Below are 72,089 nucleotides of genomic sequence, written 5' to 3' on the forward strand. Positions count from 1 at the left end.
ATTACGTAGGTCTTGTAGGGCGCTGCGATGTAAGGCATCAACTGCCAAGACATTCTTCCGCGAGTTTATTCGCACGTCATTAATCTCATTTGGTGCGATTCTCTCAAGTAACGAAGAGAGGATTTGCCGGATGAGGAGCCGAAAATGGGTCGCCGGGTCCACGGGCATAAAGAGCATAGTGTTCGGACAGCCCAGCGGTGGCCTTTTCACAGTAGAAGCACTTGGCCACGAATATGCCTGCATTAGTCTTCTTTTCGCTGATCTACTCATCACGACCTGGAAGTCATCGTCGGACGAGTCGTAGCTGTCCCAACATAGCTCATGGCCTCGCTGTCTGTATTGCTTGACACACTGCCACGTTTCCTGAATGCTATCCGACCTGACGCTTGCACATCAGGAAAGTCCTCGGAGATCTCTTCATCCACTGCCGCAAGGAGGCAGCGGGAGCTTCCAGAAATGCAGGAAAACAAAGCGAAATAGCGGAGATGAAAGCACAAGCGTTTTATCAAAGAATCATTCGTCTTCCTTCACTTGAAGAGCGACTCGCATAGGCGACGACTTGTTCTTTGGTGTGGACGCGTTGAATAAGGACAGCGCCGATACCAATACCGCTAGCGTTCGTATGAACTTCTGTGGGAGCCGCATGGTCGAAGTGTCAGAGAGTGGGATGGGACGTCAGACGAGGCTTCAGCTCACGAAAACTAGCTTCACATGCAGGAGTCCATTCAATGGGGACGCCCTTCTGGAGGACGCATGACAGCGGATGCGCGATGTTGGCAAATCCACGAATAAACCGGCGGAAGTACGAGCAAAGCCCTAGGAAACTGAGTAGCTGTTTTACATGGCGAGGTTGCTTGAATGCTTCCGCCATAGTAGTCTTCGCTGGATCGGGTCATATACCGTCCTTATCCACTAGGTGTCCCAGAACCAGTGTTTGGCGTGCTCCAAAATGACACTCCTTCGAGTTGTCCGCCCAACCCGCTTTGCCCAAGCAGTCTAGCACAAGATCGAGATGTGGGTTGTGCTGACTGAACGTGCGCCCGAAAATCAATCACTCGTCTAGATAACACATGCATACTTCCCACTTCGAACTACGCAGGATGCTGCCCAAAAAGCGCTCGAAATTTCCAGGCGTATTACAGAGCCCGAACGGCATCACATTAAATTCAAAAAGTCTATGTTGTGTCACAAATGCCGTTTTCTCCTTGTCTGCCTGGTGCATAGAAATCTGTCAGTAGCCCGACCACAAGTCAACAGACGAAAAGTAAGACGCTGATAAGGGCAGTCGATAGCATCATCAATACCCGGAAGAGGATATACGTCCTTTTTAGTGATAGTGCTGAGACGGCGGTAGTCAACACAAAATCGCCATCTACCATCTTTCTTTTTAACCAGAATAACTGGCGCTGCCCACGGACTACAGAATTCTTGGATCGCATTCTTATTTAGCAATTCGTGGACTTCGTCGATGATCACCTTGCTTTCCGATGGTGAGACTCTGTATGGTTTCTGTCGCAAAGGATGGGCAGATTCCGTATCTATGCGATGGTGTATACGAGAAGGAGGAAACAATGGTGGCCCCTCTTTCTTCAAAAAGTCAAGCAGTCGGGCATGTTTAAGCAGAATATTTGCCACTTCGTGACGCTTCTTAGTTCGGATTGAATTGTTCACCACAGTTAGAACGGAAGTCCGCAGGAGGGCAGGCATTAACTAAATGGCGTTGATCCGCAGGATCAGGGGCCTCTGTAAGAAAGGCCAGCGACAGCACTTCATGTTCATGGTAGGTGGCAACACTCATACCCTGTGGTATTATTGGAGCTTCACTCATACAGTTTACGGCCTATAAGTTAGTGCTTCCTTGAACAAGTGACAGCGTGCAGTACAGTATCAGCAGAATCCTCTTGATGCAACTGATATGAACGGGTTCCACGGTAGCGTCAAATGTTCTATCGGGGGTAGGGAAACAGGCAACTGAAGCACACGTTGCGAATAACGGATGCACAACTGTATCCCTGGATGCACAAAGCACACTTTCACGAAACAGTGGGCCTTCCATACACGCAGCAGAAAAACTCGTACCTAGATTGATTTCACCCGTTTCGCAATCGACAGTCGCACCACACAGTTTCATAAAATCAAGGCCCAAGATTACGTCTTGCGTAGAATGAGATAGAACAGCGAACGCTGCGGTAAATACTTGGCCGCACAAGGTAACATCTACATGGCACACGCCCACAGGATACGACTCCCCACTCCGCGAAACGTATCGGCACAGTCCCAGTGAAACATCCCTTTTCGTCCTAGGAGGCTTTTAAACGCAAGACTCATCACTCAAACGGTTTCTCCCGTGTCCACTAAGGCCATTGATGAAACTCCGTCAATTAATACAGACACCTTTTTCTCAAACATACAAACGGTTGGAGGTATGTCTGTCGACATCGAAGATTGTCAAACGACCTCACCTCCAATGCCCGCGATGACTAGTTTTCGGGAGGTGGTGACGGGTAGCGACGCCACGGAGAGGGCGGAAGGCTTACGCGAGGAGCGGGTGGTGGTGGCAAGCTGCGATTGGATGCTGGAGAACGGTTCCGCAGCGGCTAAGGGTGCTGGTGAGGTAAGCTTCCTGGGTATGTGTGCGAGGGTGAATACGTTTCGCCCAGGGGAGCGCGGTACCGCCTAGACATCTTCGACCGGTCGAAGCTCGGTTGTTGGCGGCGATTGCCGTACCTGGCGTTGTGACCGAAGTCGCCACAGCTATAACACACAGGTAAGCGATGATCGATGAACTGCTCCTCGAAGCGCTCAAGCTTGGGGGGTCTTGTAGCAGAGCGACGCGGTTGAGGCTGCTGCACAGGAGGAACGGTCGGTCTGCGTGCAAACCTGCTCGGACGAGGGTGTTCATCAAGTCGGTGTTTGGGCGTAAATGTGCCCTCACGTGGTCATGGAGCTCCTCTGTGGATGACGTCTGTGACACATATCGCCGGTTGCCATGAAGCGCCGGGTGCGGCAGGCGCCATTTGCTTGTAATCAGGATCAGGTTGTTGTATGACGTTGCGCGCAAGTGCCTGGAGTCGCAGCAGTTCTTCATGCGCAATCTGCTGTATAGTAGACGAAAGATCGGCGGACGAGCTCTCATCGACGCTGGCAACGGTAGTCACATTCGCCAGGCACCCAAATTTTGGCGCAATGCGACGTGTTTTCAACGCTTCAAACATACGGCAATGACGTACGAGATCTGAGACGGAATCAAAGTGTTCCCTGCTTATAAGGAAATTGTAGACATATGAAATACCTTTGAGAAGATGTCCGACTCGGTCTTCCTCAGACATATGCGAATTGACAATTTTGCACAGTTTCAGGATGTTTTCTATGTCTCTAGTGCATGTACCTCCTGGAGTTTGAGCTCTTTGAGGTAATGTCCTCTTGGGGCATTTCTGTTGGGCGTAGGAGTCGACAAAACAATTCTTAATTGACTCAACGAAGCGATCACACGTTGATAGGCAGTATTCGTGGTTTTCATACCACATCAGCGCTCTCTCACTCAGAAAGAGTACGACATATTCAAGCTGAGTGACAGAATCCCAAGGGTTGTAGCGGCTGACGCTTGCGTAGTGCGTCAGCCACTCGTTGACGTCTTCACCCCCTTTTCCCGCGAACTAGCGTGGTTCCATGTAGTGCTGCAAAGGTCCAACTGGCGCTGACCGTTGAGCAGGTAAAACTAGAGATGGCATTTGTCCACCTCCGTCCTGAGCCATAGGGAAGGTTGTTGGCAAGAGACTGGCAGGACGACGGCTCCGGCGAAGTTCTACATGCTGCGACTCCATGGTACGTTGTGTCGTACCGAGCACCTACTCTGTTACGCCAACAAAAGGCGTTTCTTTTCATGCCGGGTATAGTTAGAAGCGATGGCCTTGATCAGCTGAGCGCCTGTCAAGATTCAGCTAGTCAGCCGCACGTGGTCCTCCTCGTTCACCTTTCTTCGATGCCCCCCATATTGTTTGTTGAGGTGTAAACCCACTACGTACGTAAGAGTGTCACAATATGATGGTGGTCTCCCCTGTAGCGGAATGCACTTGTCACAGGAAATGAGTTAAGAACCAAAGGAATTGCCGAAGTATGTTGAATTTTCGTGTGCGTATGAACGCACTACACCTGTCTGGAGGGGTTCTAACCCTACACACATACGCCGCGCGTACACAGTCGACAGCAGGAGGGAACTACGGGAGCGTGAACGCGTGTTGTTTTCCCTATAGCTATTATTTCAATAAAAATGGGGCCTTCCGGCCACCTTATTCTATTCGATAGTGGGTACATCGTGTTTCGACTGAGGAACAGTCTTCGGATTTCACAAACTGTACGCGGGACCTGTGCTGGTCGCTGAGAGCTTGAATGGCCAACGTCTCTTAGTCCAACTGAACATTGGTTCAGGAGGAGTTCAATTGTTAGTGGTGGTGCTGTTGAGGCACTGATTCTTTTTAGTTGACACCAGCATCGAGTGACACTCTCGTTTCTTGTGCGGCACTTCCGGTTCACCTCCTGAGACGACCAGGGAGAAAATTAAAAATAAACCTGAAAAAATAAAAATAATAGTACCGTACAAAATTCGTGTGTTGCATTATAGTTACGATATCACAGCATAAGTTTTGTCACAAGCTGAGTTCTTGAAGTACTTGGAATAATTATAAATAATTAGAAATCACTGATTACTGGGGAAAAAATTAAGTATACATCACAAAAAATTCAAACAAATTGCACAGTATAAAATTCACGGGTTTCATTATAGATACGATATCAGAGCGTAAGCTTAGTTACAAGCTGAGTTGCTGAAGTGTATGGAGTAATTAAAAATAATTAGAAATCACTACCTCGAGAGACGACCGGGGATGCTTCTTAATATAGGTCAGGCAAACTAGAAAAAATTCTAGTGGTAAATTCGCGGTATTCATCATAGTTGCGACATCAGAACATAAGTTTACTTGGAAGTTGAGTTACTGAAGTGCATAGAATAATTAGAATTCATTAGAATTAGGAATCAATGACTACCGCGGACAATATTCATAATAAATCAAGAAGCAATAAAAAAATATTACATAGCAAAATTCATGTCTTTCATTAAAGATACATCACCAGAGCACAAGTTTCCATAACAAGATCGGTTACTGAAGTTTCCGCAATAATTAGCATTAATTAAACATCAGTATTTCGTGTATTGACCGTGGACTATATTAAAGATAAATCTAAAAATAGCACAGTACAACATTCGTGGGTTTCATTATACATATTGTCACGGTACAACGACGATAGGAGACGAGGACACGTGTAACAAAAATACCCTGGTTTAGTACTCAAGCCAAGACAGAACTTTTTCATCTTCCAATCTCCGATAGGCCGATGCACAAGACGAAGCCTACTAAAGCTCCAATCCGTGTTTGTCGCCGACACAGGCCTGCTTCGAAAAGGAAGCATCGCCTAGATGCTGGAGGAGGTGACTGGTGCGAATTTCCTCGCAGAGTCATTCACTGACGTGTGGTTTCATGCGCACTGCATGCAATTTACATGTACAACATCAGATCGGTGCTGCGGCGCCTCGTGCAATAGAGACTATCTGGAACCACCTCGTAGGTGACGTCACTTAGACGTGTTAGTACTGCATATGGTCCGAAGTATCGCATAATTAGCTTGTCGGATAGTCCCCGTCATCGGAGTGGCGTCCAAACCCCCCTTTGTTCAATTGGTCACTGCTCTATGGCGAGCATTGTAGCGGCCTGCGTCGTAGACCTGGGGCGCTATAACGTAAGGCTATTCCAAACTTTTCGCTTCCAATTCTGTAATCAGCAACCGCGATTGGTCAAAACCTTTTTTGACCACCCCTAGTTCCCTTGTCTATCACGTGACGTCACGAAAACCGCGATAGCTACCAATCTGACATGGCGTGTACACACTGCTTATGCATGACTCGATCGAACAAAAGAAAAATAATTATTTTTGATTCTACGCCTTTTGGCCCTTAACTCTCAGCTATTGGTCAAAAGTTATCTTGTTGCACTCATTTCACCTGTCTGTCAGGCGAAGCCACGAAACCGCAAAAACTTCCCGCGTCAAACTGACGCGTACGCGTTAAAGATGCATCAATATGCCGAACAAAACTGAATTTTCTTCTGAATAGCCGCAGGCTGCACCGTTCCCAAAGGAATAAAAGATGGTTGCCGCCGATCGCTCAGGCACTGGCTATTGGCACCTGCCGGAGAGCATGGGTTTATTTTCGTGTAAGAAGACTTTTTGCGTGGCCATGTAACGTTTTCGAGAACTTTCGGAACGTTTACGACCTCGTTCTGCCAACTTTTCGTTGCTGAGAATCCGCTTTAGCGTAATTCTTAAGCTCCCGTTGCATGCCACTGCGATTGTCGACGAGCCACCGCAAGCTAAGTAAGAGAAAGCGGACCAATCGCAGACGCCGGCAACACCCTCTTCATCCGGTTATCAATATTCAGTGCAGTGGCTCGGCCCCATCGAATTGCTCCCTGCTTGATTTTGATAAGTAGTGATCTGGATCTTCGCCTCTTGTGAGCCAATTAGATAAGCCGATCAGTCCAAACAATGTCATTCGTTTTTCAAGCAAACAAAAGTGACCTCCTATAAACGAGGGGAGGATTTGATTGGTTCGTTCAGACAACCCTGCGGGTGACCGCCGATTGTTTTCGTCGGCGGTTACGCAAATTTGACGTCAGGAGATTGGAACCAAAATATATTGCAATAGTTTTCCGTTATACGGCCCCTGCTGTTGGCAGATCCGCGCTTGTGCGAGCTGTCTAGCTACATCGGCGCGTTGTGTAAACGCATCTGCATCCGTGTCGGCACCAACTCATTCGTGTGGGAGCATTGCATTCATGATCGTCCTTACTTCGCGTCCACGGACAATGCTGAAAGGAATAATCCGTGTCGTTTCTTGCTTAGTGGTGCTGTACGCCAATGTCATATAAAGCAAGATCTCGTCCCAATTTCTGTGTTCGGCTTCCACATACATTCTAAACCTCTCTTCAAGAGTTTTGTTAGGACTTCACTCATTGGAGACGACGCCACGATTACGTCGCCTCTCATCGTCGCAGAACTTCAGCGTCCCGGCTTCTGGCCCAAGAATCCTCGAATTTGGTTTATGCAACTAAATATCCGTTACCATTTTTGCCAATGCTTCCGCCCCTTTGTCAGACTAAGCGCCGCACGCAACAGCCACGTCACATCAGGGAGGAGCTTTTCGCAGATCCCAACTCTCTTGCATGCGTAATCATGCGAACCACAATTAAAATTTGGAGTCGGATAACTCAGGGGACAGAGGCACTAGAATTCTTCCAACTGATACTGTGCTGAAAAACGACTGCCGCTAACTTTTCAATACAAATATAGGCACTTACTGCGGTCAACAAAAAGTTAACTATACAATCTTAGTTAACTGGGCTACTGACAGCAATAATTATCATCTCAGTTTTTGTCCCCCTGGCCATCAAACTCATTTGCCCAGGTGACCTTCGCGTTCCTGCCATCAGTGGCGTAGCCAGAAATTTCGTTCGGGGAAGGGGGGGCGGGGGGCTCACTTTGCAGCTCGGCCTCCTGCTTATAGAAATTGTCGAGAAATCAAATACATTAAACATTAATAATAAGTGCGTTCCATTTACAAAGATGCTGCAAACAAATTCTTGAACACTACGCACTGTCAAGACAAGTAAAATATGTGTTTGTACATAACATAATATACAGGTATGTCTCAAAACTTGTTCCCGAAATAAGTGATAATAATGTTTCCATGATTTCTGCATGTTTGATAAATAAGGCAAACATCACACTAACTTTAGAACTATATCAGTTTTGAACCAGCAAAGCAGCGCATGCCGCTTTTATGAAAAAATGTAACGGTCATAAAATGAACAAGTTGAGGACAAATATTTTTATAAAACTTTTTTAGCCTCCCTGCCTTTCTCTCAGTTGCATCTCTCTATCTCTCTTTGTCATTGAAGAACCTTGTTTACATTTTTGTACATATGCAACAACCAGGGAAATATCTCAATGACGCTGCCCTTTGTAAGAATGGATTGTGCAGCAGCAGCTATCAACGTTCGTGCGTTGTAACTACTCTCAAATTATAGTCCCAAGAGAGAGCACTATAAATAGCAGGTGTACTGCAAAACATACGAGGGCGAGTCAAATGAAACTGAGCTAAGGCGAATATATGACAAACGGGGTACTTTTTTAAAAATGGTCTCCATGAGCATTTAGACATTTGTCCCACTGACTAAAGAGTCGCGTGATTCCCGTCTCATCAAACTGTTTGGGTCACTGCTTGAAAAAGTCTGCAACTGACTCTTTCACAACATTGAGCAACACGAATCTCGTCCCCTTGAGCTGTTTTTTCGAATGCACCAAAATGTGGAAGTCGAAAGGCGACAGGTCTAGGCTGTATGGCGGATGTTGCTGCGTTTCCCACTTGAACTTTGCTAGTTTTGTATGAACTACACCAGTGACGTGGGGGTGGACATTGCCATGGGGCAAGATGAATCCATTCCTAAATGTTACACGTTGTTTGTTCTTGATTGCGACACGCAGCCGATCCGACATTTCAAAGCATCGGAATCTATTGATAGTCTCTGTAGGTTTAGCACATTCTATCAATAATGGCCCCTGACGATCGAAAATAAACACCTTTCCGGCAGAAACGACGGCTTTTGCTTTCCTTGGGGCTGGTGAATTCAAAGGTTTCCACAGTAAGCTAGGCCGTCGTGTTTCAGGCTCGTAATAGTGGCACCATCATTCGTCCCCGGTCACAATTGCAGACAAAAAGTAATCACCCTCATGGTGATACCGGATTAGATGAGTCAAGACAGCGCCGAACCTCTCCGTGTTTTATCGGTGGTCCAAAATATATGCCATTTATTGCGCACCCAACAGTCGATGACGAAAGGGTTGTTGCATTATGGTGAGACCCGAATCGTGACTCATGTTCACGCGCCCTGCCTGCCATCGATGCTTGTCCTCCGTTCTTGTCTAATCAGCCTGTGCAATCGTGCTGGGGGTGACTGCACAGTGGCTTTGGCCCCTCTTGGATCGTCTTTACAACTTTGATGCAACGCTTCGCAGTGGCCAATGAAATGCAATGTTCAACTTACACGACAGCCATACAGTGACAAATTTCTTTTTGGGAAACATCTTCATCTGTCAGAAACCTCACGACACCCCGCTGTTCAACTTCTGGCGTGTTCATAATGTCATGCAACCATGTTTAACCCAGTGTATGAGAACAAAAGAACCTTGATCCTCACACCTGCGTGTCACTTTTGTAAATGAGAAATGTATCTCTGCCACGCGCATGCCTCGCAGATTTTGAACCGAGCCATTAGTGCGCAGGATGGGTTGGCTCACTTTCATTCGAGTCGCCTTCGTACATTAAAAATACGAAGATACAATGAAATATACAAATGCGAAGATGCAGCTTGATAAAGGTAAAAAAGGTGTCGCTGGAAACAAAGTTCGCTGCACATATACACAAAACCTCGCAACAAGATATTTAAATATAAGTATAAGTCGTATATAAATCTATATATCTAAGAAAAAGTCATATTTAAAATCACTTCCTGTTCGTCTAGTTGGTAGCTGTTCATTATAAAATATACAGACGCCAAATAAGCGGACACACACAAGACAAGAGAACAGGCCAGGGCGTTACTCGCAACTGCTTTATTCACAGAACGCAGGCACATATATACCATCGGTGAACACATGCGCACAGAGCAAACTTTTATTCATGACACACAACGCCGATGAAACTTCTTCTCGGCCTTATATAATGATAATGAAGTTTCGCTAACGCACAATGTTCCTTTCTTGCCTGTGTGATAGGCTTCAACCAGTTCCCTCGCTCTAGTATCAGTATTTTGACAAGAATCCGCACATCTGAAAAACTTGGTTCACAAGGGCGTGAGGGACAGGTCCCGATGGGCTTAGGCAAATTTGGGACCTCGTTCAACTGCTCAACATTTATTTCATGCTGCCTGACACGCTCATTAACACAGCGCCCTGTTTGATCTATATAGGAAAGACTGCACAAGAGGGTAATCTCGTAGACAACCCCTTCGGCACACTTCATGAAAGGTCGCCCATGTTTGGTCCAACAGCCTTCTTGAGTTTCTTTTTGTTTTCTTTTTGTGACTTGCGAGCAAAGGCTTCCGAGCTTCCTTCGGGCTGAAAACAAGAGCGGGACGCCATGTCTCATCGCTACCTTCTTCAGGTTGTGGGCCACCTTGTGCACATACGGCACGGCCAATGGTCCCATCTGTTGCCGAGGGGCCTCTGCTTCAGCTCTCGTCGCCTCATCGCTCTCATCCCCAACATGGGCGAGCTTTCAGGAAGTGTGCCGAAGGGGTTGTCTACGAGATTCTCCTCTCGTGCGGTCGTTCCTGTATAGGTCAGACCGGGCGCTGTGTTAATGAACGTATCAGGGAGCATGAAAGAAATGTTGAGCAAATGAAAGAGGGCCCAAGTTTGCCTAAGCACATCTGGCATCTGTCCCTCACGCTCTTGTGAACCACATTTTCCAGATGTGCGGATTCTTGCCCGAAGTACTGATACTACAGCAAATGAACTGGTTGAAGCCTATCACATAGGCAAGAAAGGCAGCTTGTGCGTGAGCGAAACTTCATTATCATTATATAAGGCCGATGAGAGGTTTCTTGAGCATGCTGTGTCATGAATGTTTGATAAGATGCGTGAATGAAAGCTTGCTCTGTGCGCATGTGCTGACCGACGGGATATATGTGCCTGCGTTCTGTGAATAAAGCAGTTGCGAGTGAGGCCCTGTCCCGTTCACTTCTCTTGTGTGTGTTCGTTTATTTGGCGTCTTTGTATTTTATACTAAGAAAAAGTCACTATATATGATGCGTCAAACAAGGCAAACATGTTGCGCAACCACAGATTGACAGATAACAGCCCCCCCTTCCCTAAACTCCCCGTGATGTGTCGTGCGCTACGGAAGGCGGCGCGCTTCGTCCCCGATTTTCTCCCTTGCGCACACAAGACTGAGCCACCATCGTTGGCTCACCGATGCCGCCCCCCCCCCTTACGCTTTCACTCGCACATACAGCATGCGGATCGTAGTCGCGATGTTATCGCGCTTGTACTTCATACGGAACATGAGGGTATCGGCGAAGGCAGGAATTCGCCTGGAGTTTTTATATAACTGCTATCGCAATAATATAATAAAGGTACCCGGCTATTCAAGCGTTCCGCCGCCCTTTACCCTCCGCAAAAGAAGTCAGGAAATCGAACTTTCACCATGCGGCAATTCGCTTCGCCGCAACAATGTCTTTTTTTCATTTGTGTGAACGGAGCACTGAGCTGAAAAAAAAAAGGCGCGAAGGAAAGCATGTTAGCCACAATCGAATGCCTACTTTGGGCACCTCATGTGACTACCGAAGGAATATCGAAGAAAGCGTGAGGCGCTTGGCCCACAGAGAACCATACACATACTACTCGGCATCCTACACCGGCGATACAAGACTTTCCGGACAGATTCCGCTTAAGCGAATTCGTTGCAATCCGTCCAGTCCCCAGAATGATGGCGGCGAGCGATCATTGTTTCTTTTACTTGTCTGTTAACCAGAAAGTGTCCAAAACTCTGCCAGTTAAGGTTCGCTCGGTCAGACTAACGAACGCGCACCGAAGTGCGCCGCGCTGTGGTCGAAGCAACACGAGAAAAACGCATGCGCTCCGGCTGACTCGTGTAGCCCGCGGGTAGCAAGAACAAGAAAATTGAAGAGGTTCAATGTGTCCTCACGAATAAGAGACAAAGTCGAAAATTGAATAAGAACATAGTTACTTTTGTTGGCTTTACTGTCTTGACATGGATGCTTTGGCGCAATTGTAAAAAAAAATGTTGACATTCTTCTCTGTGACATGACGGCACAAATGAACCACCACTCCACTTCGACTCATCCGACCTCGCTTCGTACTTTACAAACTTGTCTGATAGTGTGTTGATTTGCTTTGTCTCATTGTAGGCTCCGAGCTACAACTTTAGAAAACTGAATGCACTTTTGGTGTGAAATGTATATAACATTAAACCCGCAAAGTTCCGAAATTTTAAATCTAAAGCACAACTTTGGAAATATCAATGCACCTTTCGAATCAAAAGTTTATGATAACCCGCAAAGTTCCGAAATTTTAAATCTAAAGCACAACTTTGGAAATATCAATGCACCTTTCGAATCAAAAGTTTATGATAACATTATACGCATCAAGTTTCAGAATTGAAATTCAAGCGCTCCCTAGATTCCGCGGCCTCCGCGAGATGACGCGACAAGCCCGCTCACCATCAAAACGCCATTGAAACTTTGTGCTCGGATGCAGCTCTTTGCGTTACGATATGTGACTGCCGGTTCATTGGCGTTGCCGCGAAATCCAGCACAATTTCTCAATGTTAGCGCTAAAATGTATAAAATGTCTAAAATATCGAAAAGGACATTCTAAACAAAATCAAGCATTATTTCCGGCGCCGGGGGTTGCTTTAGTCGGCGGCGCATGACAGCGCGAAAAAATTCCTGGGGGAGGGGGGAAGCCTGATGCTCCATAAGGTCCCCCCGCCCCTGGCTCCGCGCCTGGTAGACAGTGTTGATAATTTGGATAACTTACCAGCACATGGAATCGTTTATTATTTCATTCATTTCTTATAGTGCAAGGGGTTCGAATTTGATAGCAAGAACGAACGCCCCAGCCTCCTTTACGTCGTCATATACTGGCATCACGAGGCATCACGTCGTCATGTACTGACGACGTGATGGTTACGACGGAGCCACTGCCCCCCTGACAAGAACTGCGCCAACAGTACGAAGTGACCGCAGCTGCACAATTTGAACGACAAGCCGACGACTGCATGATTAGGAAGGAAAACGCGCTCTTGAGAAGAAATGTTGGCGTTGCACTTACGAGACAGTGGTATGATGCTGGATCATATCGAAGACCGATGGAGTGGCGCATAACCAAATGGCCAGGTTGCGAATTCTGACACATCAACCTGGTGGCACAAGCACATTTGACCCAACAAGTGGCCCAAGCTGTTCGTATGGACGCATACCCTGATGCACGAGCGTTTTCATACATATTTTCCCTTACGGCCAGTGCAGGGTAGCAAACCAGACGCTCGCCTGCATGAACTCCCTGCCTCCTTTTCCTCTTCTTGCTGCTCCATGTCTCGTTCTAAGTGCACAGTCACCAAAGCTCTCTATTTGCGATGATAACCAGTGGCGCATGTCCAGTGGTCCAACTGCTCAGGTTATGTCACGCAAAGGATGTCGATATCTACGACGAAATGACGAACCGTAAGGCTCATGTACATCCGAAAACTGTGAGGCGAACAACATCCATGTTGAAAGACGCGATGAACGCTTGTTTCTTTTATGCTGGGAGGTCCCGTGTTAGAGCGCCTTATCGTGTATATCGCGAAACCGACTACCGGAGAAACCTCAAGTACGTCCAGCTATACTTCCGCGTGGGGGTGAGGACGGATGGAAGGATGGTTGGAAGGGCGCGTGGACAGACTGAAACATGGGTGGGATGTGCGGATGGATATGTGCTTTATGAATGCACTGCATGCAATTTGTCGGACAACATAGTTTTCAAAACGCTAGGTCTTGTGGAACTTATCTCAGCCTCTTCTTTAGAGGCTTCAGTTCCTGCCTTGATATTAACCAACTAGTAGGCGCCACTCTTGAATTTGACAAGGAATTCAGTAATGTTCCGCATCAATCAGCTTTCCTAAATCTCTTTCGTTTGGTCCTTGGCCAACACGCTTTCCCATGGACACACTTCTTGAAAAATCGCTCAAAGATTGCCTGTGTAAATTCGGCCTCTTCCCTTGTGACTAGAAATTTTCGTCGTACATCATGGCACCGTCTTAGGCGTATAATTCTTCCTCATATATATTAATGACCTGCCATCATGTATATCACTGAACATTGGTTTATTCGCAGACGATTATGCCATTCATCGCTTCATTGCCGACACTTGGGACACTGATGCTCATCAGAACAATCTCGACCAAGTGCAGCACTGGTGCAGATGTTGGCTCATGTCGTGAAATGTGAACAAATCCACGTTAGTGTCTTCACACCAAGCGTCGAACAACATGCTTCGTTGCTGTATGGTCGGTACGTCTTGCATATCACCTGTAATCTAGTGCAAGTACCTCGGCGTAATCACGTCGCACGGTTTTGACTCAGAGCCTTTATCTCAAGGTTCATTTGAACTAGCGACTATAGACAAGATATGGAACCCGGCAGTGGCTTCACGGATGCGATTTCATAATGTTTGTCATCAGAATGTTGAGCTTGATCTCACGGTTCTGCGTCCCTCTTTCTACCATTATATCCCCGTTCCCTCTCATCCTGTGCAGAGCAGCCCACTCAAGCGCGTTAAACCGGCCCGACTTCTCTGCCTTCTTTAAAATAACTTCCGTCTTTGTCACCCCAAGCCAAGCACGTTCGAGGCCACAGGCAGAGTAACATGCGCCTTGCTACTCCCTCTGTCGTAATATTAGCGTATTCTACTCTAGTGTGTCCAAAACTAGACTACGCATGCTGAGAATGCGATCCCTACCAATCTCGCCTATCAAAAACCCTTGAAAGCGTTCAGAACGATGGGGCTAAGCTGATTTAGTTTTCAAGTTTTTCTTAACATTTCAGCTGCACCCAGCTGAAGGCATGTCCTAGTTTGCCCAGCTTAGAATACAGACGTAAAGTATCCCGCCTTTGCTTTTTTATTTCCAGCTGGGCAATTCAATCATTGCTCCTTGACACTGACCATCTTGCCGTGGAAGCCACAGTAAAGATGTTTATCCTGCCCCAGCTCACACCTGCTCCCATCTCCTTGCGCTCTTCATACAAACTACGAAATATTTGAACACCCTCGCTCCTGAAATTGTATGGCAGTGCCTTGCTGCCACCTTCAAGAAAGCAGAAACGAACATTTCTTATACAAAAGCTCCACCGCTCATATGCCATCCCTTAACCCTATGAGGGTCGAGTTTTTTGCCATATGCGACTGCTCAGGGTTGATTTTATTTTATTGCAGATTCCAATTCTTCTTAGGGACTCATTTATAAAAAAGATTACCGTAACTTTTCTAGGGTGACTGTAAAGCGAGAAAAAAATATTTTCAATTGGTATATATGTACTCTTCATTCATGAATAACAACAAGAAAAGATGAAATATATTACAAGAATTACAAATTTGATGCGTTGTTATAGTTCGAGGCTTATAAAAATGCGCAATCGAAAATATTTCGCAAGACTCAAATGTTCCTGCTCTTACACTAATATGTACATCCATAGAGTAATCGAACTGCGTAGGTGCGTGCACTCAAGAAAACTGTGCGGTTGTGTGGCCTTCAAAAAACCAAAACATGTGACTTACTTCCTCAAATCTTCATCTTATCGCCAACCAGAGGCAATTAGTTTTCGCGAGTCTCCCCCAAAAAATAAGCAACGGAAACGCATGCACAGCGGTATCCTTCATCTGCGCACCCCTGTGAGCATTAACGAGCAAGAAATCCGCCGTGGTTGCTCAGTGGCTATGGTGTTGGGCTGCTGAGCACGAGGCCGCGGCATGGAACCCCGGCCGCGGCGGCCGCATTTCGATGGGGGCGAAATGCGAAAACACCCTTGTGCTTAGATTTAGGTGCCCGTGAAAGAACCCCAGGTGGTCGAAATTTCCGGAGTCCTCCACTACGGCGTGCCTCATAATCAGAAAGTAGTCTTGGCACATACAAACCCACGCGATTAGTAACGAGATAGCCATCAGTTTTGCAAGCGAAAGAAGCCGAAACCGGCCGCGGAAGAAAAGCCAAGCCGACGCCCGGCCGCGCGCGCGCCAATGCCCGAGCGGTAGTATATAGATGCGTGGCAGCAAACTAGCGCTGAAACAAACCATGCAACGAAATCCGAAAGAGGGAGGCACACGAAAAAAATTCCCTGTATTCCCACATAGTGGCAGCACATGACAGCAAAGAAAAAGTTTTGGAATTGTCGCACTTTTTAAACGTACAGACGGCGCCGTAAATATACGGCATCGACCATTCATGGACTTGTTCGCGGAGCCGTACATAACATAAATAAATAAATAAATAAATAAATAAATACGGCAATAAATATGTGCGAATTATTTCTACATGTCATCATCATCCTGGTTACACCCACTGCAGGGCAAAGGCCTCTACCATACTTCTCTGGCTACCCCGGTCATGTACTAATTGTGGCCATGTTGTCCCTGCAAACTTCTTAATCTCATCCGCCCACCTAACTTCCTGCCGCCCTTTGCTACGCTTCCCTTCCCTTAGAATCCAGTCTCCAAACCTTCATGACCATCGGTTATCTTTCATGCCCATTACATGTCCTGCCCATGCCCATTTCTTTCTCTTGATTTCAACTGAGATATCATTCACTCGCGTTTGTTCCCTCGCCCAAGCTGCTCTTTTCTTATCCCTTAACGTTACACCTATCATTCTTCTTTCCATAGCTCGTTGCTTCGTCCTGCATTTAGGTTGAACCCTTTTCGTAAGCCTCCAGGTTTCTATCCCGTACGTGAGCACTAGTAAGACACAGCTGTTATACATTTTACCTCTTGAGGGATAATGGCAACCTGCTGTTCAGGATCTGAGAATGCCTGCCAAACGCACCCCAGCCCACTCTCATTCTTCTATTATTTCCGTCTCATGATCCGGGTCCGCCGTCACCACCTGCCCTAAGTAGATGTATTCCCTTACCACTTCCAGTGCCTCGCTACCTATCGTAAACTGCTGTTCTCTTCAAAGATTGCTAATATTACTTTAGTTTTCTGCAGATTAATTTTTAGACCCACCCGTCGGCTTTGCCTCTCCAGGTCAGTCAGCATGCATTGCAGTTGGTCCCCTGAGTTACTAAGCAAGGCAATACCATCAGGGAATCGCAAGTTACTAATGTATTCTTCATTAACTCTTATCCCCATTTCGTCCCAATCCACGTCTCCGAGTACCTCCTCTAAACACGCTGTGAATAGCATTGGAGAGATCCTATCTCCCTGCCTGACGCCTTTCTTTATTGGAATTTTGTTGCTTTCTTTATGGAGGACTACGGGGGCTGTTGAGCCGCTATAGATATCTTTCAGTATTTTTACATATGTCTCGTCTACACCCTGATTCCGCAATGCCTCCATGACTGTTGAGCTTTCGACTGAATCAAACGCTTTCTCGTATTCAATGAAAGCTACGTATAAAGGTTCGTTATATTCTGCAAATTTCTCTATCGCCTGACTTATAGTGTGAATATGGTGCATTGTTGAGTAGCCTTTACAGAATCCTGCCTGGTCCATTGGTTGACGGAAGTCTAAGGTGTTCCTGATTCTATTTGCACTTGCCTTAGTAAATACTTTGTAGGCAACGGACAGTAAGCTCATCGGTCTATAATTTTTCTAGTCTTTAGCGTCCCCTTTCTTATGGACTAGGATTAAGTTAGTGTTTTTCCAAGATTCTGGTACGCTCGAAGTCATGAGGCATTGCGTATATAGGGTGGCCAGTTTTTCTAGAACAGTCTGCCCCCCATCCTTCAACAAATCTGCTGTTACCTGATCCTCCCCAGCTGCGTTCCCTCTTTGAATAGCTCCCAAGGCTTTTTTTACTTCTTCCGGCGTTACTTGTGGGATTTCAAATTCTTCTAGACTATTCTCTCTTCCATTATCGTCGTGGGTGCCACTGGTACTGTTTAAATCTCTGTAGAACTCCTCAACCATTTGAACGATCTCATCCATATTAGTAATGATATCTCCGGCTTTGTCTCTTAACGCATACATCTGATTCTTGCCTATTCCTAATTTCTTCACTGCCTTTAGGCTTATTCCTTCCCTGAGAGCATGTTCAATTATATCCATATTATGCTTTCTTATGTCAGTTGTCTTACGCTTGTTGATTAACGTGGAACGTTCTGCGAGTTCTATTCTAGCTGTAGGGTTAGATGCTTTCACATATTGGCGTTTCTTGATCAGATCTTTCGTCTCCTGCGATAGCTTACTGGTATCCTGTCTAACGGAGTTTCCACCGACTTCTATTGCAGACTCCTTAATGATGCCCATAAGATTGTCGTTCATTGCTTCAACACTAAGGTCCTCTTCTTGTGTCAAAGCCGTACATTTGTACAGTTGTACATGTATAATTGTTCATTTGTACATGTATACCGTGACAAATACAACTGCAAAGATTATGCATATCACTTGCCTCGTCGTCTGTTGATATTTGCCCTGTCAGAACAGTAGAGTTGCTGATTGATACTTTGTGGACTGCCACTATCCGAAAGCTATCTCCTCTTATTGGCTAACGCGCCCTGTAGCTTTCGCTGTACTGCAAGTATTGTGTAGCAGACGTTCTGCACAGCAGAGAACTGCAGAAGCTATGTACCTGCCTAGATGATAATGCACCGAGTATTGCATCAATAAATGCATACATGATTATTCCTGATAAACCACTGGCTTCCTCTTGTTGCGTGAAGGCTAGAATAACATTATGTTTTCGGTCGTTACATATCATTTTAATCCATGTTACATTTAATGCTTGGATGGTCTCGAGCGTCGTCGCCTCTGATAACGTTGCAACGGAACGATGGAACGATCGCAGGAGTAGTCCAGCGGCTAGGCATTGCACGGTTGAGCTCGAGGTCGGGGTATCGATCCCTTTCAAGGCGGTCGCGTTCCGATGGGGCGCAATGAAATAAACATGCTTGTTTACCATGCGTTGGATCTATGCAAAGACCTAGAGGCGGACAAAATTAATCCGCAGCCCCGCACCATGACATGCCTGATTATCAGTGTTTGGTTTTGTCAAGTAGAACTCAAGAATTTAAATAAATTTGCCATTGTCATCAACGGTCGCCACTTCAGCGAGATACAGTGGCCACGGCGTGTCGCTAAATGGGAGCAAGGTAGGAGAGTTTTATTCTCAACCATTTTAGAACGCCGCTCTTCAGCGCTCGCTCCTGCGGCGAGCGTCGGGGTTGTCGCTCGTAGTAGAGCGACGGAGCACAGTCAAGGATGAAAGCGAATGTGGAGTTCAGCGAAAAATGAAAGGCGGCGATAGCGAATGGAAAGCGTGGAGAGGAGAGGAGGGTGCAGCGGAACCATGATGTGGAAAGCGGAGGAGAAGGATAAGCCGGAAGCGTGAGAAGATGGTAGTAGCACGCAAGGTGGGCTTTGCGGCGACGATGTCTAAGAGATTACACGTCGTCTGTATGAAAACGAAGCACTGCATGAGCGGAGGTCCGTCTGCGGCGGCTGCTGTGAATCGGGACCACGCGTCACTCACACGGTACCTGTTCCGATCTCCAGATTAGCAAAGCAGTCGCGCCACACTTCCTTCCGTTTGCATTGTGCTGCACGAGACAGATGTTCCGTGCCAGACAATATATCGCGAATGGAAGACACGTATTGAAGAGCGCTTGAATTTCGTATTAGGGAGTACCTAATCAGCGCTGATTTTTTTCCCGAAATTAAGACGCAATCAAGGGAGGCGCAAAGGTTTAAGAAAGGAAGGAGCGGAAAGCGGTATTGTGGAGGCGAATTCGGCTTATCAACAATTGCCTGAAGGTGTTTTGCCATCAAAGTGACACTGGATGGATTGCTGAATGGAAATTCAAGGTATTCAAGCAAGCGGCCGCCTGAACTGCCGAGTTCTGGTTGCGTTGTACGCGTAATCGCCTGCCCAGGGAATCCAGCAGAGTAGTCTCTAAGCCAGCCCAGCTTATTCTCCTGGGGGACGTTCCGCTACGTGAAGACATTTCGTACACTCTGAAGAAAAGACAGAAATACTTTGTCTAGTGCACTCAAGAAGCCTGCAGCCAACAAGGCGGATAGCGACGACCGCGAGCGGTTACTTTTGGATGGTGTGGACGGCCTTCTTGGGGCCGTTAGAGATACACTGCTAAACCCTCGTGACTTAAACCGTCACGTCGTCCCTTCAAACAAAGCAAAATTCGCCTCATACAAGCAGACAAGGAAGATGGCTTTGCTGTGTTACCTTGCAGGGTCTTTTGTGAGAAGCTGCACAAGCTATCGCCAAGAATTTCATCCCATGGAACTGCTACATAAATACGGTAAAGGTCCTGGGTAAAGAGCTTCATGTCGAGAAATTGTCTAAAGCTCCTAATGCTTCTAAGCGTAGCTCCTTGTCAGTGTCGTTTAGCGTAAAACCCACAAGCCAGATATGCCTTTTAGGTACATCGGTAGAGAGCGTGAGTGCTTGCTGCAAACTGTTGGCTGTTATTTTCTAAAGCATCTTAGCGCACTGGGTGTAGATGGCCCGTTTATTTTCGAGAATTCAGGAGATGTTACACAGTATCTGCTATACCTGGACTTTAGTGGGACTCAGTCCCAGATGTAGAACTGTTTCCGATAGTTCGGCATGATTCGAATAAAATGGTCTTTTGGGAGTGGTGCAGGCATATCTGTTAATAACTTTGTAACTTTGCCAGAACTTTGTCTTTGTTCGACTCTTGTTTTGCATGATGATCGTTTGTACAATCAGCGTAAGGGTTTTTGCATTTGTTCATTTGTCACGGAAGTTTTTTGTTACGTATTTTTATCTGCTATTTACTAAGACTTGGTTTTTGCTTTTGACGATGCAAAAGTGCGAAAACGTTTTTAGGTATGTGAACGACTCTCGGCTGATTTTAAAATCTTACCTTTCTGCAACGACTACTAATACAGTGGAAGAAATTTTTGCGCTAGTTTGACAACATGGCAAAGGGCTTTCCATTACGCTTGAGCTTCCTTTACATGACAAGCTGCAGTTTTTATATTTAAGTGTTTTTTAACGACAAATTTGTTTGTCGTCTTGCCCGAGCTTACGGAAAGAGCTTCTACCGTTTGACTCAGCGCCTACTAAACTTGCCATGCGTCTGTGTCTACCATGTGTCTACTAAACTGGCCATGTGCCAAGCCATGTGTCTTGAGGCGGCGTTGGTGCAGTCTTGCTATCACACAATGCAGGAGCACATTAACTCTCAGGTTGCTCGGCTACGAGCAACCACTTGCCCTTGTTCCATCACAGTTGCACTAGCGGAAACCCTCTTTTAAAAATTGAAGGATAAGCGGAAAGCCAAGCCACTAGTGTGAAAAAGGCTTCAGATTTTTCCGTACACGCTTAAGTTGGCCCACAATTCATACAAGGTGGCCAGCAGGTACAAAGTATTTATTGTTTTTGCCGGCTGCACAGAAGCTTACCGGCACGTGCATACGCATCTCAGAGCCGCAGAAGCTGACCATTAGCGGTAAAAAACATACAAGACCGCATGTGACTTGCGCCGTTGGTGGGGTGTACGAAATTCCACTTAATTGCGGCAGGGTGTATGTCGGCCAGATAGGCCGTTGCATCAGCGATAGGGCAAGGGAACACGAGCGTTCTGTCAAGAATGAGATTAATGCATATTTGTCTATGCACTGAGATTCCTGCATGTGTGAGCCGCATCCTTCCCGTATCTGCATTTTTGGTAAACGCAAAGATTCCCTGGCACGGGAATTCATGCATGCCTATTTCATCGATTTGAAGCGTGACGCCTGTGTCAGCGATACATCTGTGGATTTACGTAGCATTGAATGAAAGTTTCTGCACTGTATGATCGGATAATGACGCAAAATTTTTTGAAAGACGCTCTTGCCTGTCTTAAAGCATTTTTTCCTCCTTAGATTGCATCTTAACTTCGGGGATTAAGATAAACGAACTAGCCCAGCAACAAGTATTGTAAAGTGGTGAATTTTGTTTTTTAAACTGCAAAGCAAATATTGGTTTGCTGCCACATTAATACATTGCCTCTGCAGCATAACAGCGAGAACAGGCGACAAAGAAGTACGGACGAAACCATTTTATTAAGAACGAAAACTACGTGCTAACTGCAGTTGCTTCTAAAGTGTCAAAATACGTGGAGCCGCAACATTAATATTGTGAGGGATTACCAGAGAAGCGGTTTAGGCTGCGTACCATATGGAATCATATTTCTTAGTCGGTTGCACACTGCCACTCAAGCGCTGCTCCAGTAGCACCAGTGCCTTCGACGCGCGTGACATAATAACCACAGAAACGCAGGCCACTCGCACAGGCTCCTTTGCAGCAATGTCTCCCCCTATCGGTATTCATTGCTGCAGCGCCGTCGCCCACATCCGTTTTCCCTCTCCCCTACCCGTCTCTATTTCTGACCCCGCCTCGTGTCCCTTATACGGACGTAAGCCGCCCAAGGAACCCCTTGTGGAAGCGCATGCGGGGGAAGCATACGGGCCAAGAGGTACACAGCTTCGCTGTACAAATAATATAATATAATAATATTTGGGGTTTTACGTGCCAAAACCACTTTCTGATTATGAGGCACGCCGTAGTGGAGGACTCCGGAAATTTTGACCACCTGGGGTTCTTTAACGTGCACCTAAATCTAAGCACACGGGTGTTCTCGCATTTCGCCCCCATCGAATTCGCTGTACAAAGAGCGGTTTCTGTCAGCGAAGTTGATCTATTACGCAAAGAAAACTTCAAAAATACAGCCATGCAGAAGACACCTTCCCTAGTTCATCTAGCGGCACCTCGCACGAGCTGTGTTTCACATTTGCCGCGAATGATCCTAACAGCTTTCCGTGCAGCAGAATCGACATGTTCCGCATAGTGTCGATTCAGAGGATACGTCCATCAAACTGTCTTCCGCAAAATCTTCTGAAAATGCGGTAATATTCTAACATAATACAAAATGACAACCATGCGTTGTAATTCATCGGAGGTCAGCAAGCCGAGATAAGTCAACCTGGTGCAGTTATTGATGCAGCGCTCAGAATTTCCGTCGACGAGCAATGTTTATAGAACACGGTAATGTGTAACGTGAAAATACCCATAGAAACACGAGCAGTAAGGTTAATAGTATTGTTTTAGAATTCCGGTCATGCGTTAAGGAACATAAACAAGTGAAACTATGTCGGCGAGTGCGGTCGGCTGCAGCAGGTAACCAAAAGCACAGTGTCGTGGCGTTGCTATGACGCCGCCAGTGACATCCATAATGAACGATGACATAGCACCAGTACGCTTATGCGCTCAGACGTTATTTTCAATTAGGCGTTTTAAGGCGGGTGTAATGTCTTGAAGTTCCTTTGTACTCGCTTCTATAACCCATTCGTATTTTTACGTGGTAAGTGGAACTCAAGAATCTAATTGAATTTGACGACGCCCAACATCGGTCGCCGCTACGGCGAAACACAGTGGAAGCGACGTTACATCGACTGCTACAATTTTGTGGAACCTTCAAAGTGAATTGTGAGTAGAACTAAAGAAGTAAAATATTAGGTTAACTTATTTAGTTCCATTCCTCAGCACACCTCAAGCTTCATTAGCAATTAATTAGGCAGAACAGAAAGAATGTTACAACGCTACTCATATATGGTATAGAAATTGCTATAGCTGAACACATTCAAGGGTTCTGAAAAGCGTAGATGCAGAGGTTGTTATCCCAGTTTTGCGTTTGCTGGGCTTTCCGGGAGTTTACTTGAAGATGGAGCAGACTGAATGCAAGAAATTTCTTGCGAAATTCCCACAGTATATAAATACAGACCATCTGACCAGTACAGTCATATTTCGACAACTGCGGTAAGGCGATCTTGATACAAGTGAGCTGTTTGTCGTCTTTACTAAATAATGCAGCCGCTTGCTTAGAGATACTCCATTTCCCAGTGTTATACACCTTGGACCAGTGTTATTAGTTTTAAATTTTTAGCAGGACATTTTTCTCTTTTACGTAGAGGAGAAATGGGACGAGGTCTTCTGAACACTTGATGCAAAAGACAGCAGAAATTTATTTCTTTAGACGGCTGTCTCTACCATTCTACCACTTGCGTCTGACGTTTCTTTTTCTTTTTCTTTTTATCTTTGGATTTAGTTGTTCCGTTGGTAGGTCGTTTGGGCTTGTTAGTCTTCTGCTTTTTTTGCTTTTTCTTTTTTCTTTTCGAAGGCGTTGTAGTCTCCTCTCCCTCATTAGTAAATACCGTGGTTCCGTGGCCCCAGGTTCCGGTGCTTGCATCTTCGTCGAGGCTGCAGGCGGTCGAGGAGCCTTCATATTTCAAGCAAGTGCCCATGCGTCCTGGTTCATACTGCGGGAAAAGAAGAATAAATGACTTATAGCAAAGTAACATCGAGCAGTGTGTTTATAGTGTGCAACAAAGAAACAATGCTCTAAATGGACAGGTGCGCTATTAAAAGCACGTTTGTTGAAGCACACAGTTTTTTTTATGTAAAACACATTTTCAAAGGAAACTTCACCGTTGCTGGGAAAGTACATGCAAGACAATATCTAACCCTGCAAAAACTCCATCACGAGCTATACATTGTCAAAATATAAAATGAGCGGTAAAAGCTTTTTTTCATTTAGGAACATTATACTGAAATTTTACACCATAAAGTATTGGTCCAGACATGGTTTGCATTTTTACTTTTTCATATTGAGAAAGTGCTTTGAAATATTTGCGAATAGACTCTGTGTCTGTCCGCCTGATCCATGAGTCGAAGAGAAAAGCAGGATGCTTGGGCCTTCGTTGCTTTTGCTTAGGTGAACGATTTATCAAGCCAAATCACAGAATGAACCTCTTCGTGGACTAAACATGTCGAATTACCTTTATTAAATTCAAGTTTTGGTTTTACAAGCGAGTTTTTGTGAGTTACCCCGTGTATTTTTTTGATGTAAATCTGTGCAAAAGCTTGGCCTTACAGAGTTAACTGCCAAATTTAGGATAACCACTCCCATTTAGACAAGGATTTTTTTTGTGATCCGAAGTTGCACCCCGCTAGATAGCTCACGAGCAAACAATGAGGTATCCCTGATTTAGAAGCATATCTATATGCATCACTCAGAACCACGCTTGCACTGAAACAAATAGAGGCGAACGTTAGGTAGACTGCCACCGCCGTTGTCTGCGCTGTACAAGGCTGAAATTCGAAAATTTGCCCCTGACTGAGCCATGATGTCAATGCATAGCAAAAATAAAGGCGATCAGAATAAAGGCGAGCAACTATGAAAGGCGAGCAACTACGAAAAGCAATGAAATTTAGCGTTGGTATGTATCCACAATATAACATAAGTTTAATGCTTTGGCAGACAGTGATGAGAAATTGCACGCAGACAAGCGCTAACATTCGAAGGGCTCCATTAGCGAAACGTGCGTATATCACACTCATGCGGAGGCAATGACGACATGGCCGCATTCTGCATAAGTGTGATGTGCATGTGTCGCAAGATTTTCACGTGTGTCTAATAAAAGCTTTCTTGAAGCTACCGTTTCTTTTTGTCCACAGGTGTGCCCCATTGGTCACTGCGGTAAAACAATCCTAAGAATGACCTGTCAACAAGGCGGAACTTCAATGCTTGGCATGATATAAAGCTTTTTTCTTACCACACTTTCTATAAAGACGACATATAATGTCCAGTGTATATAGTGTAACACTCGGTGCTTTGGAGTAAGTATTTGCTAAGCCAGCACCATCTTGCCTTCGACCTGCGAATGCACTGGCAATAAACGTTCGCTTCGCAGGCACAACTGATGTCCGTGCACGGGAAAGTCAAGCCAACTCAAGGGCAAGTCAAGGCCCGTACAGTGCCTGTGAGTTATGCCAGGTTAGGTACGTTGACTCGTTGGCTGATCCATGACATCACCCATGTTCCGTTGGAGACTGATAGCACGGGTGCATGTAACAAGGTGGCGCGGATTCCGCAGTGAATTCGCAAAACAAAAACAGGTACGCCGATAGTAACACGTCTTATGCACGGAAGCAGGCATTAAAACGCATCCAACAAACGTAGAATTTATATCCTGTCAAAACATTTATTAAGAATAATAGAACAGGCGTTATGATTGAGTACAACACAAAAGTACCGGGACTAAAGGTTCATCAAAGCAATATGTTATTACTTATATACCTGTATATGCTCGCGCTTCCTTAAAACGTGCTTTAGTTAGCGAGGACAGCTTATTTTTTCAATTCGTGGTACCTAGATATGGTTATCACACACAAGCAAGAGCACGTGCTCAGAAATTTCTGAACATTTTTTGTAATAGCGTACAAACGGCTAGTTTCGTAGTAACATGCAGCCATTAGTTTCACAAGTAACGTGAGCGGCATAATTTCATTAGAGAGCAAGTTTTTGTTCTACAATGCATTTTACCTGGCACTTGGTTCCCACTGGGAAGTATGTGTTGACCCATTCGTTACCTTGTCTGCAGTAGTAATTACAGTTTTCAACCGTTTTCCCCTGAAAACAGAATATTTTTAGAGAGTGTTTAGAATGACGACAAATACAAGTATTTACTGTACACTATCACAAGCCCCCGGAAATGTATCTGTTGCTGTTGCCCGCTCAACCTTGAATTCTAGAAACTCTTTAAATTGTAGAATTGATGTCTTCATTTAACACTCCGCAAATGAGGAAGACATTAGTGCTCGCCGTAAAAATACAGGACACAGAAAGGAGACACTAAATTGTTTCTCGTCCACAGTATATATTCAGTTATGCACGAGTGTCCCAAAATATTCGCTAAGTGGTACAGCCAAATCGCACAATATCACGAATTAAACCGCCGTTGTTATACGCTTGGCGGTTCGGGGATGAAGCAGACAATGTTCACTTTTCATAGCGATATACATTCATTTCCAAGGAACTGTGCTGTTCTTAACAATCAAACAGTTTTGTTGCCACATAAATGATGATTCCGTTTTGCCACATTGAAGCTTTGTTATTCAAGATCAGACTAACTAAAAGGTACAACCAAATGCTCGGCAGTTGTCAGTAGTACACAAGCTACCTTCACATATTTTGGTCGCGAAGGCGCGAGAGTAGCGAATGTAAGCCACTATTTGGTGTGGTTATTTTTGTTGTTCAAACTTGTTTTTCTAAACGGCCTTGATAATATAGTGCAATTCGTCCATTTCAGGTTAATCGCATGAATATATTCTTTGAACGGCAGCTTCAAATATTCAGTTAGCTGATTAACAAACGAACACTCATTGCCTTTTGAAATGTTCACTTTAAGACACATGTTGAAATTTTGAAACCTAAGGTGACCTGTAGCTATGTCACGTACGCTTAGAAAATAATCGTAAGAGTAGTAGTACTGTTAAGATCAGTGCTACTGCTCTGGTGCGCAGAACACAAACGGCCAGCGTACGTTTACCATGTTTTGGAGGGCACGCAACATGAGTGGGCGCCAGTAATGAAAATTAATTTGTAGAAGAACAACAGAAATCTGAGTCACAGCAGGAGCTTTACATGACCACAGTGTCGGCGTTTATAAATAAATATTCGATTGCGCCTGGACGCCTCAAGAATTGACCGCAGCAGCCAAGTAATTCGACTGCTTCCTTATTAACAATGAAGTTTTTTCTACAGCCTATGGGCACTCAACAAGATATAAAAGAAAGCGCATGGTGAAACCCTTGAACATTCTTGCATGCATTTGCTTCGCAGTGCGAATGACGGCACGATTCCGGCGACGCAACAATAAGGACTATGACTGTGGTGTAACAACGAAAATAACTGCAACCACGGAGGAATGATGGCCATAGCTAGGCAACGTCTAAGGCGGAAATACAACACGGAAGGTAATTTAACGGCGCACAAAATGGGGCGAAGTGCAGACAACACACCCAGCGATAAGAACTTGTATTCCGTCCATGCCAACTGCAATATGCAGGAGAAAGAACCAGCACGACAATCATGAAAACACCTGTGGCGATGTTGCTGCGCCGACTAGGACAAACACGGTGGGAGAGAACACTTCGAGGACGCGTGCGCCGCATTTAATTCTCAGTTATTGGCCATCACTCCACGAGCTGCGTCGTTTTTACCACATTGGTGACCCGGACATACCGTTCCGTGCCGTCTCCATCGTGAGTTCCCAGAAAGACAGAACGCCCGTCGCCCTCCGTCGCCGCCGCGACATTGCCGCCAGCCGAATAGCGGGCAGTCAGCTTCCTTCTATTTGTCGCTCCGTCATTTTGGCGACTCGATGGAGTGCTATACCACACCCTGACGTTCATCGGCAAATGAATAAAGGAGTAAATGGTGGCGGTGATCGGTTACAGAGGCAGTTTCTGTTACCTTTTCTAAATAACAAGCTGTGCCAGTGGCCTCCGATACCTTGTTAACAAAGGGGTCGAGGCGAGCGTTCTGCCACTCAATTCCGCCAACCATACCTGCACAACTATAAGGCACTCGCAGGCTGTTATGGGCTCCAGCATTTCTGCCCAACGGAAAAAGTCCCTGCTGGTCAACCTGGAACTCGGGTGGTTGTTTCGCTGGATTTTATTCGTAGAGAATTCCAGCCAAGCCACACAAGGAGGCAATTTCCTGTCCAACATGATCTATCCTGGGGAGTATGTAAGAGATAGTCTTTGATCGCGCAACAAACCTTTTCGTCTAAGCAAGCCCTCGGCTTAATTTTCGTTCTCGTTCAACGTATGGACCCGCTAGAACACAGTTCAACGCGATGTTACCCTTCGCATCATCACTCGTGTAGAATTCGCATGACCAGGCAAGAGTTTAAGAGCAGGGTGGAGACTGGCATTGCCAGGCAGTCATGGAGGAGTTGGTAGTCACCTCTGCACATATCTTTTCAGAGGAGTGGTGACTTGTGGCCCTGTGGAGATTACCAAGAATTCAATAGGGCAGTCTTTGCCAACGGTTACGTGCTTATGTGGGTGACGTTCCCGTCGCTAACTCATGTCACACAGACCATTTTCTCCATCTAGGCCTCTTTTATCAACGTTTTGCCATACAAAGGACATCGCACAAGATGATAAGTATACATTTGACGTCTTTTCTTGTGAGTGCTTGGGCCACCTTGTAAACAGTACTGGCATGTGCATTCTTTCTGAAGAAGGAGAAGTAACCACAAACATTTCTGGCCTTAAATCACTGAGCCACCTGCGCCGTTTCCATGCTTTGGTTAAATATTACTTTAGGTTCGGACCAGGTTGTGCTGCGGCGCTGCATCCCTTTCAAAGACCTTCTCTGTTTCCCCCATTCCAAAGCCTTGCCTGGATTGACGAAGCCCATGCGGCTTTCATGACAATTAAGGAACATCTCTCAGTTACTGCCATCTTGGTCCACTGATAGCACCATGCCCCTACAAGTGTCATGCTTGGTGCATTAAGTTCTCGAGTTGGGACTGTGCTACAACAGCAAATTTCCCGCCACTAGAAATCTCTGGGTTTCTTTTTAAAGAAACCACGCTAACAGAGGATCAGTGCAGTGATTTGGGCATAGAGGTCTATGCGGCGTGCCTTACGGTGAAGTACTTTTGTTACTTCCTTGAAGGATGCTGATTGATTATTATCACAGACTACAAGCTCTACCCGAACGCCTTCTCATCGTCGAAAGCTACGTACTCTACGAGAGAAACAAAATAATTTGACTTTCTTATTCCTTGTAGAATTTTCTACCTATATCTTCATCGTGAACGGCGCAGATGAAATAGCAGCAGGCGCGTTGAGCTGAATTTCAGACCTCGCTAGGCCACAGTTCACGCTTCAGCGTCTCGAAGAGCCACGATAACTGGATCACGAACTTCGCACTTTTCCTCAATCTTCTTCTGTATCTCTGCGCCTACAAGACGTCGTTCTCTTGACCGATCTTAACGTCTCAATATTCTGAGACATAGCTGAGGTTTCGGGAACCTAGCGTCTTGATGCCTCATTGCCAGTGCGCAGTCTCGTTCTTGACCAGATTTATCATCCTTCACATTCAGGGATTCGCGCATAACAGCAGCTCGCTATGGAAAGTTGCATCTGCACTGGCATGGATGTGGTTGTGCAGGCCTCGGCACGTGTGTGCCTCGATTTCTAATAGTGCAGGCTTCATAGGCAATGTACTACGCCGATGGCCAGACTCGCTTCTCCAGGAGTCCCGTGTCGCCGTCATTCACGATGAATTTGTCGGAGCCCCCTTCCTTCCGAGGGATCCTGTATATAACGTGTTTTTTTAGACAAGATGGGTTTTTATTAAAAATTTAATAAGAGCAGAGACCGTGGCATTTTTGCGGCCAAGTCCCTAGCCGAGAGGGATCTACTTTGCCGCTGACAGCGTGAGGTTCAAAAGAGTATGTAGGAAAAATTCATTCATTTCGTTTTTTATTAGTGCCCTGGGAACAGTTGTCTAAATTAGACATTTGGAGGCAGTGACATTTTCATGCGCAGCCACCTTTGAAAAACCTTAATCATCGTACCTAATTTGAGATATTTATTATGAAATTCAAAAGCTCAGTGGAGCCAATATTGAGAGTGAGCGTATCCCGCTGTGCGTCAGACGGCAACACCCCCTAAAGAAGTGTGGTGCCAAGCTTGAACGATCACATGCCCCGACACATCCTGACCCGACACACAGCCGCAAATGCTTACCGGGAAAAGCGTTTACGTTCACTCACACAAGGCTAACACAACATCGATGCGGTGTGCCGCCTGTCGGCAATTCGCGGCAGCCTTTGCGTATCAGTGGCTGCCGCGACTGCACGACGTTGGGTCTCCAACTTCCTCGCGCTTGTCTTCACGGGGCGTTTCGGTGTGGTATGATAACGGGACCGCCTTTTCTGAACCCCTTTGGCGCTCTGTTTTGATAGTGCCTGGATTTACCGTAGAAATTCGATGATAAATATGTCGAAGTCGGTGGGACTCGCAACTGTTTAAAAAATGAGGGTGCATCAAATGTGTCTGCCTTCAAATTATCCATTTAAACACCTGCCCTTAATGCCCTGACAAACATTTCAATGAGGGGTTTTTCATTAGTCTTCTAAAGCTAAAGTTATTATCGGCAAAGTACGTCCACTCCACCTAAGGACCCGTCTGAAAGAACGCCATGTTCGCTGCGCTTAGAGGCTGTTTCAAAAAATCTGTGTTCTTTAAAAAATCACCCAGTATAATGACAATCGTCCGGCGTTTAAAACGTCTGCCGGAAGTTGTACTAGTACTTGCTGCTGTACTACCGGCTCCGGAGTGCCGTTCTAGTACGGAAATGCGGCTGATGTTTTTCAGCAACTGTGACCGGCAGTTCGAGTTGGCCCTATTCCCGTAGATGACAAGACTCTTTGACGTATCCGCTGCGGCCTACCACGCGGAATGACTGATTTTAATAATGTTTCAATGGATGAAATGTAGTATGACCAACAGACAGTCAAAATCACCATCTATACCAAACCATTTTCGAACATCACTTAAATACTCTCTGTTGACTAGGACACCAAGTAATCATATCGGAAATTATGAGACGAGAAAGCATTGTCCCAGATATTCATTTAAAATGAAAGATTTATTGTACCAGGACTGCTCTCAGAAGCGTGCTCACAGCTTGTACTAGGAGGAGTGAACGAATACAGCACGTCTCTTCTTAGCGTAGCGCTTCACTCTCACTGTTAGGGTGGGACACACCACATTGGATGCGGTAGCACTGGGCAAGTATTCGCGAACGCCGGGTGGTGTAGGGCACCACGCATATCATTTGGCGAGCAAAATGCTGGGCCCTCAACTCCACGATAATATAGACCCTCTACAGCAAGCGGTCTACGCACCACGCGCCCGACCCTATCAGTGCAAAATATTCAGCTCGAGTAATGTAAGAGTGTCAGTTACATACCGAAAACAAAATTCTTCATTTGATCTATAGTTTACGACTTTGCACTTGTTTGCTATTCTCCGCCCTAAATTTCTGTGCAATAGCTCGATACGCACAATCTCAGTGATGCATATTCAATGGTATTTCCAATCGATAGAGTCGTAAATAGTTTTCACCTTTGTTCTTTATTGCCTCTCTATACCCGTATGACTGCCGTATCTCATTTCTTCATTTTAACCACGCTATGGGAAAATGTTATGTGTTCTTGCCCACTTCTACAGAACTGCATTCATTATGGCCACTAAAGATTGCCTCTGCCATAATATTTTCCACTCCTTTTTATGGTCAAACTGGGTGAAAGTTTTCCTTTACTTCAGCGGCAATGTGCAATAGGTCGAGCTGTATGAGTTCAGACATCGTTAATAAATGTTTTGCTTACTGGATCTGTGGGAGTCCCATTGCAGTTTCCCTCTTTTACTAGTTCGTCGCCGAGCACTGTAAGAAAAAAGACCATTAATAGGTTATTTTATTTAGGGACGTTGCTATCCCCGTCTTATGTTGTTGCGCACAGAAATATTTTAAAATATCTAGTCAAGGATGATTTGCTACAAAAGTTGATTGAAGTGCAAGCAAGAATTTCCCACTTAAAAAGCTAGCGCCTGTTCAAAGCTAAAACGTTTACTTTATCCGAACCAAGAATTTACCAAGCTCTTTTTTGTTTGACACGTGAAACAATCCCGCGAAAATTATAGGGAAGCTTTATTTACAGACTGGAATATTGCAGAACAAATGCAAGACGAGACGAAATAATGGTCGATGCAGAAGGATTCGTGTTCCATATGTCCCTGTGCTTAAAGTATCCTAAAGACGGCGTAGCGACGAGTACAAGTGCACATGACTGTGAATAATCCGAATAGTGGCATGTATTGTGCAACAGCTTCTTATTAAATAGCTACAACATTATTTGAAGCTTTCTTCTTATCAGTCGAAGCTGTATGCCATTACCCGTATAAGCGCCCCTTGAAAAGGACCGCAGAGCTAACTGCGACACTTGCACCAATGCACAGAGTAGACCTTGCGGGACATTAGACACTTCGGAGTCACATTGTCACCTCGGGTTTTAGTAACAGCCTGCTCCATTCGAGATAAACATTGCAGGATGAGCTTTCTAGTCCTTGCAGTTCGACAAACAAATAATTCTCGTAAAATGGGAAATCTTGTAATCATGAAATTTTTTGAACGCAATCAAACAATATTCCAGAAAAACTAGCAACAAATTCACAAATATATTCTGGGCATCTTTTTTGTTTTGATCAAAACACAGTGAACGAATTGGATACGTTAAAGTCACCTCATAAACAACAGATGCGTCAGTTTATTTGACACAATCATGTGATGGCCTGCACTAGATGCTCGGTCAACAGAGGAGCTTGTAAATTGTAATTTACTCTCATTTATCGGAAAAAATATATGAAAACGACCATAATCAAGCAAGGGCAACAGCACGTGTCTTGTTCGCTAAACGAGATAAGTGTGGTACTAGGTACTGCACAGCGCCCTGTTTTCAAGAATGCAAGCATAGTGAGATTGCCAAATGATAATTTTCTTTACCTAAATTGACGGACCAAGACCCTTGGTTGCCCTTACTGCGCCGCATTCTTTTTCTATGCTTGAAAACCACTGAAGATAAAGTAAGTACCCCGCGTTGGCTCGGCGACTTTCGGTAGCAGCCGTGGCTCTCATAGAGCTAACTTCTTCGGAACAGCATCCGGTTGTATCGGTATTTCTCTATGTAGATAGAATAAACGAAAGGAAAGATAGACATCCACTCGATTGTAGCACAAAGCCAACTACTTTCCCCAACTGCGAAGCTTTGAATCCGACAAACACGTATGAGTTTCCTTTGTGGCTTTTTGCTACATTCGGTTTGATGACTCTTTTTTTTTGTTATTTCATGCGCTCTCCTCCCCTTTGCTGGATTCCGTCGAACTGATTTGCCGGAGAGAATGGATGTTGCAATCCCTGATATTCGAAAAGAAAACCCCCAACTTCGAATAACCAGTTCTCCACGTGAATATGACTGATATCAAGGGCTGTTGAAGTCGAATTTGAAATTACGAATACTCTGTAGCTGACTTCCGTTCTTTTTCTGTTTTCCCTTTTTGTTTTTTGTAGCCGACTTCATCACTCTTGAAAACTTATTCGGCTTGTTTCTTCAGACCCAGTGGCATTTACCTATTCTGAGAGAATTGCGATGAATGTTCGCGTACCCAGTGCAACACGACCAGTTGCACATGGTCGTGGGATACGTGGTCTATTCGCACCTATTCACAGTGGCAGACGCCCGGCTCCACGTATGCAGTGGCCAAAATTATCTACTTGGGCGCAGACCGAGTTTCTGATGTCGTACAATTGGCAAGACAACAGCAGCCAGCACACGCGAAGCGAGGGAATAGGCAAACGTAGCTTCAACAGCAAATTAGTTTTCGCGAAAATCGCTACGTAGATTCGTGACAGAGAGACAACGGAAGGTTATAGTAAAGGCGATGGGGAAGAGACGTGTATTTCATGGCCGCCGTGCGCGAGGGGCTTTGTTTTGGTCAAACGTATGTATTAATGGAATATAAATGATGGACCTGCATTTTCGAGTGTGTACGTGCTCACAAATCATTCATTTCTTTATTTATGTTGTAATGAACAATGTTATTCGTTAGTTATGCTTTGCCCGTTAACCACTGCTGTAGTCTTCGTTGACGTGATGCGTCCACTTAACAACAAAGAGGTATCAAAACCACCAGAAGCTTTAAAATCATCTCATTTTCTGGCATTGAAGTTACTGCATTATTAAAAGCTAGGATGAGATGTGCAACACTTCCAAGCTACACATCTATTTATTTCGACCGTTAAACGCTATTTTTTGTTATCTGCTACTTACTGGCACGGCCACAAAGTGTTCTTATTTGTTTTTACAAATTTTACAGTAGTGCCAAAATGCAGGTTACCATCTCAAGATGTAGTAACGTTACGCTTCTGCAAGGAATAGCTGTACACATAGGGAGCCAATTTTACTAACAAAACTTTGCTAAATAATGCCCACGATAATTTCTGAGAACCTGTGGCAGTACCGGGCTCACTGATTAAAGTGGCCCTGCAACACTTTTTCTCTAAACTTTAAAATGCATTTCCAATTATAGAGCACCATATTAATAACATTTTGCAGAAAAGTGCATTTGAATACGCTTTATACATGTTGGGTTATCGTAATCACAGATCGCCCTTCATCCCCTCTGTGGTGCTAAGGCTCCTTCTTAGCCACTGTGGCCAATGTTAGGGCATCCTGCGTCGACAGTTTTTAAGCATGAAATGCTTTTAGCACGTTTTGTCGGCGACCTTCAGGTGACCTTGAGCCAAAAGCGAGAGCCGTTATCCGATCGCTTAGATGAGAACATCCGGGCTACCAGTCAAAACATTTTTTAAAAATGCGGTATCTGGCCCCCAACACTTTGTTGCAGTACCGCATTACATACGCTAATTACTGCCCAAACATGTTATAAAGAATATTGCTTCCGAGCTCTTCCGGATGTTTCTTACGATATCACTCAAATTGCAACTTATAGTACGCTGAACTTTTATTTGTCATTTACAAAAGCGACGTTCAGAAGGCCGACACATGGCACTATACACTTCCCTGTCATCTTTCTGCACTGAGCACTGAAAGCGAGCGGTGCCCGAGTTCCACGACGCAGGTTTCGCGTCGCAACGATAGATGGCGCCACGGTGCGTTTCGCGTATTTCAGGCGCTTCTAACTGCCGTGGTGGCTTAGCGGTTATGGTGTGGCGCTGCTGAGCACTGGGACGCGAGATAAAATGCGAGCCTCGGCGGCCACATTTACATTGAGACTAAATGCAAACATGGCCCTGTCCCATGCATAGGGGGCAAGTTAAGTGTCCCCTGGTGGTCAAAAGTAAACCAGAGTACCCGACTACGGCGCGCCTCATAATCAAATCATTGTTTCGGCACGTCAACTAACCCATAATTTAATTCATTTTTCTTCCAGTTTGGTAGTGCGCTCTGCCTGCCAGCGCCTATAGCTGCCTGTCATGCGGACTTCAGCCAGTTTTATTGTTCCATTTCGGAAGCATCCATATGGACCAATTCACAGTACGGTGAGGTGCGGTGTGGCGGGGTGAGGGGGGGAGGCGGAGGGTATCGTTGCGAACATGGAGTACACTTATTCTAATATCGTGACTAGTATCATATCGAACGAATCAGCTTTGCCGGTTGCCATTTCATGCTTACATCTGCAATCAATTACAGGAGAGCCAGCAGTTTTTCGGTATTTACCTGCCTGCTAAGGCCAGCCGACCGGCAATGTTTCGACAAACTGCATGGTTTTAACCTGAAATTGCTTTCATTTCGGTCAGTCGGTTGTCGCTTGCTAGAGCCGCATAAAACGCAAACATGTGACGCTAACATGCGAGGGTGACTCAAAAAGTTTTTGCCTGTTCTTTAGCTAAATTACGACTGTAAATGCGAAGTCAACATATCCATTCCAAACAGTGGAACTTTCTTGGACCGGCACGATCTTATCTACCGGTAGCTGAGCGGCACGGCGCTGCTGTCAGATGTTTAAGATGGCGTTTGTGCTTCACACGTCCACGGCGAACGAGCAGCGAAGTGTGTTTCGTTTTCTATGGAGTTATAGACGAGCACCCATCGAAATCCACATGTAAATGCAGGCTACGTGCGGGTAAAGGTGCCTTTCTTTGAGAAGTTTGAGTTGGTGGTGTTGTGAGTTCGCTAAAAGTTATGAAGACTTGGATGAAAATTAGCGTTCGGGGAAGCCGCATGCGTCGGTGACTGACGACAACATGGCACAGGGACATCTCAAATTATCCGCGGCGATGGGACAATTGTCTCAACCGGTGTGGGGACTATGTGGAAAAATAGTGTGTGTTACGCTAAATAGTACGCATATTTGAAATCACTTGTATGTACCTTATCTTGCCTAATAAAATATAGGGGCAAATACTTTCTGATTCATCCTCGCAAATTATCCATTTACCTCACTGCCGGCGTCACTTAGATGAGTATGGTTGTGTAAATGAAAGGAATCGTTACTAAAATGGCGGCCTCCGAGATTGTGTTCCCTGGCTCATTTTGCTCTGGCCGTTCCATAGGGCATGCTGCCAAGCAAAACAAAAAAGTGTAATTTGGCGTGAGTGCCCGGCCGCCCCTGGATGGAGTTTTTATCGTGGGTTCTGGCGCACGCGGAGACGGCCCCAGAACACACACCGTGCGAGATCTCAACGTGCGCATTGCCTCTGTTTTCTGGTATTGGGGAACATTTCCACAGAATATCTCCCAGGTAATATTACAGCTATGCGTCCACCATTTTGCCACCTCACCCATCTAGCCCTCCAGTGTCCTTAATTCTTCCAGTGCACTTATATAGTCTTATTCATTGATTTTGTAGCACCTATGCTATTCGTAATTGTTTACTTTTATCAACCAGTCGTGTGTGTGTTCACACACCAATAATTGTCTCTGAACTGGCAGCTTATCGTAGATGGCAGAGTTTAGTTTTTGTTGCCTTCTTTGTCGCTTTCCTTCATTGCGTTGTGGTGATTTAGCAATTGATATGGCAATTGTCGCGATTGTAAGCCTACTGTGTAGTGCGTGATCTTCGTGAAATATTTACTAGTATGTTGCGTGCTGGTTTTCCTTGCTTTTAGTTTCCATTCCGGTTGCTGTTTTTTGTATTACAAGTACCGATGTTACAGGCGCTTAGGTTATGCGAATAAAGTTTTGCTTACGTAGATGCGTGTTTACTTTGTTAACTAACACTTATGTTAAGGTGTTGCATCCGCACTTTTTCCCTTATCGAATTCCTCCATGAAGGCCTTTAAGGTAGTCATAAATAAATATATTTTCGTAAAATAAGTAAAACGAACACGCCGTAAGTACACCCATGGAAGAAGAACTAGCATTTTTGTGTTCGCTGTAATTAACATTTTAATCACACTCTACATAATTATAACAATGTGTGCTTGGCCCGCAACTATAGCATACTCATAAAGGAGGAAATAATTCCATAATTTATATTTTCACGCTCCGCCCACAATTTCTGGCTCGAATCAACCTTGAAACTGCGACACGCAGCAGGTAACCGTATGCAAACGCACGCAGAAGAACACAGGATTTTCATCTAAACCACAATGAAGCCTTTCCGCTTATAGCGCCTTACCTGAAACATTATTTGTTTCTTTATAATTTAAGCAACACTTCTTGAATATTTGCTTTTGGCTGGAGCACTTAATCCTGTGGCCTAAGTTTATTGGCACGCTAACAGAGCCAAGACTAGATACATTGCTCGTAAGGGCGATGGAAGGTGCTAGAAGGTGGCTGTTCCTGCTTTCAACGCGTTTCAGGACAGACTCTGGCAAAGACATACCAGTTTTACATACCCATGGGAATATATTTGCAGAAACACATGCGTATTTGAGAATTATTAGCCGTCAGCACACCCATTTCCCTTCGTGCACTTTCCGTCGTCATTTTCTGATCAGTAAAGCATAATATACCAGCGTAAATTTACGTTTTTCTAGCCTTATAGCAAGCCATAGAAAGTACTGGAGCACGCAAAATCCCCCTCGACTAATGAAGATCGTTGAACGAATAGGCGAATGCTAAGAGCGTTCCCGCGGCTCTCGCTGAGCCCAAGGGATTCAAGGAAGCCAGAGATGCTTAAATCGACCACTCGGCATATATCTTCATATTCTAATGAAACATGCTCCATCGTTTCCCTAGTTTTGCTGCAGTAAGCACATGGTTCAGGTGCACCCTCGGCTGTGCACCCCACGGTGTGAAGGAGCCATTGACGCTCACCACTGAACTTATACTCTCTTAATGCAAATGGGATGGCTGGAGCAATACCTGCAGGGGCGCGGAAATCTCGAAGGCTATGCCACAATACGCATGTGTCGCATGCACAATTGGCGCCATTGTCGCGATCCGCGTGATGCAATCAGCGCTAACGTTAGCCTCGCTGCCGGCGTTCACCGAGGCCTAGATCGCCAGTACATTTGTCGAGCCGGAAGTGGACACATTTGATAGAACTCACTCTAACGTAGTAGATACTATCTATCAAACTCAAACACGACGTTACCTAAAGCTATAAGGCCTAGAAGTATATAACTAGTTGATGAATTTTGATGGTTGCTCGGCTATGGAACACTCGTGTTTTACACGTAGGCTCCATCAATGGCGTGAAAACGCTGGGCCACTGAGATTGAGGGATACCGATCCGCGCACCCGCATGCGACTACAGCAGGACGTGTCCATCTCCATGGGGAGCGCAAACGCAAGAGATTGAAGCAAGTGCAAAAGTGCCATCTAGCTATGAGTGTTGAGGCCTCGAGCAGCGCACAGACAGTCTCAGGCGCCTCCAGCAGGGAAATCTACGATTGCAATACAGCTGGACGACGAGGGCATCCCGCCGGCGTCCCGAAGGATTATGCAGAGTACACCCAACAGTCCGAGCAGGGGACCATAGCAATAGCAGATTACGCCTACACGCGAGCTTTCACAGGTTCTGCTAGTTGGCTACAGAGTGGTTTGAATGAGTTGTCATTGACAACGAGTTGGGTCACAAGTCATAAAGTTCAGCCTTGGCGTGATAGGGCTTGTTGCGGGAGACCTCAAGCCAAACTTGAGGTCTGCCGCTACAGCTTGAACGCGTGCAAGCACCAACAAGGGGCGCCTATGAGCAGTAGTACCTGGTGGTGATGCAATGGAAAAGATGCCTGCCATGAGTAACAACTTACGAGGAAAAAACGAAATCAGGACACAATTCATGATAACTCAACGGAAAGCTTATTACTTTTCGAAGCGAGAGCAGGATGCCTTCGAACGCGCACCTAAAAGCGAGATATAAGAAACAAGAAGCATGTGCTTGCTGCGATAAATCTAGTGAAACGGCAGAACACGGTTTATTAGAATGCGAAGACATGTGCCCAGTGGTCGATTTAGGCACCACTGGCCTCCTTGAAGCCCTTGGGTTCAGCGAGAGCAGGGGCAAATTAAACATCTCCGCAGTGAAGATTAGTAAGAGGCGATTGGAAGACTGGTGGAAGAAAAATAGAGTAACGCAAAAAAAACGGAGACGTACAAAAGCAAAGTTCACAATAAGGGGTCAGAAAATTTGGTTGTGGGAGTTCAGCGTGTTTGTGTTTATTTTTTAGCCTAGGTAACATATTAGGCAGCATAATAGCAAGCGCTTAGTGGCGCAACCCACCGCCCCCTTCGAAAGGGAACGCTCATAACATCCATCCATCCATCCACCGAACTGAGTACCGGTACCTTGCGTACCGTACCTATTTTCTCACCTAGTCCCGATCGAGAAGAAACTGGTGTCGCTTGGTTGCGGTTCATGCAGACACAATGGTTGCAGCATGTAGTAAAGCGAGGCATCCCGGGGCAAGTGATTAGTGTTCCAGTTTTATGGTAAACAACATGGTAGAGACCTATTGTAGAGCTATTGGCCTACATCACTTGTTGACTGCCAGCACATGCGTCTTCGTGCGATACAGCGCCGAGGAGAACGGAACTACAGAAGGACGAAATCACTATTAGATTTATCTGCATCTCGCTTGGATCAACGTTAAGTCCTACGGCACGTTGGCATCTCGACACACAACGCCGGAGGACATTCTTTAGCTCTCTGGACCCTACAAAATTTATGTCTAGGGTTTGGCAAATTGTGCGAAGCCTTCGATCGCCTCCCCAACAGCTGCACCCATTTAGCGCAGTGGCCATACGCCAAGTGCAGCATCGAGTTGAGGTCGCTGAAAACTTCTGCTAATTACTTGTCAGTGCCTACGCCAGCTAACCGGCGGAATCACGATCAGCTTTCCCACCATGTAGTGATGACCGTCTTCATGCCCCTTTCACTCTGCACAAGCTCGACTCTGTGATATCTGCTTCTCAAGGTTAATAATCTTCAGGACCAAATGGAAGCAGCAGTACGCGATTTGTCATCTTTCCGTCTAAATTCGAGAAATTCTCCTGCCGCATTACAACACTTCGGGGGACTCAGAGACTTTGCCCGACAGCTGGAAGTGCAGTCATCTCGTGGGTCTGCTGTAATACGGGAAATGCCCGCATGATCTTTCACATTGTCGACCAATCAGTTCTTTATAGTGGGACTGCACAATTAATTACCGATGTCACACCTTCTGCCACAATGCCGTAATTTCTTATCCTGCAACTTCGCGATTACCTGGCGATTTAAACTGGCCGGAAATCGACTTGTATGGTTGCGGAATCGGCGGCAATGGTGAACGCTGTTCGTTTTATGGTAGCTTAGACACCTCATAAATGGACGGTGTTCCACGATTCGAGATGAGCGTTGCAGGCGCTAAAATGCTTTTGATCCAGCATATATGCTGGTGCGAGGACGTCGCATAATTTCGTAGCCAGCGTTGGCAGGCAGCCATTGTCGTAGGATGCTATTCTCGGTCCATAGCCTGACACACCAACTTGAATGTGGACAACAAAAGAGTCGCTGAAGTTCCTGAATTACACAAAGTTCGCCTAGCGGCTCTAGTCGGTCAACCGTCTAATGTACATGAGCATGTTCGAGACCAAGGGCGCTATAACGTAAATCTATTCGAAACTTTTCTATTCCAATTCTGCTATCAGCCCTCCACGATTGGTCAAAAACTTTTTTCGACCACCCCCACTGCACCTGTCTCTCACGCGACGCCACGAAAACCGCGATACCTCCCCATCTGATATGATGCGTACACACTGATTATGCATGATTTCACAGAAAAAAGAAAAATAGCTATTTCTGATTCGACTCCTTTTTCGCCATTAGCCGTCGGCTATTCGTAAAACGTTTTCGGGCTGCACCCACTTCACCTGCCTGTCACGCGACGTCACAAAACAGCAAGAACTAATCGCGTCAAAGTGACGTGTACGCGATAAAGATGCATTAATATGCCGAACAAAACTGAATTTTCTTCGGAATAGCCGAAGGCTGCGCCGTTCCGAAAGGAATAGAAGATGGCTGCCTCCGATCACTCACACGCTGGCTACTCGCACCTGCTGGAAAGCATGGGTGTATTTGTGTATAATAAAGCTTCTTGCGTGGCTGTGTAATGTTTTCGAGCACTTTCGGCACGTTTACCCCCTCATTCTGTCAACTCTTCTTTGCTGAGGGTCCGTTTTAGCGTCATTCTTGAGCTTCCGTTGCATGCCGCTGCGATTTTCGACCAGCCACCGCAAGCTAAGTTAGGGAAAGACGACCAATCGTAGACGCCAGCACCACCCTCTTCATCCGGTTATCGACTTTCAGTGCAGTGGCTCGGCCCCATCGAATCCCTCTCCACTTGAGCGTCCTCCTCGCCTCCTGTCAGCTAATTAGATACGACAAGCCGCTCAGTGTAGGCAATGTTATTCGTTTTTCAAGCAAACAAAAGTGACCTCCTATGAACGAGGAGAGCGTTTGATTGGTCTGTTCAGACAACCATGCGGGCGACCGCCCGGTGCTTGCGTTGGCGGTTACGCATATTTGAAGTCAGGAGCTTAGAATAGAAACATATTGGAATAGCTTTACGTTATAGGGCCCCAATCCTCGGACCAACTTGTTTCACTGATTATGTGAAACTTGATATGTATCGCTTTTTAATGAAGCTCTTTCACACCAACTTGAGCCACTAGGTCCTCGATCCTCTAATTCACCTATGCTACTGAGCAAACCCTGTCGGGAAAAAACCATTGGGCCAAACTGGGTCAATGATTATGGGACAATCGGTGTGTGCCGCTCTTTAGTAAAGCTGTTTTAAGGCGGAAGCCTTTAATGACTCACTGTCAAGGTCATCTGCCGTTAGAAGGAACTATCACAGCTTTACGGCCTCCTGTTGCTCCCCTCTGCGTCGTGACGTCACTGTCGCTAGGCGCAAGTGTGCGCCTCCTGATGGGCTCGGTTTGGCGGCGGTGGCGGCAGTTTACCTTGCGGTACCGTATGGGAAGGATGCCTCGTCTCGCCAAACCAGTGTCTCCCAACACGCGACATGTGGCAGTCGCTGAACGCAAGCGACGCTCAAGAGAGGCTGAGCGTATACGTCGCATGCATCAGGGCGGCGAGGCGCTTCCGACGCCACAGAGTCCAGGGACGCGACGGCTCAACGCAAGAGAGGTAATGCGTTTGAAGCGACCCGCTGCATCTCCGGGTACCAACGCAAATGAAGCTCGGAAGCGCCGTGACCGCCATCTTGTCGCGGCAAGCCGACCAAGTAGAAGTCAATCGTACATTGACATAACAGTGTACGAGTTGTGTGCCTCCCTGGTGTTTCCGACGCAACAAATCGCCATTGGCAATGGATTCAGGCGTCAGCCATTTCAGACTTTAGCCTCGACAAAGTGTCTTCCGTTTCTTTATGAAAACTTAGACCCCTGGTAACGTTCCTCTTGGTACGAGCTGCTCTTCAAGGTAATGTTCTTAAGTCAACTTTAGTCATTGGGTATGTGTCACCACATTTTGATTAACATCTTTGACGCCACGTTGGTCAATGGTTATGCACCGCGCTTCATGAACCTCTATGAGAGCACATTGTGTCTCAGTATGTTCCACTGCCTACGTGGCCCACTTTATTCAAAAGAAAGGACGGCAGAACCAATCTCACGATGACTGTCGACCGTAATGAGCTAGCATTGAATCAGTATGCCGACACACGGTATTGCCATATTCACTACGAGTTATGTATGTGGCGTGTACTATAGTGGGACTCCTCTTTCGCGCTTCCTAAGAACAGTGGGTACCGTCGCTACGCCTCCGCGTCTACAAAAAATGCACGAAACGTCGGAGAGTGCGAATGAGAAACCCCTCATGCGACCACCGGGCTCCTCTCTCGCTCTTCTTTCTCGACACGCTGCACCATCTAGTGGCACTATTGAGACGTCAATGCGTAGCCTCCGAGATGACAAGCTTTGCGCCCCGACGCCTGCGAACGATGACAATTGTTCCCTCGCTTTCTGCACACTCAGTGGCACATACTCAGTGAGCCAAGTTTGCGAGGATAATTGGAAAGCGGCACATACCCAATGCGTTGACGGCGCAGGTCGCTAAAGCATTCGTGTGAAAGCCATTCATTTAAAAGGGGCATATAATGCATTTGTAGCGAACCCTTCTATAAGATGGGTTGCTACCCTTAAGGAACCCTTGTAATGGGGGTTGGATTCCATTTACCATCGGATAAATTTATGGAATTTTTTTCATCCCTTTACAGTGGTATATTCCCACTGGCACATATTTGGTCACCCACGTTGGCGTCAAAGACGTTCATTGAGGAGCAACAGACACCTACTGGCACATAGCCAACAACCCTATTCGACATCAAAGAGGTTCATTGAAGATAAGCACAGATGTATTGGCACATACATAGCGCCATAAGTCAGCATCAAACAGTTTTTTCGAAGAGCGGTACCTACCGGGTCCTGCATCTGCAGCGACTCACGTCGGTGTGGAAGAGATTTGCTTAAAAGCTGAACGTACGTACACATCTTCACATACTCAGTGACCAAAGTTGGTGCGATGCTTGGTTTCAAACCCAGTCACCTGAGCACAGAAATCCACTATAGTACCCGTTCGACCACGGGTAGTTCTACCATGGGTAGGCGGGAAAACAATTAGATACAAACTTACACCGAAACAAATATATGGTTTGACAAAAATGGTTTGTGTGTAAACAATATAGATAAATAGATAGATAGATGCCTTTTGAATTAGGGATTTTAGATTTTCCCTGATAATTGACGGAATCAAATATGCGTAAAATATATTCACAAAAATCTTGTCTGACTATGTATTAAGACACACGCTACATGGGAACTTCGTGGGGGTCCCATCAGATGGCATAGCGCGTTAGGCTGAATGCACTAGAGGGAAGTACACCTGCATATGCGCGTCATAAATGACGCCTATTAACGGTGGTGATACGGTCTGTCGCTACAATACTTCAGTGCTAGTCGCACTAACGTCGACATTCATTGTTATATAAGTTCCGCCGGATCTTTTTCGGAGATGCATGCCTTGAAGTACAGCCTGAAGGGATGACCACCCCATTACAACTTCGCAGTTGTGTGGAAAGCAGCATAGCATGAAGGTCTAGAATTCACCTTCGAGACTCCTACGGATGGTTGATGCGCTACTTGACATAAACATTAGGCTCAGCGGCTCCCACATGTGCAGGTGCTACAAAACTAGAGGAGAAAAAGAAATCCTGAAGTATGGCTCTTGCCATTCTAAAATCATAAATCTAGGCATCGCCAAGGCTTGCATCAGTCAACCAGTTGAAAAATTGTACCACTATGCTGTGGGGGAGAGCGTCGATTTGCAAGTGAGCCGCTTAAGAAACAGTGGGTACCCGAACAATGTGGTGGTGCAAATCTGTGAAAACGTGTTGCCCGAAATCAGAGCCAACAGGAAAAGGCAAAAAACACAGGAAAAAGAAAAATTCAAAAAAACGCGTGGCGTTTTACATCCATGGGTTCCCAGATAGGATAAAAACGACAGCACAACGTCATGATGTTCAAGTACTGTTCTCCGCTCCGCAAAAACTAAAAAGCCTGTGCAAGGGGGCGAACGCCGGGTCCAAAGAGGGCAATCCAAGTGCTACGGTCTGTGAGACTAAGTACTTGAAAACGTATGTGAAATGTGCTATTTCAATGGTTTACCAAATCCCACTAGATTGCGGGAAAGTGTACATTGGTAAACTAGACGTTGTCTAAATGATAAGTTACGTGATACACGTGCCAGCATCTAACAGAACCTAGCAACTTGGCTGCACACTGCAAACAATTCAAATGCTCTCCGCTACTAGAAAGCGCCACAGTCATTGGTACATTAAAAACAAAAACGGAGCGAGAAATATGGGAGGCACTTGCGATAGCTAAACAAAGAGAGATGTGCGTAAGCACTCCGTCGATCGCGCTTATCGAAGCTGAGGTCCAGTTTGCCGGGGCGAACGGGTGCAAGTGAACGATGTATGCCTGGCACAAAGTATGATCACAAGTCATCACCTTCTAATATCTTTTTGTTGCCCCCCCCCATATCTCCTTGTATACAAGCGCGTCCTCTAACGGTATTAAACAGTTGGTAGTTTGCGCTACGTACGTTCGCGTCCTTTCCTTGACTTAAATCGTCAGTGTAACACTAAGCGCCGCATAATAATGAACGTCCACCAACTAGCCCCCTTCATTACTTTACCAAGTATAGTAATCAAGGGGAACGATACTGAAAAAAGACGATTCAACGTCCGTAGTTTTTGGCCACATCAATACGACAACTCTACCGCAGTATTTGTTAGAGCAGCCAAATATGAAAAATGTAGATATATATTATGCAGGTATCGCAGTGCACATTAGGTCGTAGCTTGTAGCTTACGATCTACTTAATATACCTACATTTGACGTCTGTTTTGAAGGAACAGTCTCAAAACTGCCCAAATTCTTTAGTGAAAGAATATTTCTTCGACACACTCACCTTGAGGCAACACAACCACAAGAAGCGCTAGTAGAATCATGGTTGATGCATTAGCGTTCCGCGTCCACATTTCAGGTATGAGGGCTTTATATATATATGTACATCGAAACATGCGCGTCATCGAATGACCGATGAATAAATGTCAGCACAGGGCTAACAGCAAAGTTCAACGCTGTCGTATCGACAGGTATTTAATTAGGTGAGGACTACTTGAATGCCGAACGACAGTTAGTTGTTCTTTTTTCCTTTCAAGGACATTCACCTAGCTGGAGCAGCTGTGTGATAGTTGAGCCTATGCAATGCCAAAATGGGCAAATATTAAATTTATGGTAGGTTTGGTGCAAACAACGAGATAATTAATTCCGCATGTGACATACTGATCTCGCTGCATCTGTTTCTGGTAATTTATTCTTCTCCTGACCGAACTTCCTCTTTTCCTGCCCATTACATGCACGCGAAGAAATTTTCAAGCTAATTAATGCTAATTAAAGCAAGTAAATGTTTTAGACTGTGTCTTTTCCAGGGGCTGTTTCACCACAACCCACTATTAAAGGATCATCTTATTACTCGCCCTTCATACATTTCATCCCGTTTCGATCACATGTTTAAAGTTGGTGTTCCATAGTTTAGAACAAAGATGTGTCATGGTACTTTTATTCCTAAAATCAGCGCCGACTGGAACGACCTTCCTCCCTCCATCGCTGCCATTTCTGACGTTGGCAATTTCAAGACTGCTGTATTTTCTGCCGTTTTCTAATACCTATTATTGTATAATTATGTACTTTTTTTTCACTTACCACTCCTTTCTGTAATGCCTTCGGGCCAGGAAAGTATCCGAAATAAATAAATAAATAAATAAATAAATAAATAAATAAATAAATAAATTATTCTGCCCAGTTTTTCCAGCACCACATCGCAGAACTGCCTTCAAAACTACTGAGCCTGTGCTGCAAACCCAACGTTATAAAAATTTGGGGCTGTCTTGTTCTTTTGAAGATCATTGGCGGCAATATAATACGATGAGAAATCTTTACTAGAACAGATGTGGAATAGGTAGCGATAGGCTTTATATGGTATCGTAAATATTATTATGAATTATCCAGGCCCCCGCGATATCCGCCATGCCATTCGTGAATCACGAAACCTTATTAGTACATCTACACGCATACAAATGTTAATGCCGCAGCCTATCGAAATGCCGAATGCTACCTTGACATAGTATACGTTCATAATTATGTTACGCTGAGTTTCACAGTGGAAACAGATGACAATGAATGAAAGAAGGACGCGGACTGACGCAGCGCAGTCTAGTGTACCTAGTTGTAATCATTGTACCCCCGTTGAAATTCCGCAGCAACCCCACTGTATCCTAGCTGCAACGTCGTCGCAGTCGCTATACATTAAGTGGCTGTACTCGATGGGAAGTGTGTGTTGCGGTCAGGCCGTTATCGCTTTAATATATCTAAGCCCCTTGTGTCACCTTGGCACACCCATTCTGGGGGATTGGACAATCGCGAGCACATACCGAATGTGCTTTGCTAAAGGTCCGCGAGCACATAAGTTGGGACCTCAAACCAGTTGGCAACTTTGTTCATGGTGTGCAAAAGCTTAAGGACAAACAGACAAACCGGAACGTGGGTCATGTTTCCGTAAATTCTGAGTCAACTATAAACTGCGGGCGGAAGGCTATCCCGCATGATTCTTTTTACATTTCTTAATGTGACGATCCTCCATGTTGTTACTTCATTAGCATTACCCGCCGTGGTTGCTCAGTGGCTATGGTTGGCGCTGCTGAGCACGTGATCGCGGGCTCGACTCCCGGCCACGGCGGCCGCATACCGATAGGGGAGTGGGGCAGAAATGCCAAAACACCCGTGTGCTTACATTTAGATGCACGTTAAAGAACCCCACGTGGCCGAAATAGCCGGAGCTCTACACTACAGCGTGCCTCATAATCAGAAAGTGATTGTGGCACATAAAACCCCATAATTTTTTTGTTAGCATTATTAGGACACTTGGCGCACTTTGCGGTCGCTGTCTGTGTTTGCACGTTTGCAGCGATGTCAGTTTGAATGGCTATGTCGATTGGATTTTCTCCAGCTTAGTCACTGGGTAGCCATTGGTAGTAAGGATAGCACATAGTCCTTGGTCGTAAGCCATTGGTCCTAAGGATAGCTGGGGTGAGCTAACAGGGTTCTGACCTAACATCGGGCCGACTTGGATGACTTGGTATGTGCCGTAACGTGTGCGCCGCTCTTCGATGAATGTCGTTGAAGCCAACTTGACCACCATATATGTATGTGCTACTGCAGGTGTGCCGCTCTACAATCACAAAAAGATCCCTTAAATTTCTCCCTTGCGGAACGGAAACGAGCCCGCGTGTCACAAGGGACCGTCAAGGACATCAACCCCACCTATTAGCAGGCTAGCTGCGCCAAAAATGCGCACGGTATGTGCCGGTGAATTGAAAAGCCGGCGAATTAGAACCTATCCATTCAAGGGAAGCGTACACAAAGACGAAACACAAGCAAGAATACAGGTCAAGCACTGGTTTATGATTTGAAAATTTTTATTCGAAGAAAAAGTTATGTAGACATTGATTTTGAAAGTCATGTGCATGACATGTAAAAATCGTCCCATTTTCTAGAGCAATCAATGAACGCGATCTCTATGTTAGATAAGCAAAATGACTTCTGAACTACATGCATGTTTTTCTTCGTGGCTATGCCATAATCCTCAGAAATTTCACTTGTGCGCTGATATTGGGGTTCCTGATGGTTGCGGTATCCTCAAACGAAGATAAGCAGCCGCAATCACGACAATGCCTTAGAAGAAGCGGCGTCACCACTGATTTTAAGGAATTGGCATGTTCGCGTAGCCTGATATTTACACACCGGACAGTCTGTCCGATGTAGACGCCACCACACGTGCAAGGAATCCTGTACAGTACTACCGAGGAAAAATGAGTAGGCCCATATTTATTAGCATGCTTAACTAAAGAAGCATGATCAGACGCTCCTGCGCCAATCCTTGCACGTCTATCAATCGTGGCGCATATACACCACGAACTTTTTTACTACGAGAAAAAACGTCAACTTCATAATAGCGGACAACTTTCATACACAACCTTTGACATAATGTAATGGCGGCAAACGAAAACATAGATTGATAGATTGCTCGTGAATAATTGATGGTTTTTTACTAGTCATGCACATAACTTTAATGATTGCTGTCTCTGTAATTTCTTCTTCCAATGAAAACTTTCAATGGTTAGATCGTTCGATCTCGCGTTCTGCTTTTATGTGGGCTACACAAAAACGGTACATGACGCTTTACAATGATCGCCTTTCACGCCAACACGTTAGCGAAGTGCGCCATGAATGCACTTTGCATGTGCTGCTCTTCAATGAACGCCTCAACACCTTGGGTCACTCTGCATGTGCCACTGACTATGCCGAAAGCGAGGGAACAATACTCAGCGTTCGCCAGTTCCAGCGCGCCACGCTGTTTGCTTCGGAGCACACACGCGTACTTCTGGGCAGTGCCACTAGATGTAATGTACCACTAGATACCACTAGTTCGCAATGGAATACGAAGTAGCTCGTACACAACCATGAGAGATGGAAGCCCAGTTTACTCATTACGAAATTGTCAGCGTTCGCACGCACTGGTTCGCCATGAACATTGGAAGCAATGAGCAGGTTTCGCGGTGGCGGTTCTTGATGACATCGAGGAAGCGCGTAAGAGCAGTCTCGCATAGTACACGACTCATACATAACTCGTGTCGACGATGGCAATACGTTGTGTCGCTATAGTGATTCAAAGTTAGCACATTACATCGTGCTACATCCGACAGTCATCGTGACATGGGTTCCGCCATTTTTTTTCTCCCAGCTAGCTCGTAGGCCTTACGAAACTATTGCGCCGAGGACTAACGTTGCGGCATCCTACAGAAAAACAAAGCAGGAGATCCAACGTGCTATGCAGGAATATATATATATATATATATATATATATATATATATATATATATATATACAGCGAAGCTTACGAGGATGTGTTCACGCGCACCTTGTCATGTGGCTCTACGATCTCACAGACGAGCCCTTCGATGCAATGCACCTCTGATTGCAACCAGCGTTATAGGTGCTGAAATAGGCAAGGAGGCTTTCTGCGCTACTTTTTTGGGGTGCCCGGTTTCCCCTTGGAGGCACAGATGCGACCGTCTACGCGGTTGCGATGTGGCGTAACGCATGCGTAACGTGAGGCCATCTCCTCCGTTGTCCTTTCTGCCGTCCCCCCCCCCCTCATCGCGGCTCCTCGCCCTCTCCAACAGCGGCCAAGACACTCATTAGAAGGCCGGCTTCCCCTCTGTACCTTCTACTCGTGCCGGCGAATTGGTGTGAGCCACCGCTCCTTAATGGCGCGTGCATCGCGCAGCTGACACTGGTTTGTTACGTAATTTTTTTGGATGACTGACGTGTTTTTCCAGGGCTTCGTGGCTGCGACGAAAACACACTTATTTGGTGGCATGCTTTGAGCATGCTTATGTTTTTTTCGATTCGCTGGCTTTTTTAGCCTTGATGTCTTTATGCCTTTTTTTATCTTTTAACCTTTTAGGTGGGATGTTTCAAGGCTACCGGCGATTCGTGGTTTTAGTGCGTTTGTATTTGTATTGGGAATATTGCTTTTGGACAGCCATAGCACAGCCATAGCACAGCCATAGCGAGGCCACTCTTTTGAAGAGGTGCGAACATGCGCCGTAACTTAGGTCTGTTCAGCATTTATTGCTTTTAAAAACAGCAGGTGAATGATCTGCGCTGTAGCTTCTATGCGTAGCGGCCTTTGCTTGTAGGCACATGCGTTGAAAGGTTCGGCGCTAGCATTGCCGTAACCAAGGTGCAACATATGCCAAGAAAGACGGTAGCGTGCAGCGCGTGGGAGGTCCCTCAAGGCAGACGAAGGAAAGGACGAGAATTGAGGGGAAGTCGAGTCAATCGCCAGACACTCTCATGTCGTTCCTAGACTAAAAGAAAATGGAGCATGTCCAGGATCAGCTAGTGAAACGGATCGAAGAGCTCAAAAATGAGCTGAACATGGAGCGAGATGCACGGAAGGCAGTAGCAGAAACATTTCGAGCAGTCGAGCAAAATCTGAACTGGGTCGACATCATGAACAAAAATGTTAGTGATGATGGAATGTCGGCTCCCAGCGTGACACGACCGGGAGTGCCAACAAAGCACGCGGAATGTGTGGGAGGCGCGGTACGCGCGGTTTCGGGCGCTGCAAAGAGGATCACCTGCCTTTAGGCGATCACGAAGGGATAGGAGGAACGAAGGGGTCACTGCCAGTTGTCAAATCCGAGACACGCAGAAAAGGATGACAAAGGGAGGCAGGAACAGGCCTGGGCAGTAGGACGGAGCAAAGAGGTGGTCATCGCCGGTGACTGAAATCTGACTAGCGGCACGGAGTTCATTGTGAAGGGTGAAAGGTGACAAAAGAATACGGTCTTTTTAGTGCAGACATTGTGCTCTGTCATGGACCAAGCCAGATAGAAGCTCGGAGATAGCAGACATGGACGAAACCTTGTTGCCATAGCGGTTGGGCTAAATCATGTGCTAAACAAAAAACGCGCAGGACTAACTCAGCGTTTGGCGATGGGGGTAGGTGACTTGCGCGAGATGTCCCCTCGGGTGCAGATTGCGCTTTGCATGGTGCCGGAGGTACTTGTAGGTAACAGTAACGTACTAAGAGGGCTTGCAGTCGCTCATTAGGACATATGGAGAGCGAGCCGAGAGAAATATTTGGAGGTTGACGAAGTAAACAGGGCAGTGAGTAGGTAAGGTGATTTCCAAAGAGGCGGGATCCACTGTAATCACAGCCCTGGACGAGAAGTGGGCTGGCGACTTGCTGCTCTCGCAGTTGGGCTTTAATGCGGCCCACGGGCACTCAAGAGGCCAGGGTAGGCAGTAATGAAAAATATGGGCCCCTAGGGAAGCCTCAGGCTAGCATTATCGTCAAAAACCAGCGCGTGTACAGCACACACCAGTACAGCACAAGCGTCTCAGCAGTGAGAGCAGCGTTTAGTACAGTGTGCCGCAGCTCTTATCCAGTGATCCCACCGGTGTGCCAGTGACTCTCAACGAGCGCCACGACCGCATTGCGATCAAGTTTTAAAAAACGCGGTGGTTTCACACAGGAAGGCACTAGAAGGCGCTGGTTTTTGCAGTAGTGGCGGCAAGAAGAAGCGTCAAACACAAAGTAAGACAGGCTGAGGTAATGTCATGGGTGCTGGCAACGGAAAAGGAACCTGCCCTGAGCAACTTCCGAAGCGAGAAAACGAAATCAGGAAAAAATCAATTTATGATAACTCAAAGGGAAGCTGTTTGCAAAACGAGATCAGGATGCATAAGAACGCATACTTATAACGCGAGGTACACCAAGGAAGAAGAAGCATGTGCTTGTTGCTGTAAAGCTTGGGAAACAATGGAACATGCTTCATTAGAAAGTGAACATATTTGCGCAGCTGTTGGGTTAGGATCCTCTGACCTTCTTGAAGCCCTTGGAACAAGAGATAGCTGGGGGAAAGTAAAAATGTCCCAATTAAGGTTAAGGGGGAACTGGTGTCTGCAGGCAGAACAGTAGGCAGACCACAAACAACGGAGGCGTCCAAAAATGAAGTTACCGATTGGGGTTCAGAAAATTTGATGCTGGGAATTCTTTCGTTTTCTTTTGTTTAAGATAGGTGGGACGTTAGGCAAAATAATAAGAAGAGTCTGGTGGTGCAACTCACCGCCCCGATTCAGAGGGAAGGCTGATAGCATCCATCCATCCATCCATCCATCCATCCATCCATCCATCCATCCATTCATCTATCGAGTGTGAGCCATTCGGCGAGAACACACGAGCAGCAGCAGCAGGCGGTAGCCACGGTCAGCAAGAGACGAGCAGGGAGATTCGCAAAAGAAAGCTCAGCTGTAAAGAAATCCTCCATTGGTATAATGGTAGGTAATTTTGATGGGTTCCATGTGTGGACCCATTTTCAAGTTTTATGTTAATGTATGGATGTTAGGAGCGTCCCCTTTGGAACGGGGCCATGGGTTGCCACTAAGCTCTTGCTATTTATTTATTTATTTGATACTGTCAACCTCGTTCTTGTAGTCATTACAGGGAGGGTGATATGTCGAGAATACATGATACATTATTTTCATTCGATGTAACATACAAATGCACTGACGCTGTTGGTATTTAACAACAACAACAAAAACACCAAGAAGCAAAGAACAGTAGTTATACAAAGAAAAGTCAACAAAAAATGCTCCTAGCAAAATTTAGTATACATCCTCCCAAAAGAAAGTATCTAACGCATTTTCAAACTCGGCAGACCCCTCTTTACTCACAACTGCATGAGGCGATCGGTTCCAAATTAGAATCGCGTCAGAAAAAAAGGAGCAACGAAAAACATCAGTACCTGTTAAATAAGGCTGTATAGCTCTGCTATTGTTTATATGATCGCATCTGCTTCCTAGAGGTTGTAGACATAAATCCTTGCTTATTTTTGTTTGCCCACTCATGATTTTGAAGAAAAATTTTAGCCTATGCTTACGTCTGCATTACTCCAGAGACTCTAGTTCACATGATTTTAACAAGGCTGTAACGGACTTCTGCTTCGGTATTTACCGCGTACGAAACGGACTGCCAGTCCTTGCATTCTTTCTATTTTACCTTGAGAACTTTCTGATTGGGTGACCATACAACGCAAGCGTACTCCAAGACTGGTCGTACATAAGTTTTGTAAGCTGTTAATTTCACGCCCATGTAGCGCATTCCAGCTTTTTCTTTAAAATAATATTTAATGGTGTGCCTTGGAACACATATTATCAATGTGTGAGCGCTATTGCGATGTGCTAATAATACTGACTCCTCAGTATTTCAAAAAAGCTGCATTATTCAAAGGTTTGTTTCCAATGTGCTACATAAAGGAAAGTTCGCTCCTACTTGAGCGAATATTCGTAAATTTGCTTTTCTATAGTTTATTTCGATGTCCCATTTTAAACACCACTAATCTATTGCCTGTAAGCGTCTCTTCAGACTAATTTGGTCACCGTCGCAAGCTATTGGAGAATAAATCAAACAATCATCGGCAAAACGTTTCATCTTAACAGGCGGTTCAACCAGTGCACTGATATGATTAACAAACAGCAAAAGCAGTCTTGGTCCCAAAACGGAACCTTGGGAAACCCCCGTGTACACACGCAATAAACTTGAAGTGTAATTCCCAATCCTTACAGACTATTGACGCATAGATAAATATGCCTCTATCCATTTTAGTACTTCCTTACCTATTCCTATTCTATCAAGCTTAAAAGGCCATTTACGATGAGAAACCTTATCGAAAGCTTTCCTAAAATCAACGCTTATTACGTCTGTTTTCAGGTGTGAGTCCATGTTCAAGTAGACATGATGGAGTGTTTCTGTTATCTGTGTAACCGTCGTAAGACCGTTCCTCAATCCATGCTCGTTTGTGGAAAGTAATTCGTCAGCGTCAAGAGGCTAATAATATGATTTTCAATAACTTGTTCTAGGACCTTGCAGCAAACTGACGTCCAGGATATGGGTCGGTAATTGTTTACTTGCTTACGCTTGCCATTGCATTGCGCCAGTCTTGCGGAAGTGAATGCGTTTCGATTGACTTCGCAAATACTATGTCTAAGTAACGGGAAACCAATTCGGCATATTGTTTCAAAAATTCATTTGATAGACGATCCGGAGTGCTTCCCTTGGGGTCTAACTCAAGCAGTAATTGTAAAACACCTTTACGGCTGATAATGACTAGTTTCATTGCGGTCCTCATGTCGCCTTTGATGTATTCGCCTTTCTGATCACCTTTATTTGTTGTATAAACAGACTGAGAGAAGCGATTGAAAGTATCCGCTAAGTCTTGAACTCGTGTTCGGACTTTTCTCTCATGTTCAATCTGTTCAATTTTTTTTTCCTTTTTTTCACTGAAGTAACGCCAGAATTTGTGTAGTGAACTTTTAAAAAGTTGGCAAGCGTGTGATCAAAAAACAGTTTTTTTTTTCGAATTCACAAGAGCTTCTTTCATCTGAATTTGTATAGCTGTAACTTCCATCGCTCTCACTTTCTGTTTTCGTAATCTTTTAATTTTTTGTTTCATATGGAAAATACTGCGTGTTATCCAGGGGTTTCCTTTGCGCGTTTTCTTAATACGAGTAGGAAAAAACCGCACGACACAGATTATGATGCTACTTTTAAATATTTGCCGCAGTTTTTACACAGCCTCGCACTTTTATGCCTGCTCTAAGTCACTAAACTGTAATTCTAAAAAAATCTATGATGGAGGTGTGATCTGCATTTTTGAAGTCTTTCACTTTTACCGGAAGCAACGGTTTCGCTACACTGCACACACTGGTCCCTATGTTTAAAGACATCATTTCGTGGTCTGATACGCCCTCCAAGATATTTAATGCATAATCTGTTATGTTGGGCATGAAGAAAACGAGGTCCTATAATGAATTTGAATTTTCTGTGACCGTAGTTGGTTCTTGCACAATTTGTTCCTAGCCATGGCAAAATTTTATTTCCAAGAGCTTTCCTGAGCTAATTCTTTTTGCCTAGCTGGGCAATAAACGTTTCCAGGTAATTTGCGGCAAATTAACGTCTCGTGCCATTATCAGCTTCGTGCTCCTGTTAACATCGCCAAATAGGAATTCGCTTGATGAATCCAGGAACTCTGATGAAGACGCAGGTTGTCTGTATACTACGACAAGGAAGTACACTCTGTTTTCGAAAGTATGCTTACACCATACACTTCGGAAACATTACATTCAGTCGAAGAAGCTTGGATGGAATTTTCAACTACGATGGCACCGCGACGTCGTGAATCTCTGTTCCAGCTAAATAATTTGTAACCGGAAGGAACAATGCAATCACTGCGTATGCCCTCACTCAGCCATGCTTCTGTAAGTAATATAACATGGGAACTATACGCTAGTATAATATATTCTCTTTCTGTAACTTTATTTCGCAGAATTCGCAGCTATGCGTCGGGCGGTTTTCTTTACCTGCTGGCAGAACTATCCGAGTCAAAGGATTCATGCCGGTCATGCGCACTTCCTGTTAGAGTCGTTTCGTCTTTGTCGGTCTTGTCACTACGTCTTTTATAGTAACGCTGTTCGTTTTGCTCTTGATCCCAAACAAACGTGCGTCAATTTATCTATTGTTTATCATAGACCAGTAAGACCCTTGCCCCCTTAGCTCGGTCAGGCGCAGTACTTTCCCATAATTTATTTCTCAGATGTCTCTTTGCGTAGTCATTATTGATATTGAAAGTAGTGCCTTCTAGTTTTTTACAGTTGCGCATCACTTTATTTTCTTTTTCGATAATTCATGAACTTCATAATTACTGGTCCTACCCGGAGTTGTCCTTGTTTACCAATGCGATGAATTATTTCTACCGATTTAGTTGCTAACCCAAACATGCTTCTGAGAATGTTATCTACGACGGCTTTCTGTAAATCTGTTTCTGTCTCAGTTCTAATAATAATAATAATAATAATAATAATAATAATACTAATATTTGGGGTTTTACGTGCCAAAACCACTTTCTGATTATGAGGCACGTCGTAGTGGAGGACTCCGGAAATTTTGACCACCTGGGGTTCTTTAACGTGCACCTATATTTAAGCACACGGGTGTTTTCGCACTTTCGCTGTCTCAGTTCTGACATCGGGAACACCGAAAATAAGTAGATTATTTCTTCTGCTTCTGTTTTCACAATCCACTAGTCAATCAGCTTGTTGTAGAACTATATTTTATAGTCTCTATATTTTCTTTCGCAATTCCTGCACGGCGATAAGATGCCTGCTCAATGCTTCAGCCTTCATATTGACACGTGTAGTTATCTTTATCGGGCGACCACGTTGCGCCGCCTAACAAATGTTATCGCACAGCGCGGGACGTGCCTGCATGTATCCGAAGTTTCTGGAAAGTTATCTATGCGTCTATCCGTGGTCTGTTATCGCCGAACCTTGTGTTATCTGGTTTCATCGCGTGGCTCGAATGGTGTAGAACCTTGTGGAAGGCATGCGGGTCCCAACGATTAGTCTGGAACATTCGACGACTGCTCTATAAAAGCCGACGCGCTTTACCCGCTGCTCAGATTTTCGACGATCGCCGACCGTGTTCGTCGCTATCGTTGCGCTATAAGTGTAGCCTGTCTTGTAGGCACAGCTTCGCCCAATAAAGGTTAGTTTTGTCGTTCACAGTATTGCTACTGTGTTCTTCTACTTCACCACCACGTGACAATATGAAGTTCAGCGACGTTTTTTATAGTGGTAATCATCTTGTCATCAGATTCTTTGTGATTATCCAAGATTTGTTATAACAATGCAGCCGACTTCGTGCCCGTGTTTTCCTCTGCATCCCATGAAGTTAATAATAGCAGTAATGTCGACCAACAGTCTACCACAATAGACCAAAACATCCGAGGGCATGGCACGAAAATGAAGAATCCGTTATCGCTTTTGCAACAAACTGCATAAATTTGGACGCCAAGCTGCAAAGGTAGGAGCGGTGGTTCAGCCAACCTGCCAGCTTGACAAGTGCCGTGCCCTCTGATGTGCCCGTCGTCGTGTCGGTTCTTCAGTAGTTTTCTATTATACTGCCTAATGTCCTACCTAGGTGAAAAAAAGAAAAAAAAAACACGATGAACTCCTACAGCCGAATTTCCTGAACCCCTATTCTCAACGCTGCTTTAGTACGGCTCCGTTTTTTGTCGTTACCCTACTTTTCTTAAACCCAACCTCCAGTCGCCTCTTCCTAATCTCTATTGCTGACATGGGGTGCGATCGGAGATGGTTGTTCGGCGCGTTCGTTCGGTCACCGGCGCGCGCAATTGGCCTAATTCGCGCCGACGTCGCCAGCCGCGGGGCGTGGCCACGTTTTTGGTGACGTAAAAATGACGACACGCTCCTGTCAATCATCCTCCCACCGAGCATTTCGTCTGCTAGGCGCCGAACCCGACGAGAGCTGGGAAGTTTGGAGCGATCATACGGCTTCGCATGGCGCGTCTGGTGGATTGGATTGGATCCTACCGGCGGCTGCTGCATGGCACGTTTGGATCCACTCCATGGTTTAATTTGAGAAAATGGCGCTTCCGTTCGGAACTTAGGTTGTTGCGCTGGCGTTTCTAGAGGAAGGAGGAGAGCGGGTGGCGGTGCGAAACGCGTTTGAAGAAATGGCAGAAAGTTAATTCCGGCGTCGGTTTTGTTTCTCGAAACAAATAATTCGTTGGTTGTACAGCGAAATCGACCCCATCATTAGTGTCAGCGAGCCACTAGAATGTTGTCACTGCCTCTTGAAAAGTGCGCCACTCTTCCCGTCGTTTCTTTTTCTTTTTTCTTCTCGCTGTGCGAGATACCACCTAGGGACGGCACAAAGAAACTAATACTTATAAATTGCAGTAGTCACACGTAATACTATTTGAAAACGTGTTTGGGCTTGAGATGAAAAAATACATTTTTTTAGATAAAGATTTCATTCATTTGGAAGACGAGAAACATTTCGTTTTGTAGTATACTGTCCGCAAGCAGACGACAAACGACGGAAGTAAAGTTCTGGGGAGGTCACCGCCTCCAGATTGGCTGCGCTCTCCGCTCCGTTGTCACAAATTTTGCATACTGCCACTTAGTGACGTTGCAGCAACCGAACAGAACGCGTATCGAACAAAATATCGCCGATGGCGCCCATGTTTACTTTCCCCCTGCTCTCGCTGAACCCAAGGGTTTCCAGGAGGCCAGTGGTGCCTAAATCGACTGCTGGGCAGATGTCTTTACATTCTAATAAAACATGCTCCATCGTTTCCCTAGCTTTACCGCAGCAAGCACATGCTTCTTCTTCCTTCTTATACCTAACTTTATAGGTGCGTGTTCTAAGGCGTCCTGATCTCGCTTGGAAAAGTAATGAGCTTCCCTTTGAGTTATCATAGATTGTTTCTTTCCTGATTTCGTTTTTTTTCTCTTAAGTAGTTACTCATAGCAGGTTTCTTTTCCATTGCCGCCACCCATGAGGTTATTTCAGCCTCTTTGACTTTCTGCTTGACGGTCTTTGTTGCTGTGTTCCTCACCCTACAGGCCGCATACTTGCTGGTAAGCTTCCTAGTTATTTTTCTCCACTGTGAATCAATGTTTTTCTGGCACATATACCTCCACACTCTCCCCGCCCATTTACATTCTTCCATATTCCGCAGTCGTTCTTCATAATCAATTTTACTGTGAGCTTCCATCAATTGAAAACTAACTCAACTCATATCACCCTCCACAGATTCATTTGCACTCATCCCGTGAGCGCCCAGTACGAGGCGTCCCACTGACCTTTGGTTTCCGTCGAGTCCTGCTTGTACCCCTAATTTCAAGCACACAACCGGATTTCCAAAAGCAAGTCCTGAAACCACACCTTTCCACATACCCCGGAGCACCTCCTACCTATTGTATCCCCATAGCACTCTGTGCCTAACTATGGCTGCATTTCTCTTCCCCTTTACTATTATTGTTTTTTTTCGTGTGTTTCCACATATTTGTTTCCTTCGTTCATCCATGTGCCAAGACATTTATATTATTTTACCCGAGCTATTTATTTCCTGGCCCTGTATTGTCACTGTCTCTTCACTATGTAAATGGAATACCATTGCAGCTGATTTTATAACACTAAATTTGAAACCTAAATTCTCGCCTTCCTGTCCACAGATATCAACCGAACGTGACTACATGAGTAATTTTTCGAATTGTTCTGATCCAACCATTGACTATAATTGGCCTTTCTTTGAAAATAAAATGAAGTACCTGATTAACAAATTTGTGCCACTGCGTATTGTGCCTTGCAGACATCGTTCGGTGTGGTTCAATACTTCTTTAAAACGCCTTCTCAATAAAAATAGCGCACGTTTCGCAAAGCTAAGCGATCGAACAACTCTTAGTGGCGGAATAAGCACCATCTCGCATTTTTAACATTTAAGAATGCAGCAAATGAAGCGAAGGATGTTTTTTTTTTATTAGAACTCTCCCATCACTACTTGTAGAAAATCCTTAAATACTTTGGAACATAATTGCTGGTTCTAAAGGCAGTACAATCTCATCAAAAATAATGACGTTGTCCCTGTTCCACTTTATACAAAACGTTCGCAATGTCCTTTCTCCAAGTGTCAGCTGTTTCCCCAAGTGACGTCTGCGTATTGTAGAATGGATCACCCACCGACGGATCCTGCACTTATACATTCTTTTTGTCTGTTGCACTTAATGAAAAACTTGAAATTGTCTTCGTCATGTGTAATGGACGGTATCAACACAAAGTTTTGAAGAACGCTGCAATGTACTTTTTCACAGTCCATCGCTTCTGCCCAGTTACTTGGCGATTGGAAGGTGGGCAAGGTGGAACCACTTTTCAAGTCTAGTGACGTTATTTCAGCTTATAATTACAGGCCTATATCATTAACTAGCATTCGTTGCAAACTATTAGAACATATTTACTCATGTTTAATTAATTCCTCGAGTCTAATGCATTCTTCATGACGAAAAAGCAAGGGTTTCGTAAATCATTTTCGTGTGAGAAAAAATAGTTTGCTTGACCAATGAACTTTTCCCTGCCCTTGACAATGGGTGTTTTGTTGATTGCATATTCCTGGATTTTAAGAAAGTGTTTGACCTTGTCTTTCAACCTCTACTTCGTTTAAAGTTAAGGAAATAAAATATCCATCCTAACATTTTGTCCTGGATTGAAAATTTTCTTTCTAACAGAACACAATTTGTGACAGCTAACAATTTTGATTAATCTTCCTTTTCAGTTACTTTGGTGTGCCGCAAGGTTCTCTCCTCGGCTTACTTTTATTTTTAGTGTACCTTAATGACGTGTAGTTCAATCATCGATCAGGCTGTACGCTGATGACTGCGTAATTTATCGCATAATATCATCTGACACTGTTCTTGCAGCACTTCAATCTTACGTCGACTCTATGAGTGGCTGGTTTAACGCATGGCATATGCATTTGAAATTTTAAAGAAGTGTAAAGTAATGAAAATCTCCCGAAAAGCGTCTACTTGTAACCCTCCCCTTTATCACATTGATTGCTCTGTGCTAGACGAGGTTACCACGTATAAGTATTTAGGTGTTCACCAGACTGCTAGCCTTTCTTGTCAAACCCATGTTAACTGCGTCGCTGGGAATGCTGATCGCACGTTAGCTTTCTTAAGCCCCAACTTTTCAAGAGCACCATCTTATCCTAAATTAACATTATACAAAACACTTGTGAGGTCTAAGCTTCAATATGCATCCTCTTTGTGGGAGCCCAGTAAAGAATTTCTTAATAATCAATAGCCTCAGTAGAAAATAGTAGTGCACATTTCATTCTGTCAAATTATTCAGGCTTTTCAAGTGTATCTTCGATAAAACACATGTTGAAACTTCCTAACCTTTCTCTGCGCAGAGAAGTGTTTTGTTGACCCTTATTTCAAAGATTTTTCATATTCTACGTCTGCCAACTTATTTGTCTTGTCGACAGACAAGAGCCAACTTATTTGTCTTCTCGCACTAACCACGGTAATAAAGTTTAAATCCATTTTTGCTAGACTAACTTAGTTTCAGATTCATTCTTGCCAAATGTATCGAGCGAGCGGAACCACCTGCCCACCTCCATCGTCGCCATTGCAAGTGTTTCCGCATTTAAATCCGCTGTCGACAATTCTTACGGTATATACTAGCCGCCACCAATCACAATACTTATTTTTTTCCCACTCCCTACTGTAACGCCTTCGGCCACTGAAGGTAATCAAATAAATAAATAAAAGTGGACACAAGCAAAGATGAATATATATATATATATATATATATATATATATATATATATATATATATATATATATATATATATATATATATATATATATATGTTGTGACAAATGCGGCCAAGACGACGAAGACAGGGTTTTGCTGTTGGTGCTCGCGCTCGCTCCGCTCGGCCGTTGCCTGTTTCTGTGCTATAATATAAAATGACAAGCGCACTTAAACGCGTACTACAATTTCACTCCCCAGCAAAAAAGGAGCCATTCTGCCTACCTATCGAACGTGGAGCACTGGTGGGTCGTAGTGCGACTTCAGTCGGTCAACATGAACAGTTCCGCGTCCGCGACGCCGTTGGTCTGTAGAAGGCTGAATAGGCTCAATGACGTAGTATACTGGGGAGTCTGTCGTAGAAAGCGATAAGGTCCATCATAATTTGAGCGGAACTTTGTAGAAAGACTGGAAGGAGAGGAGGGAACGTGCAGCCGTACCAGGGTTCCAGGTGAATACGATGGAAAGGACAAACTTCCGTCACGATCATGTTTCTCGGTGGCCTGGTTTTTCGCGGTAAGTGAGCACGCGATCTGACGTCATTTTTCCGGCATAAGTGGAGGCTTCGGTCACAGTCGTAGACTCGAAAGCGTTGGGGCGATACAAAAGAATCATCTACATGAACGAGGATAGTTCGCGACCATAAAAAAGAAAGAAAGGAGAAAATTCCGTGGCGCGAATTAGGCGCGAATCGATGAAAGTACGAACACAGGCCTATGAAGGTGCGAAGTACTTCAGCGTAGACGGCCTGGGGAACTCAGCGTCGGCGCGAAGCTTTGCCCGGTCGAGAAGTACACCGTCCTTGCTGACAACATGGCCTAAGATGGCAAGCCGGCGGGCGGCAGAGTAGCACTTCTTCAAATTTTGCTGCAGTCCAGCGTGTGAAAGGCTAGTCAGGACGCTTGCGAGGTATGGGAGGCAAGGTCCTTCGAAAAGACTACAACGCCGTCTTGTTAGCAAAGAGACTTGTGACATTTGAGACCACTAAGAAGGGTTTCCATGCTGTTCGGTGGTGGCAGGCACATTACAAAGGCCGAACGGCATCATGTTACACTGATAGAGACCATCTGGGGTTACAAACGCAGTTTGGGACGGTTAGTGTCGATCATACCTGCCAATACCCTGATCAAAGGTTCAAAGAAGAAAATAACTCTGCTCCTTTGAAGCAGTCGAGAGCATCGTCGATTCTGGGCAGTGCATAAACGTCTTCTCGCGCGATCTTGTTAAGACGCCTATAATCAACGCAAAATCCTGTGTTACCGTCCTTTTTTCTTCCCCAGCACAACTGGCGATTCCAAAGGGCCGTATGAGGGCCGAAAAACGCCACGATGAAGCATGTCGTTGACTTGCTCGCCAATGACACGGTGTTCAGCACGAGAAACTCGGTACGGACGCTGACGCTGAGGTGCATGGGCGCCGGTGTCGATGTGGTGAACGATGGAAGATGTGCGGCTTATGATTGCTTATGACCGAACGAAATCCGAAAGCGGTCGAGGATGCTGGGCAGGCTGGATTTCGGGATCAATTGATGGAAGGACGGCCTCTAAGGAGCATGAATCGGCGGTAGTAACCGGAGTAAGGCCGTCGACGAGAAGACTTAACGTGTAGTCAGGAAGCTGAGTAGAGTAGACGGAATCAATATCGTGAAGCCGACCTATACATTAACCACAAAATAAGGTGGCCGGGTAAGAAAATTGATTCGTGACATAAATGGCGCTGCACGAGCTTTCGACTGCGAGAACTGCAAAAGGGAGGAGGAAGTCTCTGCTAGAGGTGAAGGCATCAGAGGGCACGAACAGAGCGGTGGTAGAGCGAGCATAGCCGCAAGAACTGGCTCAAAAACAGAAGACAAAGGAGGAATCTGAGTGTCCGTGACGACGACCGCTCGAGAAGAAGGTGGCTTGTCAAATGGCGTGTCACACATCGGCAACAAATCAAGCTCGGCACGCGCACAGTAAACAACGGCATGATTAGTAGCAAGAAGGCTCCAACCCAAAATAACATCGTACGAACTTGGCAAAAAAACATCAAATTCGACTACGTACAATATGTGTTGAATGACAAGGCAAGGGAGCCCATGCCACTGAAGGTTGAATGTGGTGTGCAGTTGCGGCGCGAAAGAAGACGTCGGAAAGCGGAACAGTTACCTTTTAACGCGATAGCGTTAAGGAGCTCGTGTCGCAGAAAAGCCGGTGTCGTCGGCGTCGGCGTCGGCGTCCGCGGCGTTGGCCGTGAGCGATAAATCACGGCAGGCACTTCATAAATAAAAAGCAACTTCCAAGATGGGCTGGGTGGGAATCGAACCAGGGTCTCCGGAGTGTGAGACGGAGACGTTACCACTGAGCCACGAGTTCGATGCTTCAAAGCGGTACAAAAGCGCCTCTAGTGAACGCGCTGTTGCCTTAGAAACGAGCTGTTTCTAAGGCTCAGGCGTGCGTCGCTTGCTTAGGCGCACATTTCGTTGTCGCGCGGAACGCTGCGTTGCTCGACGCTGACCGCGTCCGATGCGGTGCGCGTAGTCGCTGCGCCGTAGCCCATTGTCTTACACCCCTTGGCGGGTCGACGGGAACGCTGTCGCGTTCCACTCTTGAAGGCGAAGCTTAAGCGTCCTCCAATTTTTTTTAACTTGCGCCGCAATTCTCCACTCAGAACAGCCACAGCGGTTCCAGTATCGACGAGTGCTTGCACAGAAACACCTTCGATATTGACAGTGATTTCGTTCGCAGGTAGAAATGGAAGCCTTCAAGTTGTCGACACGAGTGCAGTTCTTGCCTCCAGAACTACGATGGCTAGTTTTCCGCTTGAACGGGTGGGGGGCGACGAAGCATAGAAGTTGAACGCCGTCGTGGCGGAGATCGGGAGGAGATCGGGTGCAGTGACGTCTGTACCCTTGGTTTTCTGCGCCCACGCCAGTAAGGAAGTCACGACAGCGACAGAAACGTGCGACATGGCCAGGTAGACAACAGAAGTAGCAGATAGGCCTGTTGTCCGGGGTGCGCAAAGGATTAGCGGACAGTGGTGTGGGACGGCGAAAAGGTGGCGGTTTCGGGCGGTGGGGGCCCATGCGCCGCGTAGAAGGTACTTGCTGGTCGACCAGGATCCGTGCCGAGTGGCATTGGAGCTGACTGCATGAGTGCTACTTCAGCATAGGTCACAGGAGCGGAAACAGGTGCATACAGGTAGGAGGTTGGTTTCGCCTCAGAAATTTGCTCCTCTATGGATTGGCGTAGCGTCGGAGCAAGCGTTTGCGTGGAGTCCGGGACGCAGGAAACAAACAATTGTCGGGCCGCTTTTTCTAGGACAAACTGCTGTATTTGCTGCATTAACGCTGTAGTGCCACTAGAAATGGCGCCTACAGTTAATGCTTAGATGTTAGCCCTATTGGAGCCCCAGAGGCGGGTAGAAATGTGCTGTTTTCTCGACTCATCGTAGCTCTGGCAGTACTGAACGACGTCCGTGACAGTTTGGGGATTTTCGGCAATGAGCATTTGAAAGGCGTCGTCCTCGATCCCCTGCGTAGTGTGTTTGATTTTATCAGCTTCGGACATGGCAGGGTTGATGCGACGGCAGAGGCCGACAATATCTTCAATGTAGTACGTGAAATTCTCGCCGGATCACTGGGCGCGACCGCGTGAGCACTGTTCTGCGTGGAGCTTGCGAACAGTGGGTCGCCCGAAGACTTCCGCGAATCTCGTTTTAAAGAATGAGCAGTTGGCAATATCAGGCTCGTGGTTGTGGAATCACAGCTCAGCCACATTCTCCAAGTAAAACTTGACTTTGCTGAGTTTGTCACCGTCATACCACTTATTGTGGGCGCTTACCCGCTCATGTGTAAGCCAGTCCTAGACGTCGTGCTCGTTGGTGCCGCAGAAAATGACAGGATCTCGCTGTCGCCGTACTCCGGAGCATGCGACCACCGGTGGTGCCGTAGCAACTTGCTGTGGCACACCGGTAGGGATTGCCGAGGCTTGGGGTAGAGTGCAGATACGGAGTTCCAGGGTGGAAAAAGCACGCTTCATCAATTGATAGTACGCGTTTAGATGCGGTCGGCATTTAATATTAATGCATAAGAACAGGCAACGGCCGCGCGGAGCGAGCTCGCGCATCAACAAAAAAACTCTTCTTCTTGGTCAATATATATATACATATATATATATATATATATATATATATATTCACGTTGTAATGACAGTGAAGAACACAGTAGCGAAACTGTGAATATCTAATAGTACTTTTATTTATACGGCACACGAACAAACTCGCTGACTGAACAGAAACAAGTCTATGTCACTACAAAACGCTTGCCTATCGCGACGTTGAGCCGATGCAAGGCATTAATAATATATATATATATATATATATATATATATATATATATATATATATATATATATATATAGAGAGAGAGAGAGAGAGAGAGAGAGAGAGAGAGAGAGACAGGGAAAGGGGAAAGGCAGGGAGGTTCACCAGAGGGGAATGTCCGGTTTGCTACCCTATCCTGGGGAGAGAGGGGAGGGGGAGGTAAAGTGATAACAAAGTAGACATAAAGAAAGTAAGGTACGTACGAATACAAGCTATGTTCGAGGAGTTCGCTAGAAATGCTTGATAGCCAAATGTCTCGATTGTCGAAAGCGGAATGTCCTTTACCTGACAACACTATTAGGACCACATTTCGGGTTACGATCCCCTCCCAATCACGGCAATGTAGCCCGACAAATTGCACAGAACTACCCAGCGGCACTGCACAGGTCGGAACTTTAATTTCAGGCAATTATGTATTTGCACGCTCAAAAGATTTGCCTAAATGCAAACACCACTTAAGGCACATGCACAGGGTGAAATATCTAGGCAGGAATGTCACGAGGACAAAGGACATGTATGATACACATCAATAGAAGTGTGGTTGGGACAGGTGTATACTAAGAACAGTACATCGCATATCTAACAGCATTTATGCATTCTGTTTATCTTCTGCAACAACGCCACATTCTCATTCTAGTGGAAGAGAAAGAAGTATGCAAGCCTGACCGCTACTCTAGCTCGCTGGCTGTTATGCAGTTTTTTACGTTTTTGGCAATTCCGGGAAAAATATTTAATCGCGGATGAACAAGGTTGAACAAGGATGAAATAATCAGAAGAATAAGAATGGGCTGGGGTGCGTTTGGCAGGTATTCTCAGATCATGAACAGCAGGTTGCCATTATCCCTCAAGAGAAAAGTGTATAATAGCTGCGTCTTACCAGTACTCACCTACGGGACAGAAATCTGGAGGCTTACGAAAAGGGTTCTACATAAATTGAGGACGACGCAACGAGCTATGGAAATATGAATGATGGGTGTTAGGTTCAGGGATGAGAAAAGAGCAGATTGTTTGAGAGAACAAACGCGAGTTAAAGACATCTTAGTTGAAATCAAGAAAAAGAAATGGGCATGGTCAGGGTATGTAATGAGAAGGGAAGATAACCGATGGTCATTAAAGGTTACGTACTGGATTCCAAGAGACGTGAAGCGTAGCAGGGGTCGCCAGAAAGTTAGGTCGGCGGATGAGATTAAGAAGTTTGCAGGGTCGACATGACCACAATTAGTACATGACCGGGGTCGTTGGAGAAGTATGGGAGAGGCCTTTGCTCTGCAGTGGGCGTAACCAGGCTGATGATGATGATCAACAAGGAGACGATCTCACGATCACCTTAAGAAGGTTAGGTGTGTACTTCGTCGCTCCTTTCAGGACGTCATGCCTTTGGAAGCTCGGACCAGCTCGATTCCTGGAAAAGCTCAACACCGTTTTTCATGAACTCTGGCAACGAGCGCAGAAAAAGATGCGCGGATTGTCGAGTTGGCCAACTGCATATAGTTATACTTGGCAGGAATCCATCATTGCTTCTTATGCGCAGCTTTTGGTGACACACAACGTGAACGCCCCAAACCGGCAATTTCTGACAATATTTTGAAAGTGTGGCCGCTGAGAACATCAACAAAATCAGCATCACCGCTCGAAAGAATATACTGACGGAAGATTCAAAACAATTAAGCGATACTGCAGTACCCAAATACCATTCAGGCGTAATCCCCGTTAGTTTCTTTATTACTTACGGGCAAGAGTCAATGATGGGTGTCATTTCTAATTTCAATTTTAAAATGAAGTGTGCCGACCTCGAAAGCTTGTTGAGTTCATTGGTGCACTCTCTTGAGATTCCCTACCTGCGGAACTCCCGGTGCATTAACTTATTATTTGTTTCACCGAATTCACCAGTGTCTGTCAAAGCGGGGCACGTGATACGCCGTGTCCTAGCATCCTATTTCAGACGTCCGGAGTGCCTAAAGTGACTAAAGGCAGGCGGCGTAAACACTCTGCGTATAAGTGAAGTGACCTGTCAGCATCGTGGTGGAGAATGTGACACCACTGACGGTGATTCATTTTCTATCGTATGTCCCCACTTTCTTAGCTTTCACAAAGGGACGTCGAAGGTGTGCACGCAAATGTAGCAGAATGTTGGTAATCTTCTAAAAGTGGACAATTAACAAATCTTCCCATGTAGAGGCCGCATAACCTGTTCGGCGTGGTAAACAATGCTTGCGAAAAAACGCGCCACCCAGCCCCGTTAAACTAGACAGCGGGGCAAAGGCACCATGACTGCCTGTTACGGCGTCGCATCGAGTACAGTGGCCACACCTACTGCAAACTCAAAGTCGGTGATAGCACAAGACGGATACACGCTGCCAGAAGTCCCTTTACCGCCCTCTATTCGCAAGGAAATTACACCATGCCAGGATGGTTCTTTGCGTCATAAAGGGAATGGCAGGGCAAATAAAGCCGGCGACACTATGGGCAAGGAAGAATATAAAAAATAGCTTAAAAAACGCAGAGAAAATTCTGAAGGACCTGCTAGAATAAATTCTCGTTATTCTTTTGGGGTCCCTCGACAATTTTACTAAACGTGCCCTGCGGGTCCTTGGCGTAACAGAGTAGCTTATCGCAGCTCCTTACATACTGTAATGCCTTTCTGTGGCACTTGTGCTGCTCAAGCAGAAGCCCACACGCCAGCCTCCTCTTTGTGCGTTTTCGTGAAATTTAAGTGCATTTAGTGACCTTCGTCAAGGCGCTCTGCCCGGATTACATCTCAGAAAGATATTTTCGGACTCTCTTAATAATCATGGGAATGCAGAATTCGCCTACATCGTTGGGTGTCTCTCTTCTATATCATTGAAGGAGATAACATTTAAAATGGGAAGGAGTGCTGAATTTGGTTTTATCAGAAACATTGCACAGAATGCCATTTCATGCTGACACGGAACCTACGTCTTTCGCCTCCACTGAGCATTTTGGACGCAGACGTTTTTCGTGGGACAGTAGGAAATGTAGTGAACATGTTTCGCGACATTCACTAACGCTCAAATGTCAAAACGAGCTGTAGTTTTACAAGTAAAATTCCCTTCGAATAAAATCTATATCGTAAATTAAACGTATATCGGTCGCGTTACCCTTGAAATAATTTTCTTTTCGTCATCGTTGCTTGATGAGCTCTAAGAAGGGATTGTGTTCAAACGCTTCTCTTTCAGAAACCTTTGTTTTTTCTCTTTTATTGCTATAACAACGATATGGACACCTCTGGCGCATTTCTGCCGTCGCCGTGCTGTTCCGTATAAAAGGCGATAACATATTCGCCGCGCACCTTATGCAGTATGTGCAAGTAAAAGCGTGCGAGGGTGAGCCGCCGATTGTGACCCAGTTTTTCTCGTGTAAGGTAGGAAAGCAAAGAGGAAGCGCACCGTCTTCTGTCGCGCGCAAGGCACCGGCGGGAGGGGAAGCGCTCGACTCCAGCGGCTCGTGCGTATGGTTCGACCACGCGGGTTCTTTCTTGATAGCAATCTGCCATGGAGACAGAGTCCAGGTGCGCGAACTGCTGACAGCCAACGTAACTAGGAAGCTTTGTTTGCTCTGAGTTCTCGCCGCTCAGTTCGCCTTGAAGCGAGACGCAGGACGAAGTTCAATTCGCTCGCTGCTGCGGCCGCGCGTCCTCAATCTACTCTGTCTACAGCGAGTGTGCGCGGTCATCCAGCGATGTATGTTCATGTTTTCTTGTGCGCTCATGACACCATGCTTGTTGATTCAGTTGGTAAGCGAATCTTTACAAATTAATACTGCCGACAAAACTACTAACCTTACTTCCTATAGCTGTCTCCCGATTTCCCATCGCCATCTGTGCTTCGCCTTTTGGACGAACCTGCGACTTTCTTAAAGTTGATTGACTTACTACCTTCTCAAGCGGCATTAGAGAAACGTCACTGTACATTTAGAGCCTCACATCGGTCAGCATGACATTAAATTTTGCTATCGACTTCGTGAAAGTTTACTTAAAGAGCCCGACTTGTTCTTTCGTCAAAGACCACTGTTTAATGTTCTCGTCTTTCTGATAGCTTCATCTAGCAAAGCTAACTTAAAAGATAAAGAAAGTAAAATATCTTCATTGAAGCGATGCACCCGGTTCCATGTAGCGGGACATGCAATCTAGAAAAGCAGCATGCAAATGCTGGCGTCTCGGTGCGCGAGCAGAGGTGCGTGATCGCTATTGGCGAAGCTGTAAAGGCCAGAATACATGGAGCGAATATGCGACGAATAGTCGGCGTTTGACGCCCGGCGGCGTACGCGCGATGCGCGGCGGCGGAGAAAACGTCGTTCGCCGCCGATCTAGCTGGCGCAGAAAAGTTCGTCGGGCGTCGGCGATACCGGAAGCGGCAAACGAGCGGCGCCCCAAAGCGAACCAATCAGGTCTCACTATCCGCCCCGACTTCCGACGAGGCTTCCCCGCTTGTCCCTGTATCCCGATCGCGCTCTATCGTTCACGCCGGTCTCCCGCTTTTCGTAGTCATGGCTTCCAAAGCGGCGCGGCTGGAATTTAACGACAAATTAATTTCGGCTGTTAAGAAGCGTGCCGCGCGCGCGTTGAGCCACAGAACAGAGCCGCGGAGTTGGAGGAGCCGAAAGTTGTTTACCCGCCCAGTGTTGCCACAAGGCATAGCATCGCCGCTTTCTTTAAACTACATCGGCACATGAATGTCTCAAACACATAAAAAACTCTAGAAATCATTCCTAAACAAAATTTTACGCGTTTTTAGAGTATTCCACAATTCAAAAGCGGTAATAGTTGTCGTTAACGTTTTTTTTTGTGTCATGTGTTTCACTACAGCGCATTTGCCCCGTCTAGCCACACTGATAACAACGCAGCGACTCGTCGGCGCGGCCGCCGTGTCTTCGCTCCATGTAGCGCAGCCCGACGAACATACGGCGTGGCGCCGCGGCAGATTTTCTGCCGCCCGAACTTCTTCGTGAAAGTTCGCTCCATGTATTCTGGCCTTTACGCTGCAACAGATTTTAGCGCGCTATAGGAAGCCGAAAAGCACTTCAATATCTAACTTTTTAATCATAACGGTTCCTTTTTCTGGAAAGATTACAAAACTTCTTCATTGAATTAAGGCTTCTATCTTCTTTACGCTTGGTTCCTTCTCCACTATTATATAAGTTAATGAAATGAGTTTCAGCTTCCGGGGTGGCTCAGTGGCTATGGTGCTGGGCTGCTGAGCACGAGGTCGCGGGATCGAATCTCGGCCACGGCGGCCGCATTTCCATGGGGGCGAAATGCGAAAAAACCCGTGTACTTAGATTTAGGTGCGTGTTAAAGAACCCCAGGTGGCCCAAATTTCCGGAGTCCCCGCACTAAGGCGTGCCTCATAATCAGAAAGTGGTTTTGGCACGTAAAACCCCATAACCTAATTTTAATAAAACGAGTTTCGCAGTTCTGAACTTTCATAAGAAAATAATCGGCACACCAGTGCTTTTATTGATGATAAGCAGACAAATTTTGCTAAAATGACCTTCATGATTGTAGTCTAAACAAGGTGAAGTTAATCTGGTAAAATCACTTTTACTCTCCGAGGCACTCTTATGTTCGCGCAGTCTGCAGAGT

At 45.6% G+C, this 72,089-nt stretch overlaps 1 protein-coding gene across 1 annotated transcript; it reads right to left on the reverse strand.

Annotated features, from left to right (window-relative positions):
- Window positions 1-23,857: 23,857 nt before the first annotated feature.
- On the reverse strand, window positions 23,858-46,323 carry LOC142572962 (uncharacterized). The gene is made up of 4 exons (XM_075682441.1): window positions 46,223-46,323; window positions 32,113-32,168; window positions 26,238-26,324; window positions 23,858-24,171 (listed from the first exon to the last, which is right to left on the reverse strand). The coding sequence occupies exons 1-4, from the start codon at window positions 46,290-46,292 to the stop codon at window positions 23,899-23,901; spliced, it is 486 nt and encodes a 161-aa protein (XP_075538556.1). The 5' UTR covers window positions 46,293-46,323; the 3' UTR covers window positions 23,858-23,898.
- Window positions 46,324-72,089: the final 25,766 nt, after the last annotated feature.

Source organism: Dermacentor variabilis, chromosome 2 (genome assembly GCF_050947875.1).
Source record: "Dermacentor variabilis isolate Ectoservices chromosome 2, ASM5094787v1, whole genome shotgun sequence".
Classification (NCBI taxonomy): domain Eukaryota; kingdom Metazoa; phylum Arthropoda; class Arachnida; order Ixodida; family Ixodidae; genus Dermacentor; species Dermacentor variabilis.

Bases quoted from the DNA above. Each gene is read 5' to 3' on its own strand.
- LOC142572962 (XM_075682441.1), bottom strand. From the start codon at position 46,292: ATGTGGACGCGGAACGCTAATGCATCAACCATGATTCTACTAGCGCTT. The intron at 32,169-46,222 runs GTGAGTGTGTCG...TTTTTCTTACAG, and splicing joins TGTGGTTGTGTTGCCTCAAG to TGCTCGGCGACGAACTAGTA. The intron at 26,325-32,112 runs GTAAGCAAAACA...TTCTGTTTTCAG, and splicing joins ATGGGACTCCCACAGATCCA to GGGAAAACGGTTGAAAACTG.